Consider the following 72,089-nt stretch of genomic DNA (forward strand, 5'->3'; position numbering starts at 1 on the left):
ATCTGTTTAATTAAGGCACTGTATCCCTCCCAGCAAGGGGGGAAGCGTTTGCTTGGCATCCTACCCTGTTCCTTCCCCTCCCTCCTGGATAAGCGGTGGTTTGGAGGGAGATTGGGGAGGTGGGGGAGAGTTTAGTCTCTCTGCAGCTGCAGCGGCCATCTTGGATTGGAGCAAGTCTAACATTCCTTCCCTGGGAAACCGCGGTGGCCATTTTGGTTGAGGGCCGTTTTTCAGGGGAAGATGCACTTCTGGGCCAGAGGGTTTATTAGCTAAGGAAAAGCAGCGTTCTTGCTGCCTGTGTTGTCCCCACTCAGGGGTTTCTGTTCCTCGCTAGGTTTGAGCCTTTTCTCCCCTTGTCTCGTTTTTAGATAAGTCTGCAGCACTTCCTTTAGCTGTCCTCACTAGGGGGTTTTCATGCCTCATTCTTTTTTATTGTTGTTTTTTCAGTATTTGTGCTGTTTTTTTCTTGTGTGCATATGGATTTCTCAGCCTCAGATGCCTATGATCTCCAAGCTAGGTAGGTTCCTCCATTTTTTGTTTATTTTCTTATTATTTTTTCTTTTTTTCTCTTTCCCTCTCTCGATTCATTGGGATTTTTCTTTTCCCCAGCTTGCCTGAAGATGGGTCTTCTAAGAAGCGAAAATCTAGAAATCTCCCCTCAGATTATGCTGAATGCATGGGATTCTTTAACCCTCTGCTACCTGGCAAAATTTTTTGCAAATGTTGCTGGAAGGGTTTCTGTAGTTCAACCTCCTCTTCGTCAGCTATGACTCCAGGGTATGTGGAAGATAATCAAGTTTTAGATACCCTGTCAGGGGTGCTGCCTGGTGTGCAGCTGAAGACTCCTCCAATGAAGAATTGTCTCCAGAGATGTTTTATGATACTCCTTTGGATTCTGATGTGGATACGTATAGCTCCAGGGGCGCGTTCGACCTATCCTTGGTTGCTCCACTCATAAAAGCAGTGAGAGTGACCCTAGGGGCAGAAGAAGATGAGGAAGGGTCTATCACCCTTAAGGTTCTACCAACTACCTCAAAGAATCGACAGATTTTTACTCTCTTCCAGGAGGTTTCTGACCTTATCAAATCTGAATGGCTTAAAGCGACCAAGAAGGACTCGTTTCTGTCCCAAGGTACAAGATTCTCCAAGATGTATCCTTTTAAGGACTCAGAGGTCAAGGACTGGGTTTCTTCTCCCTAAGTTGATCCGGCGGTCATTCATTTAGCAAAGAAGACTACCTTACCCATTGACAACAGCTCTGTATTACGAGACCCCATGCACCAAAAAGTAGATTCAGACCTCAGAAAAGGGTTTCAAGTGGCAGGAGCAGCTTGCAAACCAGCAGTGGCTCTCATTTCAGTGGCTAAGGCTATGTCCTTCTGGATCAATGGTATTGACTGAGCCCTTGCAGAAGGTGTGGATAAGAAAGAGATTTCTTCTAGCTTAAGTTGGCCACTGGATCTATATCAGAAGGGGCTGTAGATCTCACCAGATTGGCAGCCTGCTCCATGGCCCTTTCAGTAGGGGCTTGCCGAGCCCATGACTTCGATCCTGGGCAGCGGATGTCTCTTCCAAAATGAGTTTATGCACCTTTCCTTTTGAAGGAGGATGTCTATTTGGTTCTAAATTGGATGATGTGATTTCAAGGGGAAAAAGTACATTTAGAAACCCATGCACTTCAAGTCCTCCATTTTTTGTGGCTCAGGGAGATTCAAATCTGGGCAGCAGCCAGCTAGGTCTTCAGGGGAAAGTTACAAGCCCTTTTCTTGGAGAAAGGGAGAAAGGGACAAGCCTCTTTCTCAAGAAATGACAAGTCAAAGTCTTCCCAGCCTGGTAAGAAATCATCCTGGCTATACGCCCTGGTAAAGAAGACTTCAGGGGGCGGAGACTCATCCTGGACCTAAAACTAATCAACAAACATTTGAGAGTGAAAAAATTCAAGATTTTCTCCATCATCGCAGCAGTCCTTCCAGGCGATTGGCATCTCTCTATCTACCTGAGGGATGCCTACCTACACCTACCTGTAGCAGCTTCTCATCAGTGCTTTCTTCACTTCACTATTGCAGGAAAACTCTTCCAATTCGGCTTGTCCACTGCCCGAGAGTTTTCCTGAAGGTCCTAGTTACCCTGATTGCATCACTGAGACTGGAGGGAATTTCAATTTGGCACTACCTGGACAACATCTTGTTGTCTGCCAGGAAAAAGGAAACTCTGCTCATGAACTGAGATCGAGTCATTGCTTTCCTAAACTCCCATGGATGGATTGTGATTTGGGAGAAAAGCCAACTGGCACTCAGTATATCTGGGGCCTATTTCAACACCCAGGAGAACTTAGTTTCCCTTCCTCCACAGAAGATTTTGGCACTGGCCAGTTTAGCCTCGGGTTTCCTGTCAAAGGACAGAGTTCCAGCGCAAGATCTTATGTCTCTATTGGGATCCATGGCTTTAACCATCCAGGTCACGGAAAGTGGGCAAGATGGCACATGAAACCAGCCCAATCCCTTTTCCTGGACCAGTGGAACAGAGTGGAGAAAAACTGGGATCAGTGGATCTACCTTAACCAGTCCTTCAGGGATTCCCTCCACTGGTGGACGTCAGAAAGGAATCTGGCAAGAGGTTTTTCCTTGTCCCTTGATCCTGGCCACTCCTGGGAGCTCGATTTGGCCAGGAATCGGTGCAGGGATTGTGGCCTTCTCCTCAGACCAATGTACCTTTGAATATCCTGGTGATAAGAGCGCCAAAACTGGCCCTGTTCTCTTTTGCCGAGGCTCTGAAGGGATCCTCGGTCAAGCTCCTCATAGACAATACCAGTGTGGTAGCCTATGTCAAGAAACAAGGAGGAACGAGGAGCAAACCTCTCCTGGGGGAGGTCCAGTGGGCAGAGAGCAACCTGTCCTCTCTGACAGCGGAGCATCTCCCGGGGGTAGACAATCAGGAAGCAGACTTCCTAAGCCGAAACAGTATCTCATGCCACAAATGGGCTTTGAACCAAAACGACCTTCTAGCCTCCCATCTCAACTCCAAACTTCCAGTATTTTTCTCAAGGAAATACTGCCCGTCAGCAGAGGGTTTGGATGCTCTGCTTCAAACATGATCATTCAAACAGGCTTATGCATTCCCTCCATTCCCACTTATCCTGAGAGTTCTTCAAATACGTATCCAGGAAAGGGGCGAGCTGATCCTGATTGCACCAAACTGGCCACGCAGGCCTTGGTATCCCCTGCTTCTCAAACTTTTAACAGCCCCTCCATGGCCTCTCCCCAGGAGGAGGGATCTGTTGAGCCAGGGTCCTCTATTCCACACAAATCAGACAGCCCTGTCCTTACAGGCTTGTAGGTTGAGCGCAAGAGATTGGCTACTCTAGGTCTTCCTCAAGGAGTGATAGATGCCTTGCTCAAAGCAAGAAAATTTTCAACATCTTCCATCTACTACAAAGTATGGGAAAAATTTCATTGCTGGTGCTCCCACAATGGAGATGTTGTGGAGGAGGCTACCCTTCCTTAAGTACTAGGTTTTCTGCAGTCAGACCTGGATAAGGGTCTACAATATAGAACCCTTAGGGTGCATGCCTCAGCTCTTTCTGCTTTGTCAGGTAAACCCTGGTCTACAGACCCTACGGTCATAAGATTCCTCAAGGCAGACAGCCTCCAATCAACAAAGTGCCTCCAGTGTGGAGTCTTCCACTTGTCCTGAGATCCTTATCCATGTTACTGTACCATTTGAGCCTCTGGAATCTGTCTCGGTTTGGCTCCTCACCCTCAAGACACTGATTTTATTATCTCCTCGGCATGTAGAGTAGGAGAATTGCAGTCCCTTTCATGTGCTCAAGGACATATCTCCTTTTTCCATGATAGAGTTACCTTGAAACCTGTAAAATCCTTTCTCCCAAAGGTGGTCTCTACTTTTCATCTGAGGATGGAAGTTTCTCTCCTTGTCTTTTCTGATAATATAGAAAATTCGGAAGATCTGGTTAAGATAGATCCAGCTCCTTGTCTGAAGTGCTACCTAGAGGTGTCAGTTTCATTCAGAAAAACAGACAGATTTTTTGTGATTCCAGCAGGCAGCAGATTTCCTTATGCATTTCAAAAACCTATAAAGTGCAGGCTAGCTCCGGAGGGTTTAAAGGCCCATTCTACAAGTGTGAAGTGGCTTCCTGGTCCTCGGCTCGAACCTTCATTAAGCACTATTGGCTGGATATGGTATCCTCAAGTAATCATGCTTTTGCTACTGGAGCCCACTTGGCTTGTTCTGCACAGTAAATCGAGTCTTTGTTATGTGCTTAATTCCCACCCCTCTTGAAGGGACATATCTTCATACATCCATTTGCAATGCTGATATGGAGTGGCCAGGAAAGTGGAGAATTCCTATCATACTTACCGTAATTCTCTTTTCCTGGCCACACTCCATATCAGCAATTCCCATCCTTCTTAGTACAGATGCTTTATGTTAGACGAGGTATGTGTGCTCCAGGGGTACCTTTAAGGTTTTAGGGAAGGAGGGACATTCTTGTCTGGGGGCAGTGGTGTGAGGATCCCCCATTTGTAATGCTGATATGAAGAGTGGCCAGGAAAAGAGAATTACGGTAAGTATGATAGGAATTCTCCACTTTCTTGGAACGGCACACAAATCTAACATGTAGCACATTTCTAGATGAAAGGCTTCTTTTACTTTTTAATATCTCAACCTTATGAAAGATTTGTAAGAGAGGCTGCTGGCCATAAACTTTTCCTCCATTAAAATAAACATACTGTATATCCACTGCACTGGGAAATAAACAAAAAGATACTGAAGGCTCTATGCTGCCACCTCCCCCATCCATCCATAAAATAAAAGGGCTATAGGGTCCCATACACCACTGCCACCAGCAGACTTTTGGGCAGGTGAGAAGGGCACCTAAAACTCATACTGACATGGGATATCAGAAATTGTACAGAGTTCAGTAGAAGTTTAATCTGGCAAAGTGTGGCAAGCGTCTCTTTATAAAATGAATATGGCACAATTTGTTGTCAATTTTATGCTTCCCTACAGGGATTTATTTCAATTGGAGTGTCCAGTAGAATGGAACCGAAACAGGCAACTGCAACACATAGGGGCAGATTTATTAAGGTTTGCATTGTGTTTTCCACGGAAAAAAATTGTGTTTTTGAAGTTATTGTGGAATAGAAAATCGATTTTTTTTTTTTTGGATTAAAAAAACTAGAATTTTTCGATTTTTTTTCTTAAAAAACTAATTTGTTGGAGATTTATTATACCCCGACCCTGGAAATAGCTCAAACCCAAAAAAACCCCACATTGAACCTGTCAAGGTCATGTAGAAGTCAATGGCAGAGGTCCCTTGAACCATTTGAAGATGTTAATAGCCTTCGTGATGTTCGAGTTATTTTCAGGGGGGGTTTTCTTGAAAACTCAATCAGTTTAAGCGATTTGAGTTTTTTTGCAGAAAACTCTATCAATTTGAGTTTGTGGGTCATTAAACCAAACCCCCCCCTTGCGATAAGTCCCCATTGGTCCACCTCCGCTGGCCCCCTCCCTGCACAATCATACCACTGAATTCTTTCCCCTCTATAAATAGCGACCGCAAATGCAGAGTGAGCACAGCGGAGCTCACAGGCGCCAATATTAAAATTACTGAGGGGCTTCATGACCAAGTATACAGTTGTAATTATAACTGAATAGTGCAATAGCAAAATAGAATTCTTTAATTTATTTACAAAAATAAAATCTTCATAAAAGTAATGCACAAGCAGTCGTTAAATATGTCAAGTTAATTATCTTGCTGCCAATAGATGGAACATCTGAACTACAATGGAAAAATTAGCAACTAACAAGATATTACACAGCAAATTCATTAATTAAGGCCTTACTAGGCCGACTGCTCTCCTGGACCCAGCAGGGTCTTCTGCAGTTACTCACTGGCAAATAGATAAGCTGTCATCATTATAGAACAAATTTATCAAAGTTCAAATATTTCATAAAGGATTCCTATCTATTCCATCTTTGCTGTAGTTGTGACCAAAATTAATCAATCCATTTGATTAAATCAATCAATTATCTATCATTGCCCATTGCCCTATTACTGCCCGTAGCCTTCAGTGATTTAGTATCTAAGAACCCTTAACTGAAATGGTTTGAGCTATTCCATTACATAGTAGGCTATAAAATGGTTTTCCTGTTTATTTGATACATAATATATGTTACATTTTAACGCTTTAACTCAGTTATTCAACCGCATCCTCTATTGTTTTTTTAGGTGTTAGCTATCTGTGTTAGATTTCTATGATCAGCTGAAAATTGTTTTATTCTGTTGGTCAAAAACACCAAGTCTGCTCCAAATTCAGTTGGCCAAGGTAAAAAGTTGTGAAGATGGTGTGAGCTGTGAAAATATCCTTTTTTTTTGTTCCTACTGTGACCTCTCTAAGATGAGCTGAACCCTTGAGACTGTGGTTTTTATTTCCACTTCAGTCCTGTGTGACACACCAGTTGTTTCTTTCAGCAGAGTGTCACTATTTCACATCATCTGCTTCAGATCATCATGTCAGTTCTTGTACTAATCATCTTATTCAGTAAGTACAACCCATTTTACTTATATTTTGGCAGTCCAATTGAAAATATCATAGAGCATAATAAAAAAGTGTTTGAGACCTTTGAGATAATATAAATATAGGGAATAATGTACCCCACCTTTATACAGGTGGGGTTACATTAGTTTATATAGGTCATGGGACTTATAGGTGACATCTAATATCCTCATGGCTTATACATTTTCTGTAATACACATTTTATTGAGTATCACAAAGTTGACATCTTTAAACACCAACCAAGTGATTTTGTCATTATGCCCCTTTTTAGGGTTAATTTTGAATGACACTTATAGTTCTTGTGCGATATAAAAATATTTTTTTACACAATGGTACTTTTCCTCTTCATTATGTAGTACACACAGACACAAATTAAATATTTAATAATTGAATTGCTTTACCCCAAACTATTTCATTAAACAACTGATGATTATCTTACTTAGCAGGATTAGCCATGTTCATAACTATCATATTTCATAAGCATTACAAAATGTGCAATGGGCAGATAAAATAGCTTAGAGCAGCAGATTTTTCAAACAAGATAAATAAAAAGTAATAATATAATATAAAATGTTATTATGATAGTTTAGGCAGAAAAGATTTTTAAGACAATGCAATTTTTCACAGAAAAAAATGTAATTTTCTAATTAAGTTTCTTTAGAAAATAGTATCTTGGTTTATTATTCTTTAGAAAATAGTATCTTGGTTTATTATTAAAATATTATTAGTTAATGAGGTATTAGTACCTTATTAATACTATATAAAAGAGAGAAAGAAGAAGAAAGAAAGAAGATTTCATTTGATGAGCAAAAGTTTGAAAAAAATGAATAAAGACTCTGGTGAATTGTGGTGAGACCTAATTTAAATTTTTTATTTTTTAATTAAAATGTACCTTATGTTGTAAGATTTTAAGGATATTAAAATGAATAAGGGGTTCCAAAGACACAACAGTACTGACAGAGTGCCTTTATATACTGTATCTAACAGACTGGCAAGTAATAGCAAAATAGAAATTCTCTTCATAATTACAAAAGTAAAATCTTTATAAAACTAAAATGTATATATGAAATATTTCAGTTGACTTGTAGATGGAACATCAGACAACACTAGACTACAATGGAAAAATAAGTAACCAGATATGGAGATTAGCTTTTATCATTATGGGCCAGATTTATTTGCTCTCAGAGAAAAGAACTTTATGTGCCCCTCAGCTTGACAGTTGCCAATTGGTTTGTATATGTAAACGTTAACATTCCTGCTTTAATTTAAATCAGTTACTTAATACAAAGGCACTAAAATGTACACATCACTCACCAAATATCATATTTGGTTCAGGTGTCTATGCCCCAAACCCTTCACTTGAAATAATAACCAGTCCATGTGTCATTTAAAATATGGGCCACTCACTACTCCCGATCAGTGGTCTCGGTGCAGTGCTCCAAACTCTCAGCAAGGAGAGAATTAATTCGCTCAATACAGATTGAGTGCGCACTTCACAGTCCCTCAGCAACTTTATTTCAAATTTTCACTTTAAAATCCTGATGCTTTTCATGTTCTACAACAAATTTGATTCCTGCAGCATTTCTAGCAATTACATCTTCGCTGGAATTTTTATAAAAAATTGTTTGTTCAAAATCATTGTCTATCATTGCCTATAGTCTTTAGGGATTCGAAACCTAAGACCACCGCAATGAACAACTGGTTTGAGCAATTGCATTACATACTTATATGCATATAATTACTTTATGCATATAATTGCATTGCATTGCTCTGGGCAATATTGGTGATGATCAATGTGAACTAGCGGCACAGATTCCTAAATAAATTAATTTAGAAATGTATATTCTCAATTCAATCAAAGTTGTTATCCTAGATAATATTTCACAAAATGTTATATAATAATGGATATAATAACGAGTGTCTTAACATTCAGACATTTTTTCTAATCTCTCACATTTTTGCAAGTTTTTACCTATTCTATTGAAGCTCTGCAGATGTAATGGAATAACACTCTAGTGTACACTTATATAAAGTTATTTTTCTTATCTCTTATCTAATACATGATCGATATTGATTTGGTTACAAATACTTATATACCACATATTGACTATCAGTTTAGAATATTAGGATTATAGAAATCAGTGGTTATCTTATCACTAATAAGAAATATCTCAGACATCTTAAATTTAGATTTGCAAAATATAAGCATTCTAGTCATTTTACCCTAACGTTTGATGTTGATATTTTTTCAAAAATAATCGTTTTAACAAAGTTTACACTAAAAGAAACACTGCAAAATGCCAGTCTTGCCAGTCAAACATTACACAAATGCAGATAATTTCAAAGATAATATTAATATAGTAAATATATATATATATATATATATATATATATATATATATATATATACAAGATCAAAACAGGGGGTTGTGGGAGCACTCTAAAGGCTTTAAAGTATATATATATATATATATATATAAGTATAATAAATGCTATTGCATATGTACCCAAATAGGGGTTATTTTGTTACAAAGTTATGATCATAAAATTGATAAGCCACCATACCACGTCAAGGTAAACCCCGAATGGCGGTCCCTAACTTGTTTTATATTTTATGTGCATTTTAGCATTACCTGTAATCAATGTCTGTTGAGCGCTGTTTTTTCACTAAGGGCTAAATCCTCCCCAGCCAGCAATCAGGCTATTAAAGGAGAGATATTCCCAAAATCTATATATGTCACAAATCTATGACTATGGTTTGCTATTTTTTTGTACTCATAGCAAAATAATTATATCTAAAGCTTTCTTTAAATACCATAAATAGTGGTACAGTTAATATAAACCAAACAATGAGAGTAAATATAAAATAGCTTTTTATCTATGTTGATAATCCTGCCGAAAATGTTTGTTTACCTCTATAAAACAATTATTTTTTATTTTTTATTATTAAACCTGTGAGGAACAAAGTGGCTTTTTGTTTCTAAGAAACAAACAATATTCAGATTTCTTAAGAAATCAGCAATTGCTTAATTTTTCCATAAAAGACCAAACAAGAATGGAAATAAAATATCTGCAGAAATAAGTCAAATAAAAGTGAAATAAAGTAAAAGAGAATAGGAAAATTCTAATTTGGAAAAAAAGGACTTTTATTGAGTTATTAAACTCAAGCTGTAAACTGGAATAGATATTTACATGTTAGTGACTCTATTTACAGCTCATTTATATCACAGTAATAATAGTATTCATACTAATTAAAAATAGTCAACTGAAATAGGACATTAATAACAAACACAGCAGTGAAATAAAGTTTCCTTTTAGCTTAATTGTTTCACTCTACTGTGCTTATGCACCCACAGAGAAAAGGGAAGAATATTGCAACATTGTGTTTGTACAGAAGTGCCCTTGGGCAGTGCAGTTTAATGCTAAAATGAGCACTGGCATGGTGTATCCGGTAATTGATAAAATTCACTGTGGGTGCCTAACATTTGGCACCCCGCAGGAATTGAACTTCTCCTTTAAACAGTTTCTCAGGATGTGGTTACTGTAGTTTCAACTATTCTAAATCTGTAGGCAGTTATTCAAGCCCCACTTGTATTTTTTTAGTTGAAGACTAGCAAATGTAGTGCTCCTTTGGGCAATAGTGTAGATGGTGGCAGCAGCTTTAGCTTCTCTCATAAAAACAGCTCCTTGGACAAAGCATGGCTATGTAGGGTGGCAGGACATACCAGAGCCAATACATATCTTGGCCCCCAGAATTTTATGAGAGGCGCAGCATGACCGGCAGCACTTTTGATAGCCTCAGTACTCCTATCAGCTTTTTATGACAGGTGCAGTGCAGCCCCCAGCATTTTCTGACAGGCACAGTGTGGGCCCAATATATATATATATATATATATATATATATATATATATATATATATATATATATATATATATATATATATATATATATATATATATATATATAGAATCCATAGAAAAAGGTGCACACCAGGATTTTTCAATAAAACTTCAAATTTATTAAATAATTTTAAAACAGGAACCGGCCGGTTCCTGTTTTAAAATTATTTAATAAATTTGAAGTTTTATTGAAAAATCCTGGTGTGCACCTTTTTCTATGGATTCTGGATAATGCAGCTTTTCTAGGGTAGCACCCAGGTATGTGATTTCTATTTTTGAATCTCCATTGGATGGTGTGCGTTAGAACTTCGAATCTATATATATATATATATATATATATATATATATATATATATATATATATATAAGATTTTAAGGATATTACAGTTGTGCTCATAAGTTTACACACCCTGGTAGAATTTATGATTTCTTAACCAATTTTCAGAGAATATGAATGATAACACAAAAACTTTTCTTTCACTCATGGTTAGTGGTTGGCTGAAGCCATTTATTGTCAAACAACTGTGTTTACTCTGTTTAAATCGCAATCACTACGCAAACTACCCAAATGACCCTGATCAAAAGTTTACATACCCCAGTTCTTAATACCGTGTATTGCCCCTTTAACATCAGTGACAGCTTGAAGTCTTTTGTGGTAGTTGTGAAAGAGGCTCTTTATCTTCTCAGACAGTAAAGCTGCCCATTCTTCCTGGCAAAAAGCCTCCAGTTTGAAACTGATCAAAAGTTTACATACCCTGGTGATTTGGCCTGATAACATGCACACAACTTGACACAAAAGGGTTAGAATGGCTATTAAAGGTAACCATCACCTGTGATCTGTTTGCTTGTAATTAATGGCTGTGTATAAAAGGTCAATGACTTTCTGGACTCCTGACAGACCCTTGCATCTTTCATCCAGTGCTGCACTGATGTTTTTTTGGATTCTAAGTCATGGTGAAAGCAAAAGAATTGTCAAAGGATCTGCGGGAAAAGGTAGTTAAACTCGATAAAACAGGAAAGGGATATAAGAAAATATCAAAGGAATTGAGAATGCCAATCAGCAGTGTTCAAACTCTAATTAAGAAGTGGAAAATTAGGGGTTCTGTTGAAACCAAACCACGTTCAGGTAGACCAACTCATATTTCAGCCACAACGGTCAGAAAAATTGTTTGGGATGCAAGGAAACCCCCACAAATAACTTTAGGTGAAATACAAAAAATACCGAAGGAAGATTTGCACTCATTAGCCCGGAAGCTGGGCATGGTACGTCCTTGGACATTACAACATGACAATGATCCAACACAATGCCAAGTCGACCTGTCATTGGCTACAGCAAAATAAAGTGAAGGTTCTGCAGTGGCCATCTCAGTCTCCTGACCTCAATATCATTGAGTCACTCTGGGGAGACCACAAACGTGCAGTTCATGCAAGACAGCCCAAGAATTTACAGGAACTGGAGGCTTTTTGCAGGGAAGAATGGGCAGCTTTACTGTCTGAGAAGATAAAGAGCCTCATACACAACTACCACAAAAGACTTCAAGCTGTCGATGTTAAAGGGGGCAATACCCAAATGACCCTGATCAAAAGTTTATATACTGGGTATGTAAAATTTTTATCAGGGTCATTTGGGTAGTTTGTGTAGTGATTATGATTTAAACAGAGTAAACACAGTTGTTTGACAATAAATGGCTTCAGCCAACCACTAACCATGAGTGAAAGAAAAAGTTTTTGTGTTATCATTCATATTCTCTGAAAAATGGTTCGTAAATTCTGCCAGGGTATGTAAACTTACGAGCACAACTGTATATAACAGGCACAACATTTAATGCTGTTGTTGTTGCATGTGTTCAACTACATAATTTCCAATGTATGTAGTGATGATCGAATCTGTCCCACTTTGCTGGAAAATTTGAAAAACTGTGAAAAAAATTGTGAAAGTGAAAAATTCACAAAACGCATTGAAGCCAGTGGGTGTCAACAGCTCCAAATGCATTAAAGTTAATGGAAGCTTTTTCTTATCACAACTTCTTTTGTCTTTGCAACTTTTTTGTCCAAATGCATTATTTTGTATTTTGTATACTAAACATAAACATGAACTTACTGCACCACAAGCCTAATCAAACAAATGATTTCTGCTTTCAAAGTTGGCCACAGGGGGTCACCATCTTGTAACTTTGTTATACATCTTTGCAAGACCAAGACTCTGGACATGCTCAGTGTGGTCTGGGCTGCTTAGGGATCTCCATAAATGATCAAAACAGGACAAGTCAAATAATATCTGCCAGAAGCCGATACAGCAAGACTGATTAATAATCAGAATATACAGACTGCACTGGGTTCTGAGTTGTCATGTAATCTAATGTGGATTTTATAGTTTTTGTATTGTTTAATAAAAACTTTCTCCAACTCTGCAGAACCAGTGGCTGCAGCAAAATAATCCTCCAAATAGAATCCCATTCTACCTGTTTTCATCTGGATCCATGAGCGTTGTCCCTGCAGCTGGAGTTGGAAACATTAAAGAGGAAGTAAAGGCAAATAATAAAATCCAATACAAATCTCTACACAATCACCTACTGCTCTACAGGCAGGGCCGCTCCTGCCCTGAGGCAAGGTGAGAACAAGGGGTGGCAAAAAGCCGCCTCTTATAACTTTAAGAGTCAAATTTCCGGGTTTTAACCCAGAAATTTGGCTCCGCTAGTGCAAAGAGTGCAATTGCGCTCAATGCACTAATGATGCTGCCCCCTTTTGACCCGCTCCAATGCTGACTTTTAAGCGTGGAGCGGGAGAGAGGAGGTGCCATCTGGGCTTATGCTTCAGGCGGCAGCAGCTCCAGATTTGGCACTGTCTACAAGGAAACAAACAACGCTGCTTGAGTTCTGCATGGCTGGGAAGTAAGGCTGAGGGCTCCCCCTGCTGGTTGAAAGTATGATCGTTTGCCTGCAGAACAGTTAGGGACTCTCAGGTTTATTATGAAAATGGTACACAATTTTTACTGGAGATAGATTTCTTTTTCATTAAAAAAAGTAAAAATTTTATTTTATTTCTTTGCTTTTACATCCCCTTTAAGTCAAATCATGTAAACATTTTTGCCTCCAATAAGGATTAACTACTGTATATCTTAGTTGGGATCAAGTACAAGCTACTGTTTTATTATTACAGAGAAAAAGGAAATCATTTTTAAAAATTAGGATTATTTGGATAAAACAGAGTCTATGGGAGGTGGTCATTTTGTAATTCTGAACTTTCTGGATAACGGGTTTCCAGATAACAGATCCCATACCTGTATATGCTTCAGAAAGGTTATTTAATATTAAATCAATGTTATGTCAACTAGAGCAGAAAAGGGTGACAATGTATGTAATTTTTGCATATGCTAGTTTATTTAATAAGTTTGTTACATAACCAATTTTTTTTATCATTGCAGATCCTTCTGTTTTTAATTCTTCATTAGTGGTTACCCCAAGAGCATTACTTATACAAAGTTCTCATCTTGCTATCCTGTTTTAAAAAAAAAAAAAATTTGTTTTGATATACAACATTTTTTTTGATAAAGTAATAATAATAATAATATAATTATAATTTAGATACTGATAAAAGACATTTTAAATACTCATCAGCTATTTCTTTTGTTTTTTTGTGAGCAAATAAATTATACACTATAGGGTTTCTATGATATTTTTTTAAGAGATAACATTTTTTTCTAGGTTTAATCACTCTTTCTGAATTATACGTACCAAAAATACATTTACAGTATTAACAGGAAATGCTGAATGACACCTTTTGTGACTCACAAGTTTTTTGACTAATGGTCAAAAGAACGTTTATTTGCCTGATAAAAGTTGCAGATATGTATAGGTCTAAAAACTGTGTGGTATACAGTAGTTAAAAAGTTTTAAAGGATAAGTAAACCTTTAAAATAAGTGAATATAATTTGATGAGAGTGCTATTCTTAGCACTTTTGTAATTTACATTGATTCTTTATTTATTTAATTCCAAGATTAAGGGATACATGTACTGTTAATATGAATGAATTTTGTTACAACAGCTGCTGGTCAGTTTCCCACCAGTCTGACCACCAAGTAGTCAAGGAAGTTGTCATAGTAGCATAGTAACATAATACGTTAGGTTGAAAAAAGACACGTCCATCAAGTTCAACCTTTTAAGTCTATATATAAGCTGCCTAACTGCCAGTTGATCTAGAGGAAGGCGTAAAACCCTTTTGAAGCCTCTCCAATTTGCCTCTCCAAAATTCCTTCCTGACTCCAAACTAGTCCCTTGGATAGAAAGAGGCTGCTCTGATGTTCTTCTGCTTAGGAAAAATTTAAGAAAGGTTTCTAAAAAATTTTAAGCAGAAATACAGAAGAGCAGATGAGCGCAGCCTCTTTCTTTTTTTTTAAAATTAATTCATATTAACAGTATATGTAGCCTCAAATATCCCGGGATTAAAAAAAATAATTAATGTGTAACTCTATAGTAAATTGAGTGGCACTATTCTGTAACTATGAACTTTACTCCAATATTTTGCTATGGATGAGACCTTATTTCTCAGGGGATAAACCCTCGCAACGGTGTTGAGGCAGGGTATAGTGCAACTGTAAATAGGTGCAGAGTACAATAATTGAGCACCAGTGGTTCTTGTAACTCAACCAGAGAACATATTTATTGAAAAGAATAACCCACAAAGGAGTGTACATAAAGATCAATCAGGAACAAGGAGCAACAGTGGATAGGCATATCCTCACAATCCCCAATGGTCAGTATTAGTCCCTGCAGGAAAGAGAACATACACATCAGCATTGTAGGTACACCCAGCTTTCAGCCTTTTCCCTAAGTGGAACCTGAGGGGAATCTCTACAATCCCTAGGTCTGTAGACTTAGTCCCTACTTCTGGGCAATTAGTACCCAGCATCTTAATCCCACTCACAATCCTCGTAGGAGACTTGAGCTGCTCTGCTAAATAACCTCATTTCTAGAGTATCCTTACTAGACCTGACCTGTCTAGGTTCCATGTTAACCAGGCCTGCCTCCTCAGGCTAGAGCTTGCACAAAATGGACCATGAGCACATGGCATATGGCTGCCCAGGACTTTACACTGTAGCACAGTGCCATCTACTCAACACTGGTTGAACTGTAGGGTGTATAGCTCAAAGCAGGATAAGGAAACAGGTCTCCCTCCTAACTGTATTTTAGGACCTAGTTTAGGAGTCTATAACACTAGGGGAATGCATGCTAAATAATACTGGGAGACTAATTTACAAGTCCCCTACAGATATACATTACAAAAGTGCTTAGAATGATCCAGATCAAGTAGAAAAAGACTTTAACAGGAAGTACAATGTGACTTTTGATACATTTTGATAAATCTGCTTCATAAAGTATGTGGTATCCAATTAAAATATTTAACCAAACAATGAGATTGGCACTCTCAGGTCTTAAATAAGTTAAAAGTTTTTATTTAAATAGGAGTCTTTTTGTCCCGTTGGGAGGTATGCAACTATAACACACAGATATGCTTAACAGAGATGATACCACAGCTCTCGAATGACCTTTACAGCAGGACTACAGAGTTCTGCATGTGCTCTAGCACTGTGTGTTTGTGTCACTGTATACAAATGTGGTTATATGTTTCACTTGTACACCGCAGTGACACACTTACCCTTTCTTTTGATTTCTCTGTTATATTCATTGTTTATTAATACAATTGTGTTTAATATGATGTGTTTAAGAATGTATTTAGTAAACTATGCACTTGTAAAGTCCTGGGCGCCTGGCTTGTTGCCATTTTTACATTTATAAATGGCTATTTTAGGTTGTGGGCTTATGGGTTTGTTTGAGATTTCTTGCTGTGATCAAAACATTGATAACCACCAATGAATAATTTCATTAATTTATAAGTCCAATTTTTACTATATGTACATACAATTCATTCACAAAACTTCATTACCACTATGCTAATTCACTAAAATGCAAAACTGCGTCCTGGATTCCGAATGCTGGCGGCTTTTCGCTAGCGTTTCTTCGGCAGTGCGAGCGTTTCAAAGTGAAATTAGGATTGTGTTCACTTCTGCTTAGCGAAACTGCATTAGTCCTCTTACTCTTAGGTCAATTTGAATAGGGCAGGTACATATACTGTAGGTCATATATATGTCTTTATTAGAGATGTTGGTGCAAATGCTTGAAGTGGCCACTTTTTATTACAAATGTCCAAGGAACCTGAATAAAGACAAAAAAAGATTCTATAATGCCCTACACATGAGCCCACCTTAAAATGAATGTTACATGCCCCTCAAATGTCTGGGGAAAAATGTTAACCTAAAAAAGTTTAATAGATAGGACTTTTGCAGGCAATTCCACATAAAAAATTAAAAGTCACCAAAGTTTTTACAACTTTAATGCATTTTCGGCAGAAAGGATATTATAGAAGAAGATTGAGGAAGATGTAGCTTCATTTTAGCAGTTCACCTGGTCTGAGGTGGCGAAGGAAACTCTGCCGAAAGAGGTAACGTTAAATAAAATTCTCACTTTACTGACTTTGTGGAGTAACGACCATTTGTCCGAGCGAAAAGTCGCCTGGTGATAGAGTGCGAATGAAAGGTAGCGACGGTCCCGTTCGCTTGCAAATTGTCGCCTGCACCTGTTAGTAAATTGGTGATGTCCCTGCGAATGGGATATCTGGAGAAAAGTTGAAGTCGAAGGATTTACCGCGAATAGTTCGATCGAATGAAAAATCGTTCGATCGAATGATTAAATCATTCGAATCGTTTGATTCTTCGACCTAAAAATTGTTAAAAAGCCTATGGGGACCTTCCCCATAGGCTAACATGGCACCTCTGTAGGTTTTAGGTGGCGAACTAGGGGGTCGAAGTTTTTTTTAAAGAGACAGTACTACGAATGGTCAAATAGTCATACGATTTTTAGTTCGAATCATTCGATTCGAAGTCGTAGTCAAAGGTCGAAGTAGCCAATTCGATGGTCGAAGTAGCCAAAAAAATAATTTGAAGTTTTTTTTATTCTATTCCTTCACTCTAGCTAAGCCCCCAATATTTCCAAGTCCAAAACAATTCTCTGTTAGACTCTTACTTAAAGGAAAACTATACCCCCAAAATGAATACTTAAGCAACAGATTTATAGCATATTAAGTGGCATATTAAATAATCTTATCAAACTGGAATATATATTTAAGTAAATATTGCCCTTTTACATCTCTTGCCTTGAGCCACCATTTCATGATGGTCTGTGTGCTGCCTCAGAGATCACCTGACCAGAAATACTGCAGCTCTAACTGTAACAGGAAGAAGTGAGGAAGCAAAAGACACAACTCTGTCTATTAATTGGCTCATGTGACCTAACAAGTATGGTTTGTTTGGTATGTTTGTGTGCACTGTGTATCAGACAATCCCAGGGGGCGGCCCTTATTTTTTAAAACTGCAATTTTCTATTTATGATTACCCAATGGCACATACTACTAAAAAAGTATATTATTATGAAAATGGTTTATTTACATGAAGCAGGTTTTACACATGAGCTGGTTTATGCAATATCTTTTTATAGAGACCTACATTGTTCAGGGCCGGGCCAAGGGGTAAGCAGAGTAGGCACGTGCCTAGAGCGCAAAGCTGGGGGTAGGCGCCAGGCACGTACCTCTTCTGTCGCCTACCCCTAGTCCGGTCCTCTCTCTGCCAGACTCGATGTGCTTTTTGTGTGTTTTTTTGCTCCTGCGCAAACATGTCCGGTGGGTATCCCTAGGGCGCCTGTGCGGCCCGGGTTCTGGGGTATAGTTTTCCTTTAGCACTATCTTAGGAAGGGGTTTCTCTGCCTCTCTCCAGTCACTTGTAGCCTTCACCAAAACTTCAGCTCAGCGGGGAAACAGTCTCCTTCCCAGCTACTCACACACACAACTCCTTTTGACCAGACATCATGTCTCTCTACAATCTACATGCACAATTTGTGTAAAATGCAGTTATTTTGTTATATTTTGTTGGTGCTGGAATCAGTTATTTGAATGAGCTCTAATACTGCTAGGAAATGGATAAGATATAAGATATATTGGATCTAACTGTCAATGAATATCTGACACCCAACTGCTGCATGAAGACAGAATGAAAATAAATAGATGTTGAGAGAGGGATAGTGAAGATAAACTTGATTATTTCAGAAATGATGCATACTATTTAAATCATTGTATTTCAGTATGATGAAGCTTATATTCAATTTTTATTTTCTTGATAGTTCCCCTTCAAGTTTCAGAACCTTTGTTTCAGTAAGAAACCAGAGACTGTGGTCTGAGGTGCCAAAATCGTGACTGTCCCTCTGAAAATGCGACAGTTGGGAGATATGATTTATACATATATGTATGGAATATATTATCCAGAATGCTTGGCACCTACTGTAGGGGTTTTAAAGTCATGGGCGGCATTCACTCATTTGGATCACTGAAGGCTTTTAAAAACACATAAAAAAACCAGTAGGATTGTTAAGCCACCAATATGGATTCACTTTTAAGTACAATATGGACTTTATGGTAGGTGGTTTTTCTGTAAGTTTCTGGATAATACAGTAGAACCCCCATTTTACATTTCTATGGGACAGAAAAAAATATGTAAAATAAGGGGAAAATGTAAAGTCATTGCGTATTGGTGGGGCCACAAAATAGGGTGTAGAATGAAAGAAAACTTAAAATCAGGGGATATAAAATTGAGGTTTCACTGTAGATCATATATCTTACTGAAAACCAGGGTTTTGAGAATCTTTTATATTTTTAGCTCCTCTACTTTTTGTTTTACTTTTTCATACTGTATATAATTGTATTTACCAAATACATTTTTCCTAATCTCATAATTAAATATTAGTTACATTTTATAATGTAAAATAACAAAGTTTAAAAAGCATATATTTACTTGTTTTTCCTAGATTTGACAAGTGATAAACTCAACATGGTGTCATTCAACATGATTTTTCAAAAATTAAATTTTTGTTTTATTTTAAATTTGAAAAATCTCAACATCTGGCTAGATTCAAATGTGTGCTTATTTGTTAAAAAACACAAGTCCGGAATATTTAAAACTATTATAAAAAACATCAATTGAAAAATTGTTTGAATTTGCCAATTCAACTCCCATTGCCTTTTATATGAACTTTCCAGATTTCAGATGCTAAAAAAAAAAACCAAAACCTGCGACAAACTTGTGAGAATTTTTCTAGTTTACTTTCTAGTTTATGTTTATTTAAGAGAAACTGCAAAAGAATATTGTGCATGGTTTTTCTCAAAAAAAAGTCACACGCCAGCAAGAATCACATTTTTCCATTCATTTGCAATGAGGCTAAAAAATTTAATGTTTTAATGAACTGCTAAAATAAATAATAAATAAATGTGTAAATAAAGCTGTTAGAAACAATTCCCATTAACTCCATCTAAACTTCGCCAGCTTTTATTTGCTGTGTTTTTTCTGGTGAATTTTTTCAGGTTGAGTTCCTAATTTTTGATACCAAAATACTTGAATTGGGGTAAAAAATTAGTTAGAATATTGATAAATCAAAAACTGTAAGGAATGCCTGTCAAATATGAAGCGTTTTAGTGTAAAGACATATTATTATACTCAGTTTATACTGTATGTTGTGCCTGATAAAAATTCTCCTTTTTTTGCAGCAGTTTCAGTTATGGAAAGTAAAGGTGAGAATCTCAATGTAAATACTAATCACACTAATTGTCCAAAGGAAAATACAGGTACATTTATGGAGTTCTCTTTGATTCTATAATTTTCCTTCCCAATTTATCTGTTTCAATTCTATACATCTAATGCATGTGTCATGGAAGTACATAGTATGAAAATCAGGCACAGGACTTTCAGTTATTTATGTGGTAGTCGTGATAGTAGGAAATCAGCTTGTCAATTGGGCTATCAATGCTGTCAATTGGGCTATTTATTCATTTATAAGTAATACTCTATCCTATCATACAACCAATTGAAATGATGGTGATTATTGCCACTAAAGATACACAGAATCCATGATTAGGATGAGTCTGAGCACTTTTTTTTGCAGAATTTAGATTTGGTTGAATCAGAAATCTGAAGATTATGCAAATATTCTTTGATTAATGTCAAATTTCAATGTGTAAATTTAATTGAAGAGTTGATATTTGTTGAAAAATTCTGGATTTGGTACATCTAATTACTCTAACTACTTTTAATACTAAGGTGCAATAAAATTGCAAAACCTTTGTCTTTTCAGGAGCTTTGGTCAGACCTGTGGTTTCCTTCTCACCAAACTGGGCCACAATAGCTAAGAATGACTCTATAACTCTCATATGTAACGTGAGTTCTACTTCTCTACTAAACCAGAGATATTCCTGGTACAAGGACAATGAGAGGATAAAGGGAGAGGAGTGGAGCTTTAGAATTGAGAATGCAGAAGAGAAGAACAGAGGGAATTACCAGTGTCAGACTGGAACCAGTGAGAGAAGTGACCCGGTGACACTGAACGTTACAAATTGTGAGTTTTCCGACTTCCTGACTTCTCATACTTTTACAATAATAGTATATACAATACTATTCGTACAAGCAGATTAAACAGTATAACTATTGGGATAGTGTGGATGGATGGATGGATGAGGAACATGTGCCAAGAACATCTATATGGAAGTGCAATCAGTGGGTTGGGGCACAAGTACCTTTAATGGTACCAAATGACTGCATCCAATTTTGTGGAACTGCGGACATAAGCATCCAGAGTCTGAAGATTATGTATCTAGAGTCTCAAGAATACTGGCAAAGACTTACCTCTGGAATAATATGCCTGAATTCCTTCACAGGGAACACTCTCAGAACTTCTTCATGAACGAACTCTGTTCCTATGTGTTAGGGTTTGAATTCTAAACTTGCAGGAAGTGTGTTTTGATCTTGTAGTTCTATGGTTGAAGGAACTTTTTTTTCCTGGTAATGCTAATGGCATTATTACAATGTCTGTGTGTTTTTGTTTTGTTGCACTAGGAAAAACACAGAAAAATAGCCATTGACTATTTAACCCTTTAAGTGCCAGCAGAATTTCACATTTTGGTTACGCGAAATGCCAGTCGTTTTTGAAACATTTTGTGCTCTCTCACTTTAGGGGCATTTTCTGAGGAGAAACCTATAGTTTACCTAGGAAAACTATACATTGTTTTTTTCGGTAGAAACTGAGCTTTCTAAATCTGCCTGAGTTTTCATGTATTTCCACCATTTCATTTTAGGGATGAAAATCCAACTGATTTGGAAAGCCTTATGTCTCTCGAACGTGCGAATACCAGATATGTATAGTTTTAGGGAGATTTAGGATTTCTGTACAGCAAAAACTCCCGGCAGTATATTACCGAATTTTGAAAGCACTAAGGCAGAAAACGGCATGCTTTAGATTCCAAGGCAAAAAATCCTGAAACTGTAGGTTTACCCCAGAAAACCATACATTTTTGAAAAGTGCACATTCTGCCGATTACAAAATGGGTCACTATGTCTCTCTACTCCCAACTACCAAACATAAAAGCTTGTCTGAACATAGCGGTTTTTCAAAAAAAAATTCAAAATTCTGAAAAATCATTTCAAAGGTTTTATTTTGCTGCTCCGCATATCCCAAACTATATTAGGTACCAAGAAAAAGCACCTGAAATATGATTGCCAGGGGTCCACTGAACAGTTTGATACCCATTATGCATAGGTTTACCAAAGTATCTGGCATTTAGAGACACCAATATGAAGTTAGCACATCCAAATTGTTCAGGACTTTACTTCAGCTACTGAGAAATCAACACATTGACTGCATTTTTTGTGGGGTAAAAACACAGAAATATATGTTTACCCCCCAAACCCATATATTTTTGGAAAGTACACATTCTACTGAATCTAAAATGGGTACCCATGCCTTTCTGCTCCAAACGACTGAGTCGCAAGGCTTTCCCAAAGTTGTCAGTTTTGGTGAAATATCTGAAAATTGCCTCAAAGCTTCAACTTCCCAGCACCATATCACCCATGTGTCATTACGTGCTAAGAAAAAGCACCCTAAATATGATTGCCAGGGTTCCTCTGAACATTTTGGTGGCCATTGATCATAAGTTTACCAAAGTATCTGGCATTTAGAGGCCCCAAAATGAAGTTAGCGCATACAAACAGTCCCGTGGGTAACTTCAGCTAATGAAAAATCAACACATTGACTGCATTTTTGTGGGGTAAAAACACAGAAATATATGCTTACCCCCCAAAACCCATATATTTTTGGAAAGTACACATTCTACAGAATCTAAAATGGGTACCCATGCCTTTCTGCTCCAAACTACTGAGTCCCAAGGCTTTCCCACAATTGTCGTTTTGGTGAAATATCTGAAAATTGCCTCAAAGCTTCAACTTCTCAGCACCATATCACCCATGTATCGTTATGCACCAAGAAAAAGCACCCTAAATATGATTGCCAGGGTTCCTCCGAACAGTTTGGTGGCCATTGTTCATAGGTTTACCAAAGTATCTGGCATTTAGAGGCCCCAAAATGAAGTTAGCGCATACAAATTGTCCTGTGGGTAACTTCAGCTAATGAAAAATCAACACATTGACTGCATTTTTGGGGGGTAAAAACACAGAAATATATGTTTACCCCCCAAACCCATATATTTTTGGAAAGTACACATTCTACAGAATCTAAAATGGGTACCCATGCCTTTCTGCTCCAAACTACTGAGTCGCAAGGCTTTGCCAAATTTGGCGGTTTTGGTGAAATATCTGGAAATTGCCTCAAAGCTTCAACTTTCCAGCATCGTATTGTCCATGTATCATTACCAGCATAAAGCATCCTAAATATAAACATAGAGGTCTACTAAACAGTTTGATGCCCAATGTGCATCGATAAACCAAACTATGTGGCGCACAGAGACCCCCAAATGACAATATGCATAGACATTTTCACGGCTGACGCTGCTGCAATATAACCACCCGGTGTGTGTATTATGCGACATTAGACCACCTAAAAGTACAGAGACCCCAGAAAACCATATATTTTCAGAAAGTACACATTCTGACGAATCCAATATGGGTAAATAAGTGTTTCTACTGCAAACTGCCAAACTGCAAATCAATGCTGAACGTAACGGTTTTTATCAAATTTCTGAAAATTGTAACAAAGCTTGAATTTTACCCCATTATATGCCCCACATTTCGTAACTTATCAGCATAAAACATCCTAAATATAAACGCCAGGGGTCTACTGAACACTTTGATGCCCAATATGCATAGATATACCAAACTATGTGGCGCACAGAGACCCCCAAATGAAAATAGTGTATATACATTTTCACGGCTGACGCGCTGGCTGCTGCAATATAAGCATCTGGTGTGTGTATTATGCGACATAAGACCCCCTAACAGTACAGAGACCCCAGAAAACCATATATTTTCAGAATGTACACATTCTGACGAATCCAATATGGGTAAATATGTGTTTCTACTGCAAACTGCCAAACTGCAAATCAATGCTGAATGTAATGGTTTTTATCAAATTTTTGAAAATCGTCACAAAGCTTGAATTTTACCCCATTATATGCCCCACATTTCGTAACTTATCAGCATAAAACATCCTAAATATGAACGCCAGGGGTCTACTGAACACTTTGATGCCCAATATGCATAGATATACCAAACTATGTGGCGCACAGAGACCCCCAAATGAAAATAGTGTATATACATTTTCACAGCTGACGCGCTGGCTGCTGCAATATGAGCACCTGGTGTGTGTATTATGCGACATTAGACCCCCCCTAACAGTACAGAGACCCCAGAAAACCATATATTTTCAGAAAGTACACATTCTGACGAATCCAATATGGGTAAATATGTGTTTCTTCTGCAAACTGCCAAACTGCAAAGCAATGCTGAACATAACGGTTTTTATCAAATTTCTGAAAATTGTCAGAAAGCTTGAATTTTACCCCATTATATGCCCCACATTTCGTAACGTATCAGCATAAAACATCCTAAATATGAATGCCAGGTGTCTACTGAACACTTTGATGCCCAATATGCATAGATATACCAAACTATGTGGCGCACAGAGACCCCCAAATGGATATATAGTAGATAAAATAAAACAAAATAAGGCAGTAAAGAGTGAAATGCAAAAAAATCCAATAAAACCACAAAAATCAATGTTTTTTTTCCAGACTAGTGTTATCGTCCGTCAGAATCACAGTTTGAATATTTTAGCTGGGCCAAACAGGTTATACGGCTAGAAACAAGTGAACACAACATATGCAGAGCTGAAAATGCAATAAAATGGCTAAAAATTCAATAAAATGGCTAAAAATGCACCAAAATACCCAAAATTGCAATATACTCACCGAAATAACATACAAGAGGTATTGCACAGTACGGTTAGCGAATACGCTATTCGTAATGGCAATAAAACATTTTTTTCAGCCAAAAAAGAGACGATGCGATAAGAAAAAGCGATAAGAAAAAAAAAAAAGCCACAACGCCATGTATGTGCGTGTGTACAAATGGTAAATTACATGTTATGTGCGCGTGTGTGCGTGTGCACGTGTGTGTAAGTGCAGTGAGTGTAAGTGACCCCCCCAATCCCCAAAAATGTATGTGTAAGTGTGTGTAAGTGTGAATCTAAGTGTGTATTACTGTAATAAGTGTGTGTTGGTGTGTTTGTGTGTGTAATTGTTGCACTAACCTGAAAAAGTCGCTGGAGACTGTTGCAGACGATCAGGAAGAGCCCCTGGAAGAGATCTGCGACGTGGTTCCTGTCTCTGTGCTGTGGGGGCGGAGATCGACGGCGCAGTGTAGGCTGCAGCAGCAGGACACTTAAGTAACACGTGCCTGCTGCTGCTTTTGGGCCCCTGGGCGATCGCGCCCCACTGGCCACTCGATCCCCTGCTCTGCTCGTTGCCTAGGGGCAGGGGATCGAGGAGGAACGGAGCGAGCGGCTCTAACAGCCGCTCCTCCGCTCGAGAACCCGGAAGTACTGCAGAACGTAGAATCTACGTTCTGTGGCATTTCAAGTACCTTTGCCACAGAACGTAGATTCTACGATCTGTGGCATTTAAAAGGTTAATTGTCAAAACATTGCCATTTTCTGATTTTTTCCATAGTTTTGTAACGTTACATAGTTAGTTACATAGTTAAATTGGGTTGAAAAAAGACAAAGTCCATCAAGTTCAACCCCTCCAAATGAAAACCCAGCATCCATACACACCCCTCCCTACTTTTAATTAAATTCTATATACCCATATCTATACTAACTATAGAGTTTAGTATCACAATAGCCTTTGATATCATGTCTGTTTTTTTGTTAAACAGCCTAAGTGAGCAACAGAATGGAAAAATGATCAAGGACAGGCATGGGTCAAGAATAGTTAATCAGATCAAGAGCAAACCTAGGAACTATCTTAAAATAGACCTACCTTGGGCAACCTGAAAGGGGACTGGGCGCCTTTAAATATTTGAACTTTGCAATGATATGTGGCGTGCCAAAATAAAAGCACATGCACAGGTGGCGAACACATCAAGATTGACTGGCGAGTGAGTTGAGAGGAGGTGGGCATCCCTGCTGCCTCCCAGGTAATATTACACATCCCTTTTGGTTGTTACAATGACTGTGACTGTGTAAGGTCCAGGCAGAACAGAGGAACTGGTACAGTACTGATAATGTTCTAATGCTCTAAAGATATGAACCAAGTTTGTTTATGAAGAAGTTCAGAGAGTGTTCCCTATGAAGGAATTCAAGGATAGTATTCCAGAGGTAAGTCACAGTCAGATACAAAGGTTTATGAAGACAGATAGCAGTTGGTGCAGCCCAGAATGTACAGTGAGAGAAGTGAGGAAATGTAGTGAGGAGCAGAGAAGTGAAGTGCTATGAATGTTATTAGAAGGATACTGTATGTTATCCTTTCCTAACAAGCAACCATGATATTGATTTTTTACCAGTGACTGAACAGGTTCCCTCTTAGGACAGAGCAGGAGAATTCTAGTAGCAGCCTTTACAGAATATTTAAAAAAAAAAAAATTGGTTGCAGGGTCCTGTAGAGTATTAAAATAATACATTGGTGGCTAGGGCTTTAAAAAAAAAACCACACACGAATTGGTGTTCAGTAGAACTGAACTCATGGCTACAGGACTTCAAGTTTGGCTCTTTTTGTGACTTTGGGTCTCTTCGCGGCTTCAGGACTTCGGCAGTTTGGCTCTTTTCGGGACTTCGGCGGACATTCGAAGAGGCGGCACCTTTTCGTCGCTGCCAAGGGGAGGTCCGGCTATTTCAAAAACTGCTGCACAGCCGGGCCCGGTACACTTGTACCCCCCTGTGCCCCCCTGATGGCGGCTCTGGGGGAGAGGGTGGGAGTCTAGGAGACCAGTTGCATGGTGAGCTGTAGATGTTTTAGGTGTTCCTTGTGAAACAAATATGCATATCTTTGCAATATTATGGCTATAAAGAGGCCAATGAAGAAAGATAGTGTACAGAGTGAACAGCAGAAGTACATACCTCTTGGACATCCCCACCATAAGCTGAACTGGGGTATTTGTGAGGATTTGTTCTAAGAAAAGGTAGGAAGAAAACCAGGGTGTAGCTTGATCACAGATATCAAGAGAATAGAGAACAGAGTAGTGCCTTGGCAATCGAAAGACACAAAAGGCATCTCAGTGGAGTGTGCAGGTTGAAACCCAGACTGCATAGGTTCTACCAGATTATGGGTGCAGTGAAAGTTACTAATACGAGAGTTTAGAGGCTATAGGCAAGAGAGAGACAAGGTCCAGAATGGGTCCAGTGCAGCCTTTTTAAGAGTTTGAATAAGGAAGGAAAAGTACTAGAAGCTAGAGATTAATTGAATATATGAGTAAGAGCTGAAGTAATGTTTTTTTTAAGTGATGGTGTAATTACTTAAGTGTTTAAACAAAAAAAAAATATGAACAAGGGGTTCTTAGAGAACTTAGTTTAGTTTAGTCAGGCCATTTTTTTTCTTTTCTAAGAATCACTTTCTTCTGCTATGATACCTAAAGACTTGGAGGAAAGCTGCTATAATTACAGTATTTTAAAACAGATTACATTTACACCCTGGCAAGTACAGGCCTGTAAGTCTGACATCTATTTTGGGAAAGCTATTTGAAGGTTGCTATTTTCTGAAGAATGGCATCATAAGTAGCAATTAGCATGGTTTTATGAAGGATAGGTCAGGTTAATAATTTTTTTATGATGAGGTTAAGTAGAAAGTTGGACAGTGGGGTCGCAGTATATGTGATCTATTTGGATGTTTCCAAATCATTTGATACGGTGCCTCATAAGTGACTGTTTTATAATTGAAGGTTTGTTTGTAGATGGTTAGAAAACTGACTAAAGGCTTGTGTACAGATCGTGGGTGTCAGTTGAGCACTCTCCACCTGAAAAAAGATTCTTAGTTGGGTTATGCAGGGATTCGTTTTAGGCCCATTTTTTTTTTTAACGTTTATATTCAGCAGTTGGCAATACAGTAAATTGCATATGACCAAGATACATATTGAAAGACATGTATCATTGTGTAAACTTGTCAAGGTTACAAAAGCATATATCACACCCACCCTATCTTATGGTGGTAAGGTAGTGTGGGGTTTTACTTCTTTTCTTGTTTTTAGTAAAGCAATACTATTTGTATGCCAGTACAACAGATTTACAACACAGTACAACAGGGAGAAAATGCCACAACTTCACACTCATTGTAGTAAACCCTTTCCAAATAATTAGATGGAATCATCTTTCTTCTAATAAGAATGGATTTCTTGTATCACTTGAAAGTATTTACTGGTAAATAAAGCATCAGAGAGTTTATTATTACATATATTTACACACCATTTTCATACCCCCCTAAGCTCCTCTTCTCCAGCATAACTGAACTCTTCTATTAGCTTAGTTGCTCTTCTCTGTACCCTCTCTAATACAATAATGTCCTGTTTGAGTGATGGAGACCAAAACTGTACGGCATATTCTAGATGGGGCCTTACCAGTGCTCTATACAGTGGGACCCCCTCCTCCCGTGACTCTCTGCCCCTTTTAATACAACTCAAGACCTTATTTGCCCTTGATGCTGCTGACTGGCATAGCTTAAGACAGACAAGTTTATCATCTACAAGGACTCCAATGACCTTTTCCATAATGGATTTGCCTAGTGCAGTCCCATTAGGGGTATAAGTGGATATTGTTACATCCCAGGTGCATGACTTTACATTTATCAACATTGAATCTCATTTGCCACTTAGCTGCCCAGATTGCCAGTTTGTCAAGATCCTGTTGCAAGTGCCACATCCTGGATGGAATTAATTGGGCTGGATAGTTTTATCTGCAAACACTGATACATTACTTACAATAACCTTCCCAAGTGCGAGCAAATATATGGGTCCAATACATTCCATTAAGAATCCTATTCCAGATGGAGAATGTTCTGTGCCTAAAAAAAACACAGAAAACTGTTTCAAATGTGAAGTAGCCCAGGGTATATATACCCTGGTTAACAGATGTATACAGTTACCTCTGTTCAGTGTTGGACTGGGATACCAGGGGCCCACCAAAAGTCCTTAGGCTGAGGGCCCACCTTCCAAACTATTATTCCTCCTCTCATCACTCAACCTCTTTATTCTCCTAGTCTCTCTTCTCTACCTACAATACTCTATTCTTCCATTATAAAGCCTCTTTGTTCCCATAAAGAAATAGAAAATGACCATGAAATAAGCCAAATTGTTAGAAGCAAGAGGCCACTGACACCTGGGCCCACCGGGAGTTTTCCTGGTATCCCTGTGGGCCAGTCAACACTGCCTCTGTTTATCAGTGGAGCAGGGCTATTCCTTTTTATTGCTTAGTTATGTATATGTTGTTCAAATCCATTTCTGGCCACCTTTAGCTTGAAGCACAGCAGTGTTCTGAGCATAGAAACATTGACCTCCTAGTTGAACATTTCAGCAGAGGTGTCAGATTTGTTATCTTGTTTCCTGTCTATTCTTTTTGATTGTCTGACTGGATATTTGAATGATATCAGTTCCTGGGGGGAAGGAGAGGGTTGACATGCCACAAAACTAATGAGGGCACATGGGTTTCCATTTCACAATTAAATATTATAAAGTGAATGTGGTCTTTTGAAACAGATTTCAGGAAATGATTTTGCTTGAGGAAAAATCTGATGTGTTTTGAAAACAGCATCATTTCTCATGGCAGGATCACCTCACAGACGTTCTATAAATAAGGCACAAGTAAAGGCATTTTCAAGAAACCCTGTAACATATCCAATCAAACCTTTGCTTTCACTGGAACCAGTCCCATTGTCTCATATGTTTCTGTAACTTGTTTTCTTTCATTCCAGATCGTGTGATTCTGCAGGCGCCCCCAAGTGTTGATGAAGGGGACCAACTGACTCTGAGATGTTACACTCCTAATTATAAAGCAAAATATACAACATTCTATAAAGATAATGTAAACATATCATCCTCCCCTACTGATACAGTCACATTGGATGCAAGTGTGGGAATGACTGGTACATACAAATGTATAACACTCCTGCAGCTTTATCCCGATCATTACCATCCTTATATATCTGCTGATATAGTCATAACCATCCAAGGTAAATCTCTCTCTCTCTCTCTCTCTCTCTCTCTTTCTCTCTCTCTCTCTCTCTCTATACTCTATACTCACTATACTCTATACTCACTATTTTTTAAAATTGCATTATCTCTCCTTGTCCAAAATGAGATTGTTGAAAAGAGCCAGAAAATGTCTGGACACTTTTGTTTGTATAGTTTATCTTCACCCTGGAATAATAGTCTGTGGTTTCCTCCCAACTTAACTTAGGAATCAGTTTGAGAATGCTGCCCATACTTAAATACAGGTCTTACAGACAGAACAAATGAAGGATAATGCACTTTAACTGTTATTCATAAGGATATTACAGCTCACTGAGGGGTTGTTCTGGGACCATATAAAGGCACAAGTCTGCAGGCTGAGTTATACAGGGAACTCTGAGTATCACTCATGTATTATAAGGGATAATGTACCCCCTACTGTAAATGATAAGGATATTAGAAGTCACTGAGGGGTTGTTCTGTGACCATATTAAGGCACAAGGCTGCAGGCTGAGTTATACAGGGAACTCTGAGTATCACTCATGTATTATAAGGGATAATGTACCCCCTACTGTAAATGATAAGGATATTAGAAGTCACTGAGGGGTTGTTCTGTGACCGTATAAAGGCACAAGGCTGCAGGCTGAGTTATACAGGGAACTCTGAGTATCACTCATGTATTATAAGGGGTAATGTACCCCCTACTGTAAATGATAAGGATATTAGAAGTCACTGAGGGGTTGTTCTGTGACCATATAAAGACACAAGGCTGCAGGCTGAGTTATACAGGGAACTCTGAGTATCACTCATGTATTATAAGGGATAATGTACCCCCTACTGTAAATGATAAGGATATTAGAAGTCACTGAGGGGTTGTTCTGTGACCATATAAAGGCACAAGGCTGCAGGCTGAGTTATACAGGGAACTCTGAGTATCACTCATGTATTATAAGGGATAATGTGCCCCCTACTGTAAATGATAAGGATATTAGAAGTCACTGAGGGGTTGTTCTGTGACCATATTAAGGCACAAGGCTGCAGGCTGAGTTATACAGGGAACTCTGAGTATCACTCATGTATTATAAGGGGTAATGTACCCCCTACTGTAAATGATAAGGATATTAGAAGTCACTGAGGGGTTGCTCTGTGACCATATAAAGACACAAGGCTGCAGGCTGAGTTATACAGGGAACTCTGAGTATCACTCATGTATTATAAGGGATAATGTACCCCTACTGTAAATGATAAGGATATTAGAAGTCACTGAGGGGTTCTGTGACCATATAAAGGCACAAGGCTGCAGGCTGAGTTATACAGGGAACTCTGAGTATCACTCATGTATTATAAGGGATAATGTACCCCCTACTGTAAATGATAAGGATATTAGAAGTCACTGAGGGGTTGTTCTGTGATCATATAAAGGCACAAGGCTGCAGGCTGAGTTATACAGGGAACTCTGAGTATCACTCATGTATTATAAGGGATAATGTACCCCCTACTGTAAATAATAATTATATCAGAAGTCACTAAGGGGTTATGTGACCATATAAAAGCAATAGGCTGTGTGGTACTCCTGGTGCAACTGTTCACTTTTGTTAATATCAACCAAACTGCATGTGAAATACACTGAATACTTTTTCAGTCTGCCTGGCATCATTTCAGGTATTCGTTCACTTCATTACCGGGTAGTGGGATATGTTTCTAGTTACTTGTTGTTGGCCATTGTGTTGAACAGTGACCATAGTACCCTTGACTTGGGTAACTTGATAGGGCTCAGGATTATATGATGAGGATAACTTGCTGCCAGGTCTTACTCTCTTGACAAGAACCCAGTCACCAACCATCATTTTTATAATTTTTCCATGCCACCCATCCTGATCAGCATATCTTTTCATCCTTTTCTTTATGGAAGCATCATTATGTGTAATATACAGGGAGATTTGGGAGTTTGATACACAATGGTCTGTTAAAGAGTGCAATTGCTGGCGGTGTGCTAGCGGAAAATAGGGTGTTGCTCTGTACTGTCGGAGGAATTTGCATAATTCTTGTTACAAATCCTTATATTCTATGGTAGCAATCCTGAGGCCAGTAAGGAGTCATTTTACTGTGGGTAAAGCCTAGGTAAGTGGCAAAGGACTACTACTGGGCCATTGTCCATTTTTACAGTTCTTGTCTAATTTGAGTATGACGGCTCTGGCTGATGTTGCCAACACAGTTTCAAAGACAGGTAATGTAGAAAAATCATCCATGACGACTAGTAGGTTGGAATGGTCTGGCATGGAGCAGAAGTCAACACATTTACAGCAGTCTAAAGACTATCAGACAGGGGTGTCTTTGCAATGGTGCATGCTTGTAGTTAAGCTTGTTGAGTTTCTATAATTATTATTGTTTTGGCACAGCATGCGACACTACAAAATTCACATTTTCCTTTGCTAGAATGGTTGCTGGAGTATTTTCCTTTGCAGACTGTAGAGTTGGATATCTGGGAAAATATTCATCAGGATTGTCACTTCCCTTTTCATAAAGCAACTAAAAATTATAGTTTTGTAGTCTGAGTATCCAGCGTTCTATTCACTGGGATGAATATTTATTGACGATTGGAATTAGTGGCTTGTAGTCACTTACCACAGTAAAGCTGCGACCAAAAAGGTGAAGGTGAAAATGCAGACACCCCCAAACACCCCCAAAAAACTGTGAGAGCTTCCCTTCCTGTCTGTAAATAGCGTTGCTCTGTCTCTGTTAGTGTCTTGCTTGCATAAGAAATTGTGTACATCTGATCAGTTTTAGAGATTTGAATAAGAATTGCACCCAGGCCCACTGGACTGGCATCAACTATAAGCTCTGTAGATTTCAGTGGATCAAAATAAGACATAACTGTGACAATAGTTAGGTTGGACTTTAGTGCATCAAGGGAATTTTGATGTTCAGTGGTCCATGACCATGGAACATCTTTTTTGGTAAGCAGGAGTTCTGACACAGTAGCAAGATCAGGTATGAAACAGCCACAATATGTTACAAGGCCAAGAAAACAACGGACTTCAGTAATATTCAGGGGCTGATTTTATGGCTTCTACTTTCTGAGGGTCTGCATTTTTTCAGAAAAAATGCAGCCAAAGAAAGTCAGATTTCTGATTGTACTGACATTTCGAAAGCATTTCGAGTCAGGTTGTAGTCTTGTAATCTTTGAATACCTGTTCCTGGGAGGTGCCATATACAAGGGTGTCATTGCTCACAGAATACATGGCTCAAGAACACCAGGTATCCCAGAGAGTGTTTCTTTAATAACATTTTGAAAAATGTCTGCAGCTGATGAAATGACAAAATTGAGTCTCTTAAAGTCCCTTGTGTGTCCAAAGGTTGTAATGTACATGTATTCGGGGTGCAGCTCCAGCTGATGATATCCCGAGTTAAGGTCAAGCTTTGTAATTTTTTGGCTCTATTTAGATCTGTGATGATGTCATCAATAGTAGGTGTGATATGTCTTTTTTTTAATGGCCCTGTTTGGATGTCACATATCTATGCATAATCTGATTTTACCAGGCTGCTTTGGTTTAGGTGCAACAACAATTGGAGAGACCATTTTCTGGAAAGGAAAGTCTGTGAGGCTGAACTGAAGGCTGTACTGACTGACCAATGTGTAATTTCACCTGCAACCCTTTAATTTGCCAATTCCTTTAAGGTTTGGATGTTTATGCACTATGTCAGGAATGTGGGATTTGTTTATGCTGCTTACTAGTGTAACAAGACCTAAGGCCACTGCACTGCTACAGCTAAGGAGTGTACAGTATATCGACAGCACATTGTCAGGACTGCCAGAAGTACCCGACCCAGAAGTATCTGACGGCGCTGTTTACATTCCCGGCGGTCACAGTGAAGATCCAAGATGGCGGCGCCCATGCTGAACACATGGCTGCAGTGTCGCTGTATGATGATGCCATCACTGGTGCCGGGATCTCATCATAAAAGGGCGCCCAAAACACTGTGACGGCGCCCAAGAATAGGATTTGCTGCCATTAATCCTGGGTTCCTGTTTGTATTTCCTGATTCCTGATTCCAGCCTTATTCCAGGCTTATTCCAGCCTTATTCCAGCCTGTTTCCAGCCTGTTTCCAGCTCCCAGCCTGAATCCTGCTCCCAGTCTGTTTCTAGCTCCTACCTTGGTTCTGACCCCCTGCCTGAACTCTTGATATTTGCATCTGATCTGCCTGCCCTCGTTAACTCCTGCCTGTGACCACTACTACTGATTCTGCTTAACCCTTTGGATACTGCGACCTTGCTCCCTCAAGAGGGCTTCCTCCTTGATCCTGACTACCTCCCTGGAGGGAGCTCCCGGCTCCCTGACACACATTACACTTCATGGAGATGGAATTATGGAATTATCTTTGAATATCAGTTTTGACTGACATTTACCACATATAGATAAATCATGTGATGAGCCATAAGGAAATATGATTATGTTCTGCACATATGGCAGATGAACCCTTTTGCTGGTGGGGATAAAGCCCACCACCGTTATAACAGGTTGCAGCAGATGGTGTGATATTAGCTAAAGTGAATGACTGATCTGCAACATTGTCAGTTTGCTCAATCATTTTAGCTTCATTCTTCTGCCCTGTCTTTGACTGCTATATACATTTTGTTTGATGTTTTTCAAATAAAAATGCCACAGATCACGTGATTTTTTCATTAATCTTACTCCAGGCTGTGTTCTTCCTAAAGGAAAGACATTTCTTCTTTCTGTGCCCAAAACCCTGGCCATGAAACTTTTTTTTAAAGAGAACCCAATGTTTCATTAAAAAAATAACACTTGCCTTCTAGTACTGGTTTCTTTTGTCCCGAAGAAAGACTTACACCCTCTAAATAAAACCCACAACATTTGTAATTCAGTTTATGTATTACAGAAGTGTTTGAAAGGTGCTAAGATCTAACAAAATGGATCTATGCAGAAGCTACAATTTCCATATTCTGCAAGGTGATGTGTGGAAACTTTCACCACACCGGATGGCCACTGAATGCTTGGTTATGCCCCTTATGCAATGCTCCAGTTGTGTTCTAAGAGTTTACTAATGATGTCTTTTGTGATCTCCAACAATTAGTTGTTTCAGTATGTAGCGCTACAGTAAATTGACACTACTGTGGTCAATTATAGCTACTTTCCATGTGGTGTGGTACCACAAATGAGACCCTCTTTCCTCAGGGGTAAGCCCTCGCAGCGGGGTGGAGGCAGGGTGTAGTGTAACTGTAACTGTGTGCCAATGCACAAGAATTGGGCGCCAGAGGTTCTTTTATGCTTAACCAAGAACAGTATTTATTTACAGTAGCACATTTCTACAATGGAGCATACAGCACAAATAGTATAAAGGAAGCATATACTCACTCTACTGTTATAGGCTAAATCCCTACAGGCCAGGGACACATCAGCAGAGGGTTGAGAGGAGGTATTGCTCAGTTTTCAGGATCACCTTAAGTGGAATCTAAAGGAATTTCTATCATCCCTAGTCTCAACACTTGGTCCCTACTACACTTATTAATACCCAATATATCCTCGTCGGAGCCTTGAGCTGCTCAACTACATAACCTGTCTATCACTCCTAGAGTGATCTATAACAGAGTATGCTATCACTTTACTAGGGCCAATACTTGTAGGATCCACTACCCATTCCCTTTCAGCCTGCTTGGTTGGGCTAAAGTAATGGACCCAGACCCCATGGTTTCCAGGACCTTTATACTATGCCACAGTGCCATCTAGTGTATACTGTGAAGAACTATAGGGCTTACATAAGCAGAGCTAAGACACAAGGTCTCCATTAGGACCCATTTAGGCATCCATATTACTAGGGATGTGTCAATAATATGTGAGGGTGTCTAAATTTTCACATCCCTACAAGTGGAACATATTTTTTACTCGGCATTTTCTTCGATTGAGAAGAATTATGATATTGGTAATTGTAAATTTCATACTATTTAACTTGCTCATCTTTTTAATGGCTCTCCTGAACTTGTTATTATTCTACTGACCAGGAAAACCCTGGGAGCTCCTGAACAGATGGGGTAGTGTTAAGTACCCTACCAATCCAGTGTATCCTTTCCCCCTTGTAGATGCATTTCGGGGTTCTGTGAGTTGTGTCATTACACTGAAACATGTTGAAAGATGCTGCAGATGGTTATATGACATGGCACCAAGCATAATTATATGTAGGGAGTGTTTATACACTACGCAGTATTTATAGGTTGTTGCACCTGTCTATCATGGTTTTGGCACCCGTTTACATTGTTTCCTGTCAGTTGGCCCTTAATCAAGCTTATTTCTGTATGTCTACCTCAAGCCTGTTGTTTTCTACTGGTTCTGTCAGGTTATTGACTTTGCCTGTCCTTCATTACAGTTTTTGTATCCTGCCCTGACCCTGATCTTGACCCCCAAATTGGATTGCCACCTGTCTGGTTTTGACCTGGACAGAACAATTTTCATAAGGGCTGTCCAGGTGAAAAAATTCCTGTACAGATTTCTTAGTTTGACTCCAACTTTAACTAACATTTAGATTGTCTACTTTCTATTCCAGAGCGTTTTTCCATCCCAGAGATCAGAGCAAATAATAATTCATTACAGGAGGGAGATCTACTGAATATATCCTGCCATACAGTCCTTAATCCAGCCAGAGCCAATACAGAGCTACAGTTTGCTTTCTACAGAAATGGGCACAATGTGCAGGGATTTCATTCATCCAATCATTACACCATCCAATCAGCTCGGCCTCAGGACTCTGGGAATTACTCCTGTCATACAGCAGCTCCATCAGTCAATGTAACGAAGGGGAGCAAACAGCTAACCATCTACATAGAGGGTGAATATGAAGTGCCAGGTAAGGATGCACTGCTAAAGCTATGACAGGCTCAAAAGTTTGTTTTGGGTAAATTCTAGAAACCAGTTGTGGTCTGGGTTTCCTAAGGTAACAAAGAACACTGTTGAACACAATTGTGCTAAATTGGGGAATACCTATCTATAATGTTGCTCTGTACAGGCTATGCGCTGTTATTATAAAATATATCTGGAACGGTCTAATTCCTATGACGGACGAATGGCTAGTGTCAGAGGGTTGATAGTTGTCACCCCCGCCCTCTATGACGCCATAATGCTATAGGGCCCAAGGCAGGATGGACTATAAGGGCTAATGGTCTACTGTGGACAGTGGTCACTCATATAACTTATACTAGGCCATACAAATAAATGATCTCCACTCTGTTACTTAAATTCCAGAGTGTCAGCATAACACCAGCCTGTCTAGTGGGGCCCCTTTTTGCAGAAGTGTTGCTCAAGTTACTGGAAATACCACAATGGCCTTGGTTAGCCAATAGCTGATTGCGAGGCTGTGGACCGTTGGAGCTAAGAACAATATGTTGCAATATTCTCTGAAAAACATGTAAGACTAAGCAAATCATCTAGACATTAATTGTACAAGGAGGAGTCAGACTATGTATGGTATTGGCATACCCCCATTTGTTATCACCCCCATCTATGACATCAAAATGGGTATATAAACTTATGTTATGTGGGAATATCTTTGGCAAGCATTCGTGTACCACCCAGGTGACACACCGACTGTTTTCTCAGGCAAAACCTATTGTCTTGTATTTTGGACACAATAAACTACCTCATTGTATTTGAACTTGCACTATTTCGTGGTTTTGCTTTACGTACGAGGTCATAGAGGTACAAATATAAAAACAGCGCAAATATAAAGGACTGTTCTCGCAGAAATTGGTATGTTTCATTAATGCTTTTGTTCATAATTGCATGTGCATTTTTTTTTTAAATTTGGATATTGTGAATCTGTATTTACACTAAAGTCAGGGTTAGGTCTCATTTACAGTATGTCCACAAGCACAATATGTGCTTTTCCCCACAGTGAGTTGTGTCTAAAACCACTTTCATTGAAAGTATTTGCATCCAAATGTGCTCTTTGCAGTTCCATATAGTTGAGCTTTATGCTGCTCAGTGCTTTCTGCCTTCCGTTCTGGGTGTTGCTGCACCTATTGATGCATGGAAACCCTGGATCTATCAGCACCTCCTGACCAGGCAGTAGCTCTAGGATTCCTTCAGTCTTCTGCGTTAATAACCACAATGCAGTAGCGTCTAAAGCATCGGGCAAAATGGTGTATCGTGGGAAAAATACATGGCCATTATGCTCAAAATTGTGCTTTGTAAATGAATGTGCCCTTTTCTGCGATTGATTAACTAGCAAACTCAAGATAACCAAGATATTGATGCAGAGGATTCTGGGAAAGATTATTATTAACATGTATTTATATAGCGCCAACATATTGCGTAGCACTGTAAAGTAAATGTAATTATACAACTACATCACATGAATTACATACATAGAACATATGGAGTTACATACATCACAATCAATACAGGTACAAAAAGGTGAGGGAGGCCCTATGCAAAGGAGCATACACTCTAAAGGGAAGGGAGTAATACACAAGGTGTGGGAGTGAGCAAGATCAAATTAAGTGGGTGAGAAATGTGGTATTGTATGTGGTGTTGCGTTTGGTAGTTAAGCAGAGTGAGGGTAGGCTTCTCGAAAGAAGTGCGTTTTCAGAGATTTCTTGAAAGCAGAAAGGTTGGGAGAAAGTCGGACAGACCGTGGGAGAGAATTCCAGAGGAGGGGTGCAGCCCTTGCAAAGTCTTCAATGCGAGCATGTAAGTAGGTGAGAGAAGAGTTGAGTAGCAGGTCAGTAGAGGAGCGTAGTAAGCGGTTGGGTGAGTATATAGAGATGAGTTCAGAGATGTAGGGTGGGGCAGAGTTATGAAGTGCTTTGAATGTCAGTGTCATTAATTTGAATTTGATTCTGAAAGGTAGCGGAAGCCAGTGCAGGGATTGACAGAATGGCGAGGTAGAGGAGGAGCGGTTGCTGAGGTGTATGAGCCTCGCAGCAGTGTTCATTATGGACTGGAGAGGTGACAGTCTCTGGAGGGGAAGGCCAATTAAAAGAGAGTTACAGTAGTCTAGACGCGATATGATGAGAGAGTGAATAAGAATTTTGGCAGCGTCTTGGGTGATAAATGATCGTATTTTGGATATGTTCCTTAGGTGGAAGTGACATGATTTAATAAGTGACTGGATATGAGGAGTGAATGACAGGGCAGAATCTAGGATAACCCCAAGGCACCGGGCCTGGGGAGAGGGGGTGATGGTGGAATTGTTAACTATGATGGATACTTCGGGGATGTTACTGGTGTTAGTTGGAGGAAAGAGAACCATTTCAGTTTTAGAGAGGTTTAATTTAAGGTAGCATTGCGACATGCAAGTAGAGATAGCGGACAGGCAGGAGGAGACGCGAGTTAGGAGTTCTGGGTTGAGATCAGGAGATGAGAGATAGATCTGAGTATCGTCAGCATAGAGGTGGTAGTGGAAACCATACGAGTTGATTAGTTTGCCGAGGGAGGAAGTATAAAGGGAGAATAGTAATGGTCCCAGGACAGAGCCTTGAGGAACTCCAACAGAAAGAGGTAGGGGAGAAGATGATACTCCATTGTAGGAGACACTGAAGGAACGATTGGTAATGTAAGAAGAGAACCAGGACAGGTCTGTGTCACGAAGGCCAAGCGAATGGAGGGACTGGAGGAGGAGAGGGTGATCTACAGTGTCAAATGCAGCCGAGAGATCAAGCAGTATTAGTAGTGAGAAATGATTGTTGGCTTTAGCGGTTAAAAGGTCATTAGTTAGTCGAGTCAGGGCAGTTTCCATGGAGTGTTGTGGCTTAAAAATCAGCGACGCTCAAGTGCACGTGAATGTCTTTGGAGCGCTTTTGTATGAGCAGTATGCCAAGGTTGAAGTGGTTTGGGTCTAGAACATTTAGTTTTTATAGGAGCAAGCTCATTTAGGGCAGTGGTGAGAGTACTATAGTAGACAGAGGTAGCCACATTAGGACATGAGATGGCTGAGATATTAGAGTGAAGAGAGTCAAAGGAAGAAGAGAGATGTGACACGTCTACAGCTTGCAAGTCACGGTAAGTACGTGTTTGGGGAATAGCAGGGGGTGAGGAGGGAGTTAGTGAGAGTTGAAATGTGAGCATATTGTGATCAGAGAGGGGAAATGGGGAGTTAGTAAAATTGGTGGTTGAACAGAGTCTGGTAAATATGAGATCCAGAGCATTACCATTGGAGTGAGAGGGGGATTCTGAGCACAAAGATAAGCCTAGGGAGGAGGTTAGTGAAAGAAGTTTAGAGACAGAAGAGTTGTTAATGTTGTTAACGGGTATATTAAAGTCACCTAATATGATGGATGGGATGTTAGATGAAAGAAAGTAAGGAAGCCAAGCAGCAAAGTTGTCCAGAAATTGTGCAGTTGGTCCTGGTGGTCGATATATAAGAGCAATGCAGAGTGAAACAGGAGAAAAGAGCCTAATGCAGTGAGCCTCAAATGAGGAGAATGATAAAGAGGGAACAGGTGGAAGAACTTTAAAAGTACAGCGGGGAGAGAGAAGCAAACCTACCCCACCTCCAGGTCTGTTACCAGGTCTGGGAGTATGAGTAAGGTGTAGCCCCCATAGGACAGGGCAGCAGGTGAGGCAGTGTCAGTAGGAGAGAGACAGGTTTCAGTAAGCGCAAGTAGGTTAAAGGAATTTGCAATGAAATGGTTGTGTATAGCGGTGAGTTTGTTGCAGACAGATCTGGCATTCCAGAGAGCACAGGAAAGATTAACTAGGTTTTTGGGTATAGGAGTAAGAGTTCTGTACTGATTGAATTTGCTCCGGAGAGAAGGATCTCGTGGCCGTGATATAACTGGGATGGGGTAAGGGCCAGGGTTTGGGGAAATATCCCCAGCTGCCAGCAATAGAAAGGAAAGATAGACTAAGTGAGAGTGGGATTTATAAATCCTTAGTTTGTATGAAAAAGAGGAGGAAAGAGGAAAAAGAGGAGTTTTGTGGAATAGCAAAAGATTTAAACAGGCTGGTGAATCTTCAAAATACTTTATGTTACACCTTTCTGGTAACTGGTCTACTGAAAAAGAATTATTAAGCACTTGGATGGATTATATATATATTATGTAAATAGGCCTCAGCTGACATCTTTAGCAGAGGGAAAGTCCTTATATAACAAAAAACATGAGAGCCTACATTAAAAAAATCATTTTGAACTATTATTGGCCGTAGATGATGATGGACATATTGTTGGGTGACATGATTATGTTTGTTTTTGGGGACAAATAAATGTATCAGCTTTGGAGAGGGTGTAGTAAAAGAAGAGAAGCCTAGGGCGGCTATCAAAGGATCCTCAAAAGTTTTATGCTCTCGCTGACAGAATTACCTCTGTTTCTATCAACCTGCTCCTCTCCATGTCTACATTTCCAACCACCATTTACACTTGTTATTTAACACTGTCTATTTCAACAGGTAGATATATATCCTACATGGTTGGTGGGAGCCTCGTGGCACTACTGATCCTCACAGTCGCTATTATATTCATGTGCAGGAGAAAAGCATCGCACTGTAACCGACAGTCACACAGGACAGGTAACTGCCATTTTGTGCGTCTGCATTTGCATGATGTTTGTCACTGTATGGTTTTATTTTATCACTGCACTCCATACCACTCAGTTGGTGCTTTATAGCAGATGTTGTTTGAAGAGCAAATAGAAGCAAAAAAGCCTGTTAATAACGGCATGCCGTCCCATATTAAGAAAGTCCCTACATTTCAAATATCTGACATGAGCAATTATTAAATAAAAAGCAATATCCTATAATGAAAGAGGAACTTTACTATATAGCTCTTGGAAATGTAGCGTTGTTTTAGTGTATATTAGTCTTGGTCATTTATAATAGGAATCGATTGTGCCTGGTAGGACATAATGGGACAGATTCCCTAATGGACGAATTTTAGCCAGCGACCGATTCACACACCTCTCACCAATTTGCCAGGCGCAAATTCACTAATATGCGAAGTTGCGTCCTGGGCGCCAAATTCTGGCAACTTTTTTCAAGCGTTACTTCGGCACTGTGAGCATTTCGAAGCAAAGATGTGCTAGCGTTTGTGAAAATTCACTAGTGATCTTACGCTTAGGTCAATTTGAATAGGGCAGGTACATTAAAGTTGTATGGACGTCTTTATTAGAGATGCAAAAGGTAAAGGTGCAAATGCTTGAAGTGGCCATTTTTTATTACCAATGTCCAAGGAACCTTAATATTATACACTACACATGAACCCACTGTCAAATGAATGTTCCATATGTTATCAAATGTCTGGGGAAAAATGTTTAGGACTTTTGCAATCCTGCTTAAAAAAGGAAAAGTCACCAGCATTTTTTAAACTTTAATGCATTTTCGGCAGACAGGATATGATTTAACTGACATAAGGTTAAGGAAGGTCCAGCTTCATTGTAGCAGTTCAGCTGGTCTGAGGTGGCAAAGTCAACTCTGGCACTAGAAGTAACGTTCAGTAAAATCCGCACTTTACTAAATTTGCGGATCAACGACCATTCACCAGAGCGAAAATTCGCCTGGCGATGGTCCCGTTCGCTAGTGAATTGTCATCTGCACCTGTTAGTGAATTGGCGATGTCCCTGCCGATTGGATTCCTGGTGAAAAATCAGTAGCGTTAGCAACTTCGCCCTTTAGTGAATCTGCCCAATGTTTGTGCTTTTGGCTGGCCCTTGGGTTTCTCTGCATGAGTTGTAATATGAACTGCATAAGATTTAGATCTAGGAATTGCACAGTTTTCCCTAAAGATTAGTAGCTTGCCCTATATATATATATATACTTTTGCAGAGATATGGTTAAACAGACATCCATATGGCATAAAATTTCCCATAAGAGTCTACTGATTGTAGGGACAGGAAAATTAAGTTTTCAGTTTTCCAGCAGGCTTTTCTGGAAGAGTTTATAGTATCCCTATCCTGTGATATTATTATTATTAACATGTATTTTTAGAGAGCCAACATATTGTGCAGTGCTGTAAAATAAATGTTTTATACAAAGAAATCATGTGAATTACATACATAGAACACATATGGGGTTATGTAATTAAAGGCACTAATTTTGCCCAGGGGCAGTAATCTATAGCAACCAATCAGCAGGTAGAATTTCCTGGCCACATGTTTAAAAGCAAACATCTTATTGGTTGCTTTTGGTTACTGCTCCTGGGCAAACTTAGTGCCTTTTAATACATGTGGGGGATAGAGTTACATAAACAACAACCAGTACCAGTACAAAAGGTGAGGAAGGCCCTGTGCAAAAGAGCTTACAATTTAAAGGGGAATATAAGATGTAAGTAAGAGCACCATGTGGAACTGCCAGTGTCAGATGATTTCTCCAGTGGTATGAAATCTTGGCATGGTGCCAAACCTACTGTAGGTCCCAGAAAAGTTCTATCCTGTGTGTACTAGCCAGTGTACTAGCCAGTGTGGGAGTCAATAGCTTCTTTGGCAGGTCCTATAGTAGAACAAGAAATATAACGCTAGTTAGTTAAGGTAACCTAAAGTCTCAATAAGTAGTAGAAGAGGGATAAACACCTTGGTTACTAGTACAAGACTATGGAGCCATGTTTTTATTTAGTGAGTGGTAACCATTCTCTATAAAATGGCAAATCTGTTCAAGAGACCTAGAAAGAATAAAGGTAAGAAATTCAATGAAACCCATGTTCAACCCCGGGATCAGCCAAACAGGGCACTCGTTACTAATAACATTAAACTATTCTTCTTTCCACACAGACTCAGAAACCTCTTTTACTTGTTGTGGGTAAGTAAATATAATTCATTTTGATTTAATATTTTTTAACATTAATACTGTTGAATTTTTTTTAATTACTACACTCAATGTGTGTCCTTCATCAGCCCCTTTCCTTGATACACTAATATAGGGATCGGCTATAGGTGCAGGAAAATGCTCTGAGTTGCTATGAACAAATGGAAAGGTACAGATGGATCAGGTTTCATTGAAGCCAACAGGCACAAGTAGCAACACTTTTTTCCCCAGTGAAATGAATAGAGTAAATAATGTGCAATGTGAACACCAGATATAGCAACTCTGCCCCAATTATACATTTAGGGGCAGATTTATTAAGGGTTGAATAGTAAATTCAAATTCAAATTCTTTCATTTTTTTTGGTGTCGAAATTCACACATTCAAATTTTTATCCCCTAATTCAAATTGAAATTCGAATGTGAGATTTATCACACCTCAACCATGGAAACAGTTCTAATTTCGGATATTTGCCATCTAAAATCTGCTGAGTTCATGTACAAGTCAGTGGCAGAGGTCCATTGAACCATTTGAATATGTTAATTGCCTTCTTGCCATTCGAGTTTTTTTCGGAGGGAAAACTCAATTCGAATTCGATTCGAATTTTCAGTTTCAGGTCGGGACAATTCAATTGAATATTAGACGTTCACATAAATTCACATAAATTTGACCTTTGATTAATCTGCCCATTAAATTAACATGAATTGAACATGAATGTAGAGTCATGTTACTGTGACATACAGTATATATTTTAAAAGTACCAAAATTAATATTGGTATGATGTAGAGAGTGATATTTGCAATTTGCAATTGTCTTCATTTTTTATTTTCTTTTGCAGTTTGCAGTTTTGAGTTATCTGATTTCTAGGGTTGCTGTCAGTGATTTGACAGTGAGACTGGAATATATAGTAAATATTCTAGGGGGACTGAATAGAAAGATAAGCAAAACAAAGTAGCAAAACCAATAAAATTGTTTGTCCATCTAATTGTCCATAAAATTGCTTAACTCTGTTTTTGCTTATACTGCATTAATCACATATCGCGTTACTGAGTCACTATTACATCTACCATTAAGACTGTTCCATATATTTTAACTGCTGTCTGTGTGGGAACTTAAACATCAAATGTACATGTTGTGCTGTAGATACCAGTGGCACTATTTTCAGCTGTTCTGAATGGTAGAGAATGCTACCCAATTTAGTCCCTATAATCTGGTGGGTGTCCTGTGGGGAACTACACCTTACTATATTTACCTTGGTGGAGCACAAAGCTGCTCTTACATGCTATAACACAAGCTACCTGCCACTATCCTCAACTGAGGCCTTCTGTTTCAGAATCTCCAGCACATCCTCCTCCAGCCCCCGGTAAAGTCCAAAGAGACAGAACTATATGTTCCCTCCACATTTATAGACTAGGGAATTGAAACTACAACCACTACCCCTCGACCTAGGGAAACTCATACTTCGCCCAGGTCATAAGTACACTGGGAGGCACATTTATCATGGGTCGAATTTCGAATTCATGCAAGTTTTTTTAAACTCCACTAAACTTCCATAAATTCAAAATTAATTGGACTAGTTGAAATGTATTATCGAATTTTGTAAACACAAACAAATTTAAACAACCCTAAAACTCAAATTCGATTTGAATTATAAAAACTCGATTTGAGTTTTTTTTCTCCTAAAAAAACCCTCAAATGTCAGGAAGGCTGTAAACATCACCAAATTGATCTCTGGAACTCTCTGCATCTAAGGATAGTAGCAACAGTGGAGTGTGTGTATTTTGTGCTATTTGAACGAGATCCATCATATGTCTAGTGACGTCTGATGCCTGTCGTTGACTAATGAAGCCGACCTGATCTGGGTTCACTAGGGATGGCAGCACTTGCTGAAGCCAAGTGGCTAACAGTTTGGCATATATTTTTATATCCGTATTTAGGAGAGCTATTGGCCTGTTGTTGTGGACGAGCTCTGGGGCCATTCCTGATTTTGGGATGGTGGAAATAATCGCTGTGAGCATCTCTGGTGGGAATGTTTCCTTTTCCTGTGCTTCTTGGTACAGGAGGAGGAGATGGGGTGCTAATTGGGTCGTAATTATCTCACTGTTTATCACTGTTCCCAGACTGTTAGCAGTCTGCGTTGGGTGGCTGTGGTTAGGTGGTTCTTCCTAAGTAGAAAAGGATCTGGGTTTTCAATGAAAAATAGAGACAACATGGGGAAAGCAGATCTGGAGATCCTGAAACCACTTTCCTGCTCTCTGTAATTGCAATAATAGTTTAGCAATGGTACATAGTAGGACACACTGCAGGTGTATAATAACACATAGAACATCAATATAATACATCTGACTCTTTTGATTTCTAGGATTGAAAATCAAGGCCACGGCCCAAACTCTGCAAGAGATGTTGGAAAATTTGACTCCTGCAACTGTAAGCAGACAAACTTATTGTCTAAAGACTCTGAAAGCATTTTATTCCTCTATTATCAAACAGGAAACACAGGATAGATGCATTTCCATGTAGTAAAGGACATCATTTAGATGTTATGAACTGTCATGGGGGTAAGTCCCTGGGAAGTCACTGGTAACATTTTAATAAGGCTCATTGTGACTGCAAAAAACAGACAGCTATCCAAAACTCCATACTTTTATGAATAATAATGATGTAGCACTTGAAATTGTTATGCATCTAGCCAATGTTGACCAATAAATGTATTTTTCTTATTTCACATTTCTTTCATCTTCAGTTGGGTGAAGTGCATTCACCTGCACAGTTTTATGTATTCCAGGAGGCCTTCCTTCCTCTTGATACACTGGTCCTCAGATCCTTCTGTGCATGAGTCCTGAAGCTGGTGTGCATCTGGACACATGCACTCGCCATGACATCGAATTTGCCTGCCAAAATTTGAAAATAAAAGGCATTTTTCTTTATCCCAACTCTTGCCAAAGCTGGCTCTGTTTACTACAGTTGCTGCCTAGTTTTGACTCCTGGTTATTGACTCCATGCTAGTGATGGGCAGAGGAATTCACCAGGCATGGATTTGCAGTGGAAAAATTTGCTGTGAAATAAGAAATGTTGGGCGTCAAAATTGTCACTCATGTCAAAATTGTTGCGTGTCAAAATTACTTTGACGCCCATTGTCTTCAATGCGTTTCAGAGTCATGTGTATAAAAATCGTTGCTCACTTTGACTTTGACGCCCATTGTCTTTAATGCATATCGCTAGTTTTCGAAGTTTTGCAAATTTTGCAGCGAAACGGGATAGATTTGGTCATTTGCCCATCCGTTCCTGTGTCCTGACTTCAATTTCTCACTGCCTACCCAGATTCGTTGTCAGCTTTGACTAAGATTCTTTATTAGCTTTATCTGTACTGTGCTTTAGACCAAACATTGCTGTGTTCCTGTTAACCTACAGTGAGACATTTCAGAGCCCTAAAATGCTGTCAATGCTGGTTCCAACAGGACTCTCCTACTTCACCGAAGAGATCAATCAAGCAGTCCCAAGGTTCCTGCTTCACATATTGTGACACACCATGGCAGAGCATGTTGGTGCCTGCACAGTGCTCTCCCTGTTGATCACCCCAACAAAGTGTAATGTAGAGATAGACATGCACTAGGTGGTACCTAAAACTGCCATTGTATAATTCACAATATAATTCATAATATAGGATCTGTCTGATGGTGTACAGTTAAGTTACTGCCTTAAAGGATCAATAAGAAGGGATATTGTCCCTCTAAGACAGTGGCTCCAAAAACTTTAGGGCTGGATTTCCTCATTGAGGTTCCTTGTAGGAAATAGGTGCCCCCAACCTGAGGGTCAGTTTGAGGGATAACTGCGGATAAATGATCATTTACTGACTCATCTGACATATCTAGAAATAGAGCAAAGTAAATGTTATGGGTTTATATATTTGAAATCTTTGCATAAGATATGAGGGTCTGCAATGCTGCACCAACCAATAACACTTCAAACCAGATGTGAGCTTCCGGTAGCGAAACCCAAGGCCCCGGCACAGATTTCAGCACAGAAACGGACACTGACACAGCCTTTTACGGTTAAATTGCAGCGTTGCTGGCGTTTATTTGCAATATAACACAATTCTTCAGCCCAATGGCTTCACATGGGGAATCACATAACAGACAGACCAGCTTTACACCCTCACTGGTGTTCTCTTTAAAGGGATACTGTCATGGGAAAAAAAAATAATTTCAAAATGAATCCGTTAATAGTGCTGCTCCAGCAGAATTCTGCACTGAAATCCATTTCTTAAAAGAGCAAACAGATTTTTTTATATTCAATTTTGAAATCTGACATGGGGCTAGACATTTTGTCAATTTCCCAGCTGCCCCTGGTCATGTGACTTGTGCCTGCACTTTAGAAGAGAAATGCTTTCTGGCAGGCTGCTGTTTTTCCTTCTCAATGTAACTGAATGTGTCTCAGTGGGACATGGGTTTTTACTACTGAGTGCTGCTCTTAGATCTACCAGGCAGCTGTTATCTTGTGTTAGGGCTAGTCCACACGGGGAGATAGCGACGCGTTTGCGGTCGCGGCGACAAAGCGCCGCGACCGGCGCAGGCGACAGTTTTGTATGGGCGTCTATGTAAAAACGCCTGTGCTAACCACACGAGGCGATGCGCTTTTCAACAGTCGCCTGAAAAAGCCTGGCGAGGCATTTTCAGGCGACTGTTGAAAAGCGCATCGCCTCGTGTGGTTAGCACAGGCGTTTTTACATAGGCGCCCATACAAAACTGTCGCCTGCGCCGGTCGCGGCGACCGCAAACGCGTCGCTATCTCCCCGTGTGGACTAGCCCTTAGGGAGCTGTTATCTGGTTACCTTCCCATTGTTCTTTTGTTTGGCTGCTGGGGAGGAAAAGGGAGGGGGTGATATCACTCCAACTTGCAGTACAGCAGTAAAGAAAAGAGTGATTGAAGTTTATCAGAGCACAAGTCACATGACTTGGGGCAGCTGGGAAATTGACAATATGTTTCAGATTTCAAAATTGAATATAAAAAAATCTGTTTGCTCTTTTGAGAAATTTTTTTGGATTTCAGTGCAGAATTCTGCTGGAGCAGCACTATTAACTGATTCATTTTGAAATATTTTTTTTTTTCCCATGACAGTATCCCTTTAATCACATTTCAGTTTGGCCCTCACTGGCTTTCAGTGGACCACAAGTCCCAGAATCCTCTCTGGGCACACTTGAGACACTTGTCTCCTGGGAGTGGTTTCTCTGGTCCTCTGCCAGACCTTTGGAGCTCTCTCCAACTCAGGGGAATCACCCTCTGGTTCCCTGGTGCTTACCAGCTCTCCTTCTGTGGCCCCTCACCCTCCTCCACTTAAGGAGGCACTAGGGGAAGCAGCAGCAGCACTGAGGTGTTGCTCCACACCTCCTTTTAACTATCCTTAATTAACTAATTAGCTAGCTACCTAGTTTCGGCAGCTGCAAAACCTTACATAGAGCAATGGATGGAAGCCCATCCTGCTCTCATCCATCCACTCCAGGGACCCATAATCCACACTTTAGACATCTTTACTAGCTGCAGAAATACAGTTTTCCCTGGAGTTTTGATTTCACCAGCCTAATGCTGGTGAAATACACACAATATAGTGCCCTTTAGACACCCATATCTTACACAGAATGTATGAAAAAAACCCGCCTCCAACTTGATACCTTGATACCCTAAACAAATAATTAAATGCTACCTTACCCTATAAGTTATATCATGGTGATACCCACAAGATCTATTGGTGGGATTGCCTCTCAGGGTTGATCCTAGTATAGAAGCACAACATTTTGGATATTAAAGTGAAAATTGGCCCTTGTTATATGAATGGAGGTGTTACCTCTGTAAAACTTGTTCTCTCTGAAGGACTTCATCACCATATGTAGAATACAGAGACCACACTTGGCAACAAACACTTTTTTGGGTAAAGTACTTTTAAAATATCTTACACTCCTAATTCAAGATGGTGGATCCATCCAAAAATGAGAAACAGTTTTTTTAAAGATTATATCACAATACTAAATGCAGTCAAAAACATCCATGATGGCAGTACTTCACAGAAGTTCCTAAATATGAATGTTTTTGCTCTCTTTTAGTTTCCACCAGAGGCCTCCATGATGATGAAGACATTTCTTATGCTGCACTTGCCTTCAAAGGTCAAACGAAAGGTCAGTTTTGAGGACAAACACAACTGTTGTTACACAGTGTGCTGCTGCAAACTGGGTATTATGGTAGGGAGAGACTGGATGAGGATGAGATCCTGTAAGTTGAATGTAGTTGCACGTGTCAAAAAATAATGGGCATGATGCAAAAATGTGATTTGTAAACTATATGGAAGTGTAACCATCAGACATGGGAACACAGAACGGAACATTGCATGCTGTGTCTGCATCAGACGAGATAAAATCTGATTGTGACTGTAAGACTTTTTCTTCTAATGGAAATACATTGTCGGATGTACCATAGACACTTGAACAAAATGCAGCATCTGATCCCCCCTGTTGTAATGTATTTCAATGAGAAGAAAAAGTCTTTCAGTCACCATCAGATTTTATCTTGTTGGACGAGGACAACGTGAGGACACCAAGCAGCGTTCCCTTTCTGACAGTTGCCTCATATCAGATTGCATTGCTTTCATGTTTTTTACACATCAAACATTTCTATCAGTGTAACACCTGCGACTACATCCAATTTGTAGAATGTGATCTGTCGATTTGACACCATCCTACAATGTGTGTACTAGTGTACTTTAGCCTTAGGTATAGGCAAGTCTAGTGTAGGAGAAAGGTGTGCCCAACCTGTGGGACATCGAGAACCATCGAGACATCCAAAGAAAGGCAGCTGCCTACATTTGTTGAAAAATTACAACACCTAGCTTTTCTGCATTACTTGAGCGCTAGAATTAATGTGGGGTGCAAAATTCAAGGCAACAGGGGATGCCTATCCCTGTACTAGCCAAAGGTAATAACATAATTCGGTTTAAATGTTTAATCATTTTGACATTAATGACATTATATCTATATCTATCTATCTATATATATCTATATATCTATATCTATATCTATATCTATATCTATATCTATATCTATATATATATATATATATATATATATATATATATATATATATATATATATAGCAGCTGCCAGATTAGCTTGGTATGACATTACTTCCTGCCTGAGTCTCTTCCTGCTCACTCATAGCTCTGGGCTCAGATTACAGCAGGGAGGGGAGAGGGAGGAAAGAGCAAACTGAGCATGCTCAAGCCCTAGCCCTGGAGGTTTAAGCTGAAAACAGGAAGTCTGATACAGAAGCCCATGAGTACACAATAGAAGGAAAGAAATTCTGTGTTTCTTTTGACAAAGTACTCAGAGCAGACATCACCATATTGTTTGTAGGGTAGGCGCTCAAAGAGCAATCCTGCAGGCAGTAGTAGTAAAAAAAGGTCTTTATTGAAGTACAAGTGTGGATTACAGCCTTACGTGTTTTGTGTTCTCACAACACTTCATCATAGGCAGAAAGTCTGATACAGAAGCCCATGTCTACACAATAGAAGAAAAGAAATGTGTTGTTTCTTTTGACAGAGGACTCAGCGCACCAGGGTTTACTGGTGTATTTATATAGACCTTTCTGATAAAGCTTACTTAATTTTAGCCTGTCCTTCTCCTTTAACCTGTATCAGTCTTTCACTTCCTTGCAGTACCAAATCTTTGTTTGCAGTACCTCATACCACATTGCTCTCTTTTAGTTTCCACCAGAAGCCTCCATGATGAAGACATTTCTTATGCTGCCCTTGCCTTTAAAGGTCAAAATAAAGGTCAGTTTCCAGAATCACAATTGGCCCCCCAATGCCAAACTTGTTGGAAGGCAAATTTGCAATGCTGTCCTTAGATACACTGCACCATGTGGGTTGTGTGATAAGGAGATACCTCCTCTAATATCCTGTTTGCGTTCTTGGTATTTGAAAAATACTCACAGTCAGGTTTGCAGCTATGTAAGGCCAGGGACAGGCTACCTTTGCACTACATGTTTTGTAAAAATACTCTTTCCTGTATCTTTGCTTTAAGGGTCTGTTATGTTAGACCACACAGTGGCACATGAGACAAGAAGGTCTTAAAGCCTTTGAACCCTAAAAAAACAATTAAAGGAGACATATAGCATAATTAAAAAAAATATTTAATCTTGTAGGCAATAATGAATAATATATGGTGCTGCTTTTATTCCGGGCTAAAGATTAATACTGTCAGTAATATTTACCCTATATTGGAGCTCCTCATAGAGCTGCTATGGTTCCTGTCTGTGTTCAAATGAGGAGCAGGGGTGTCTTAATGGTCCCTTCCAGAAGCACAGTAGGAGAGGAACAGCCAGTCACAGCCTTTCAGTCACACAAGTGAAAGGCTCCAGTTCCCTATCAGGTCTGCCTAGCTACTGATTGGTTCCTATCATACAGTGCAGTGTCCTTAGTGCTTCAGTCTCCCATGCTCAGCCTGGTTAAGGAGGCAGCAGGAAGTGGAATAGATGGGCAGGACTAGTAGGGGTTTCTAGAAATTTTCAATAAATCAACCTGAAACATTTTTTAAGCAAATTCCCTCTATATTTATAAGAGAACAATGCACTAGTACATTCTGTTTTTTTACATAAAGGGCCAGATTCAGTTTAGTGAGAAAAAGGTTTATCACATGAAAACTCATGGGTGAGATTAAATTTGAGACTCAATTCAGTTTAAAACTGGAGTTTTAAAGTTCCAGTGTAAAAAACTAGTAGTGAATTTGGAGAAACATTTTTTCTCCTTGAATTGAATCTTGTCCATGAGTTTCCATGTGATAAACCAGGAGATAGCTTTTTCTCACTGAATCGAATCTGACCCAATATGCCTCCTTTCAAGGTTACCTTACCCCACCAGTGATATTGTCCACAACATCTATTTGTGAAATGATTTCACAGGGTTCCAATGGAGAAGCTCTCTACTTTTACAAAAAATTACTTTTCACAACCTTAAAATCCTGAGATAGTTTTGAGATAAAAGTGGGTATTAAATGGAGGCATGCTTCCTACTTCTGTCTATAAGACTTCATTCCCATGTAGAGGTTTGAGATCACATTTCCTAACAAACATACATTCTATGTGATTACTTTTGAAATATCTTGTACACAAGCAAGATATTTACTTTTGTCACAACTAGGTTGGCAACTTCCAATTCAAGATTGGAATTGCTAAAATGAGAAGAAGCAATATCAAAGGCAATATCCATGAGTGATTGGGAAGACATCTGGGAAAATGGATGGATAGGGGTCAAAAGTGTGAGACAGAGGGAGAACATATACAAGACAATATTGAATTTATTACCCAAATAAATTTAACATGTTCTACCCAAAGGTACTAAATCAGTGTTGGAGCGATTGTTGTCAGGTAGGCAAACTGACACATATACTGTATTGTGAGTAATATAATGAAACTGATGGAAGATTTGACCTTGAAATATAAGAGAAGACATAGAACATTATGATCAAATATGGCTTTAACAAAATAATTACAGCTTAGACCACATCAGTAGTTATAGAAGATTATTTTAAAGGCTGTACTTTACTCTACAGCTATTTTATGAAATTATGAAAGTAGCTTTTCTAAGGAAGTCATGGTTCCTAAATATGAATGTTTTTATGCTCTCTTTTTCAGTTTCCACTAGAGGCCTCCATGACGAAGAAGACATTTCTTATACGGCACTTGCCTTTAAAGGTCGAAAGAAAGGTCAGTTTTAGGACCAAACGTAGGTCTGGTTATACAGTGGACAGTCACCAAGAGACAGGCAAGCCTATCCCCCCATGCCACACTTGTTGGGCACTGATATTGTGCACAATATGGTAAGGAGAGAATTAGAATTCTTCTAGCAAACTTGCTTGCCTGCTTGACTTTTATAAAAGCTACAATGTGGTATGAAGCTTCCAAAATGGTATATATTAAAGTCATACTGGGAGAGTGCTGTTCTGCAAAATTTGGGGCATCCACAAAGGAAAAACAGAAAAGAAAGAAAGGCTTTTCTGCACACTACTAATTGTATAACCAGACAGTTTATCCATACATTGATTTGAGAGCTGTGCCTAACCCATTCCATCAGATAAAAAAGTACGCAAGAGAGCAGGGCACGGAGGACTAAAAATATGTTTTCCTAAATAGTGAAGATAGCAAAAACACAAACAATAACACGGAGATAGATAAGTCATATGCAGTTATCTAAAAATGCAATACAATGAATACAATACATGTATTCCAAAATTCATACCTGCTACGTACATACGGTATGGTGGAGAATAAGAAGTATTATTATAGCACCCCCAAAATCCAGTATTTCTATAGTGGGAAAGATTATTATTAAATGCTGTTACATTCTGTTACTTCTCAGCAACACATTTGTAATTACTGTGATTGAGACTAAACTGTCTTGTTGTTCTCATATTTTCCCTTCAACTTTCCTGACTATTATGGTCTGTTCCAATGAATTGGGTCATCTCATAATATGTCCAAAATAAAATTGCTTGAGTCTGGTCCTTCAAGTGGAAGGTTAGACTTGAATTGGTCAGTGATTCACTTGTTTGTTAAAAAAAACCAAAAACATTCAATTCTTCAATATCAGAAATCATATTTGAACCATAGTGGGAGAATGAGAATTTGATTAAATACACATCCTCCAGCACCATATTATGATACTGTATGAGTTCAAGTCCTTGTCAAATACTACAATTTTCAGGAATGTATTATGTAATTATTATGTTGCCATGAAAGTTGTACTATTCCCCAAGTCTCTTTGATACTCTTATTAATAACGTGTTTATTTTCCAGATATGAAATCCCCAGCCAGCAATGTTGTAAGTATCAGTTGAAGTAGAGCTATATGTCTGTAAAGGTTCTCATTTATCCAGGTCATTGTATATCTTCATTAATAAGTCAAATCAACTGGACTTTCTTTTTCTTTTTCCTTTAAGACATTTTGTTTGTCATCTGAACGGCTTGTACACATACAATGCTGTTTTAGCACCTCTCCCTGGACAGTTTAATAACATTTTTAATAATCATAGCTCCAATCATGCCAATATCATTGTCACGGCCGGCACCCAATACCAGAACAAGTGCCAAGTACCCTGGTCTTGGCTCGGCTTCACCAGTAGTGTGACCACCTTTGGGCTTCGGGAGGAGCCCTTAGCTTATTTGGGTGCCACCTGGACTTAACGAGGGGTACAAGGCGAGATGTTCTGGCTGGCAAAGGAGCACGACCGGATAGCAAGAATCTTTGGGCAGAAGGTCAAGGAACAAGGCGTCTGGTAGAAACGGAAACAGGACAGACCAGATCAGGACAGGCAGATAACAGAATCGTCAGGCAGGCAAGGGGTCAAAACCAGGTAATCAGACTAGAACAGGCAGGAGGAGTTGTCGTTATGCAGGCAAAGGGTCAAAACCAGGTAATCAGACAGACAGGATCAGGCAGACTCGGTAGTCAATAAACAGGCAGGATCAGGATACAGAGGTCAGAATAGTCAGGAACAGGCTGGGTCAAACACGGAAAGAACAATCAGGATAGTAATTCAGAAACAGGTAGCACAAGGCTCAGGAAACCACAGGATATGATCCTATAACGGCCACTGGCTACAGATCTGAATGGGCCTTAAATAGGGTCCCAATTCGCGCCAAAACATGCGCAAATTTGCATCTTTAAGAGACACGCAGGCGCGCGCGCGCCCTTGGAAGCTCACAATGGCGCCGGCGAGGAGAGGACAGGAACGGCGCAGCGGGCGTCCCCACCAAGGACGCGGCGTTGACCCCGCTACCCACTAGACCACCAGGGTAGGTTCTTACAATCATCAACACCTTGCCTCCACGAGCTCTTTGACCCCATGCTGGTTTTACTAATCAGATAATGCTAATTGGAGTAAGATTCCAGGGTATATAATCAGAAATATTTATGTACAAGACATTCTGAATTGAGAAAGCCAGTCGGTTGACTAGTGAAACGTCTTCAAGGAAAAATGAACATTTAGCAAGTCCAGTTTATATTTAAATGGTTTATTATTGACTCAGAAGTCTTGTGACTTTAACTTCGGCCCTGTAGATCTTGCAAGAAGGGAACTTGGAAGGGACTGTGGATTGGCTTGGGTTTCATTCTCCTTGAAGCTTACATCCTGACCTCAACCCAACTGAACATCTATAGGATAAACTATAGCACCAACTACCAGCCAGGTCTGATCCCCCAACATGAATGCCAAACCTTAGCAATGCTGAATGGAAGCAACTACTAACAAAAATGTTCCAACATCTAGTATCATTTAGGGTAAGGACACACTGGACGATTTGTCGCCAACGATTTAAAAAAGTAAATCGCGGTGACAAGACGATCGTCTTTTTTGAACAGATGATTCACAGCGACTATTGGCACAGAGCGATTTGTATCCCATTACTCTGTGCGGTACGTGCTCCACCCAAACCGGAAACGGTTTGTGCTTCCCGCTGTAACCTGGCGTCTTTATGTTCTTGCTTTCTTGCGTCATTGCGTTCGCATTGTAATTTGAATACAATTGCTGCTACTTATCTGTATGTGTGTGCGTGTCTAGGAGATTTCAGTGCTTTTCTAAGTACATGCTATTTCTGATAAATCGCTCGGAAAAGGGTCTCAGTGCGCTGTGGGCACAGGAGCTGGCGTCTTTCATTTGTTTTTGTTCAGAGACAAAACGAGCGATATGTAGCCGCGATTTGCTTTTTAAAAACGTTGGTGACAAATCGTCCAGTATTATGACTTGTTTACTTGTGTCAACCAATCAGTTATTAGATTACATAGGGTTTAGGTGAAATGATTGGTTGATGATGGTCACTGTGCTTTTGATAATGATGTTCTTAGAGAAATAATACTTATAAACTTACTGACTGTCACACAGAACAAATCTGTTCATCTTGCTGTTTTTTTGTTTTTTTATATGAAGGACACATACGCACAACTGAAGAATCAAGCACGTAGATAGATGTCCTGTCTGTAGAACGAGACATTACTGGATCTTCCAGCAGGGTTTCCGAAACCTCATCAGAAAGACATACACATATTCATGGTTTTCTTTATTGCTGTTAAAATAACTTCTTTTTACAGGTACCGTTATCTGGAAACCCATTATCCAGAATGTTCAGAATTCCAAGAAGGCCGTCTGCCATAGACCCCATTTTAATCAATTAATTAAAATTTTTAACAGTTTCCCTTTTCTCTATAATAATAGAACAGTACCTTGTACTTGATCCCAACTAAGTTGTCATTTAACCATATTGGTGGTAAAACAATCCATCTCGATTTCACTAATGTTTAAATGATACTTAACAAACTTTAGGTTTGGGGATCAGAATTATGCAAAGATCCCTACATCTGAAAAACTCCAGGTCTCACGCATTTTCTACTACTTAGTTATGCTATATCTACAGTAGATAAATAAAAAAGATACTGCAACCCAAGTCCAGTAAACTCAATTTAGCTCAATTTAGTTGAGAATCTTTACAAAGAATTTTAAGATATACTGTATAGTAATGTATGGTATGGATTTTAAACACTTTACTCTAAACCAACAGGGTGTGTGATTTTGAACTCATCTAATCTAAGATATTTTTATGGAATTAATCCAGTACAAGTATACAGTATGTATGTTGACCATGCTATATTAAAATTATATCTATTAATTCCTGTGATGCGTTTAATGATTTAACTTTAATGCCAAGATATTAAGGGATACATGTGCTGTTAATATGAATGAATTTTGTTACAACAGCGCCACCTGCTGGTCAGTTTCCCACCAGTCTGACCAGCAAGTAGTCAAGGAAGTTGTCAGGAGAAAGAAAGAGGCTGCTCTGATGTTCTTCTGCTTAAGAAGATTTGAGACAGTTTTTTTGGTTAGAATAGCATCAATTTTACATTCACTTATTTTAAAGGTTTACTTATTCTTTAAGCAAATGTTTAATGTATATAGTATAGATTTAGAGCTAAACCATATTCAAATTAGTTACAAGGCACTTATATCAAAGTTCTGTACATGGGTGAATGACATAAAACCGGGGTGTGATTTATGAGGATTTTGACCTGAACTATTGAAATTTTTTTTGTAAATGTAATTTAAAATCCACATACATTTATGACAAAGGGAGGTTTTTTACTTTTTTTACTTTTAAGCTTGATTCATTTTGTGGGTTTTGACCATTTCTGCAGAGCTTCTGAGGAAGTGGTTATGAACCATGGAATGTGCAAGCTTAAAGAGAAAACCTCCCAGTATCATAAATGTTTTGGATTTTAAAATATACAGTATGTAATAAGCAGTATTGGCAGATTAATGATGTTCCCAACAGCTTTTTGTTGAACTTTGTTGATGTTAAAGCCCAGGCTCTATAGGAATAATTCAATGTTTTATTTTTTGTTAAATCTTCTAAAGTTGTTTGTACTCTTAAGAATGTATTTCTGAATGGCATTTTTTCAGTAAATGGATTATAGCATACTATTTCTCTTCCCTTGTCCTGCTTTATGGCAGCTGAGATTCTAGCTATCTGTATAACAGAACATTCTGTCCCAGTGGCTGCACTGATCCTATCTGATCCCAGTGTCGGACTGGGCCGGCGGGAAACCGGGAAAAAACCCGGTGGGCCCCGGCCCACTTGGGCCCCCGCCGGCCCAGTCCCGGTCCTAAATTGGCCCCCGAACGGCAGTAAAAAAATTTCGGCGCTGTTGCGCATGCACGCGTTGGGGCTGCCGTTCGCGCATGCGCATTGGGGCTGACGTTCGCGCATGCGCACTAGTTTTTGCGCATGCGCACGGGGCCCCCGAGGTTCACAACCCGGTGGGCCCCGACTGCGCCAGTCCGACCCTGTCTGATCCCCATTGTAAGCAGCAGTCCTGTCCTGCTTTATGGCAGCTGAGATTCTAGCTATCTGTATAACAGAGCATTCTGTCCCAGTGGCTGCACAGATCCTATCTGATCCCCATTGTAAGCAGCAGTCCTGTCCTGCTTTATGGCAGCTGAGATTCTAGCTATCTGTATAACAGAGCATTCTGTCCCAGTGGCTGCACAGATCCTATCTGATCCCCATTGTAAGCAGCAGTCCTCCCCTGCTTTATGGCAGCTGAGATTCTAGATATCTGTATAACAGAGCATTCTGTCCCAGTGGCTGCACAGATCCTATCTGATCCACAAAGTGAGCAGACGTGTTTTGTGGAGTTCCTGTGTGGTGCAATTTCCCCTGGCCCTCTAAGGGTCTGGGGGGCAGCTTTTTCCCTGTTTTTGGGAACTTATTTCCAGCCCTTTCCTACTTTTTTATAAAATGGAAAGAAGAGTTTCATCCCGTGTGAAGAAAGAAAAAGTAGTTGCAGAAAGAAGGAAAGGATTGAGACAGAAAATGGAGGTGGAGAAAAGTACAAGCAAAGCTAAAAGCAGCAGGAATAAGGTGGAATACAAGAGAGACAGTGAAAGTAGTGTGGAAGAGGAACTGATGGAAACAAACTCTCAAGCCATGTCAGATGATTTGGAAAGAACTCCAGTTTTATTGTCTGATATGGATGTTTCACAAACAAGCACAAGTATCCCTTTAAGCATGCCCCCTTTACTTTTATCTGGCTCCGGAACCTCTCAGAATGCCCCTAACAGTTTGATGCCTGTTACTGATGTCCCTGCGGAAGTTTCCTCTGAGACAGCGTTGGTGGGCGACAGTGGAGAATGTGAGACCCATGAGAGGAGCGGGACTTTCAGTGTTGGTGTGGAGAAGGCGGCAGTAATGGCGGCAGGTGAGACAGAGCAGACCTGTGATGTGAGTGCGGCGCTTACCAGTGAGTCCCTAAAGCATTGCAAGGCTAGCAGTGCATGCTGGGAGAGAGACCCGGAGAAGGGAACACGTGATGCGGAAGTGGCTGCAGAGAATGCTGCGGATTGTGCCTGTGGAAGCCTTGCTGTGCAAATGGCTGAGGGGGCCTTGGACTGTGCAGAGGAGCCCAGAGTTAAGGTAGGGGCAAAGGGTGCTGTGCAAATACATGGAGACTGTGTTACTACAGAGAGTAAAGACATTGATTCTTGTGTTGATTCCACACGGATTGTTGCAGCTTTAAAAGCTATGGACTCGCTTAGAAAGAGAAAAAGTAAACTAGAAAAAGACATTGAGCTGGAAATTGCAAACCTTGCATTTACTAAAGGATTGTTAAGGACATTACGAATAAGAAAGCTGGCAGAGAAAAATAAAGAGTTGGAGGAGATTAATGAAGAAATAGGAAAAATTATGCCAATTATTAAACCCTGGGAAGAGACTTTTCAAAATAAAGATCGTTTTGATGAAATGAAAAGAACTGCAGAAAAAGTGAAATCTGTTGCAGCTGCGCATTTGGACTCTGTGCATATGGGGGAGGGAGCAGAGAAAACACAAACTATTGTTGTTGTTTCTACACCTGTCCCTTCTGTTTCCAACCCTAATTGCTCTGACTCTAACCTTGTTGCTTCAAATCAAGGTGCTTCTAATTCTATTGCTAAAAACACCAACTTTTCCAACTTAAATTCTAATGTTTCTGCTACTGGTGGGATTGCTCAGCTTATACCTTCTGGCAATGGAATGGTTAATGCAGTGAGTGGGGGAGGTGCGGGAGTTAATTCTGCTGAGCAAAATCAAAGGGCTGCACAGGTAAATGATGCAGGTGATGTGCAACAGGGAAGCAAAAGTTTTTGGGAGAAGAGAAGATTTTTTGTGAGGCAGGAGGAACCCATGTATGATGGCACTGTGTTTAAACGAAGGAATGTTGTTAAAATTAAATGGGAAGGAGAAAAGGAAAAGTGCCCAGGCAGTAGATTTGTCTGTAGAAATCTGATAAAGGAATCTATGGGGTTTACTCCTGTTGATGTGAATGCCTTTATTGGGGTTTCAGATGTGGAATTTGAGTTCAGTTTCAAGTTGTCGCAAGGTTTGGACAGATTTTGGAATCTATATCAGGAAAAGAGAACATCCTCAGTGTGGGAAGGTTTCATAGCAATCCCAGTTTCAAAACCTGATGTTAAGACGGTGACTATAATTTTTAAAAATGAATCTATACCTCCTGAGGATGTTCTGGTTTGGTTAAGAAGACAATGCACTGTCCAAACACCTTTAAAACCAATTTATAATGAGGAGGGATTTTGGGTGGTGGGATGGAAGGTTCAAGTTAAATTGAATGTTGATAACAATGTGACTCAGCATCTCCCAAATTCCTTTTTCATTGGGAAAGAGAGGGGGGTTTGTTTTTATCCAGGGCAGCCCCGTCAGTGTTACAAGTGCGGCTCAAGAAGACATTTGGCAGGAGACTGTACAGTGAAACTGTGTGCGTTGTGTGGGGCCCAGGGGCATCTTAGCAAAGAATGTGATAAAGTAAGATGTAACCTTTGTGCAGAACTGGGCCATACACATCGTGACTGTCCTGAGGCCTGGCATAATATTGTCAGAAGTTGTCCTAGGGTGGAGCAGGAGTTTTTGCAAGAAGACATGACTATAGAGGTGGGCCAGGATATAGGAAAAAAGCAGGTGGGAGAAGGAGGTGGAGAGGACTGTGCTTCTCAGGCTGCACATGGGAATGGGGGAAATGATGAAGGGACTTCAAAAGGAAGAAGGGAGGATTGGAAGGTGGTGGGAAAAAGGTCCGGTAAGGCTGTGGGGAAAATGGTTGTGGGAAGTAACATAACAATTTCAAATAGGTTTGAATTACCTTCTGGGAAGTCTTGGGGAGATTTGGCAGAGGAAGAAGAGGAAGTGAGAAGGATAAGAAAGGAAGATGGTAAGAATGATAAAAATAAAAAGGAGGTTAAAAAAAAGGGAAAAGTATTTTAAAAAAGAATGAACCATTACCATTAAAAAAATCAAAAGAAGGAAGAGAAAAAGGAAAGGTCTCAGAAATTTTAAATCCTTCCCCTATGGAGACAGAGATAATGGAAGAACAAGGGAAAAAGAGGAAAGGAAGGAATGATAGTGAGGAGGAGTGGGAGTCAGTGGATGAAGAGGATTTGTTTGTTGAGGACAATTTTTTTGGGTGCTTCAGAGAAGCCTCAATCCAAAAGGCACGGAGAAGTTAAAATGGGAAGGCTGGCTAAATCCCCAAGATGCCTGAACAAATAATTTCAATTAGCACCATTAATGTGTGCAGCATAAAGAATGTAAATAAGAGAAGGGAGGTTTATGATTTCTTAAGTAAAACAGAATCAGACATTTATTTTTTACAAGAAACCAGATTATCAAACAATGTGGATGTATTTAATGCAAAAAGGGACTGGCAATTAGGACCATCTTTTTGGTCAATTGCAGAGGAATCAGCAGGGGGAATAGGAATCCTTTTTAAAGGCTTTTCTAATCTTAAGATAAAGAGACGTTTGGACATTAGTTTTGGGAGGTGTATTCTACTTGATGTGGATATTAAAGGGGAAATTTTCAGATTCATAAATGTTTATGCCCCTCACACAATTGCAGAAAGAAAAGATTTGTTAGAAGAGGTAAAGCAGTACCTTTATGTTTCTTACCCAGTGGTGTTAGCTGGAGACTTCAACCAGACATTAAATCCAGGTGATAGGACTGGGAAATTTAATAAATATGAAGGAGTCTTTTTATCAAACATGATTAAACAGGCTGGATTAATCGATTGTAGCAGTGTGGGGAGGAAGGAAGGGCATACATACATATTTCTGTGCAAATAGGAGCAGCCGTATAGATTTAATTTTTGTTAAAGAAAAAGAGACTTTTTCTGAAGTTAAAGAATCTGTAGTAGAATTTTCAGATCATCTCATGGTTTCTTGTAAATTGGGACTGTCAAACCTTCCTAGGAGGGGGAGGGGTTTGTGGAGACTAGGAATTAATTCCTTAAAAGATGCAGCTGAGAATGGTTCCTTCAAAAGATTTTTTGAGGCCCAATGGTCTAAGTTGGATTTTTTTGATTCTGTTGTACACTGGTGGGAGGAAGCAAAAAAAGAAATCCGAACCTTCTTCACAAAACTATCTGTTAAACGGGAGGGTTTAAGATCTAAAACATACCAGTCTCTGAGGAAGAAGTTGGAAACCTTAATTTCGGCCGGGGTGGTGGGGGAGAAAATTGCCCGGTTGAAATATCTGATTAGACAGCATCAGTACAGTCGCAAGGACTCTATGATTCTGGAGAGAGATTTTGGGGCAAAAAACTCCCCTGATCCTTTTCAGAATTGTAGAGAGACCTTTAAGAAAAAGCAGGTGACTGGCCTTATTGACTCCGAGGGAGTTATGCAGAAATCCAGGGAGGGTATCCTCGGGGTTGTAAGGTCGTACTATGCTGATCTGTTCAGAAGTAAAACTTTGGAGAGGGAAAGGACTGAGAATTTCTTAAAAGCGACCCCAGGACCTGATACAGTAAATTTGGACTTTTCCCCATTGACAGCAAATATTGAGGAAGAAGAGGTGGCGGGTGCGATTGATAAAATGCACAACAAGAAAGCTCCAGGGCCTGATGGGCTAACAGCAGAGTTTTATAAGACCTTTAAATCGCTGTTAGTCCCGGTGTTAGTTAAGATCTTTAATGAATGTTTGGAGAGGGGTATGCCTGAGTCAATGAGGTGTTCTTCTTTAATTTTGCTGTCAAAGGGGAAGGATGATGAGAAGGTTGAGAACTGGAGGCCGATTGCCCTTCTCAATTCTGACAGAAAGATTCTGGCAAGGATTCTTTTTTCACGTTTGATTTTGTTTTCTGGCACTTTATTATCGTCCTGTCAGTTCTGCACGGTGAAGGGGCGGAGCATCTTTGGGGCCCTCCTTACTTTAAGGGAAGCCTTGGAGTCATGCAAAGCTCATGGTTGGGGCAAATACCTGTTGTCTTTGGATCAAACGAAAGCTTTTGATAAGGTTAACCATGACTATCTATGGGCTGTTTTGTCTAAATACGGCATCCCGGGTAAATTTATTAGATGGTTTAAGGAATTTGTATGAAGGGGCAAAAAGCTTCCCACTGATTAATGGCTGGCAAGGTGAAACCTTTGATGTTGGGGCCGGGGTGCGGCAGGGCTGCCCGCTGAGTCCTCTTCTCTATGTATTTGCTCTGGATCCCTTCCTGAGGATGCTGGAGGAGAAGGGCTTGGAGGGGGTCTGTGTGCCCGGCGGGCAGCCACTCAGGTTTGTAGCCTACGCGGATGATGTGTCAGTGGTCATTTCTAAGCAGGCGGAGGTTGAGGTGATCACTGATTGCATCAGAAGCTACTCAAGGGCCTCTGGATCCTCAGTTAATCATGAAAAGTCGGAAGCTTTTTGGACTCTAGGAGGGGAACCGGATTTTCAGGCCGGAAATTTCCCAGTGGCCCCAGAGCAGGTTAAAATCTTGGGAGTGAAATTTGGAAGGGATGATAATAGCAGATTAAATTGGGAAGAGAAAGTGGATGCTGGTTTAGCGAAAGTTCAGCGTTGGAGATCTTGGAAGCTGACCTATAGAGAAAGGGTTAATCTGATCAAGACCTTTTTGATCCCGTTGTTTCTTTTTATTGCTTATGTGTTTCCCTTGCCAGAATCTCTCTATGCTCGGCTCTACAGTCTGTTCTTCCAGATGCTTTGGGGGAACAGACTGAACCCAGTAAAAAGAGGGGTAACATTCCTGCAGAGGAAAGAGGGAGGTTTAGGGATGGTTTGTCCAATCGCTTTCTTTGGCACCATTTTCCTGAAATTCAACTTTGGTAACCTGGGTCAAAGGACGTGTTCTCTGTGGGAAAACTGTGTCAGGTCCTGGGTTTCGCCTTTTATCAGAGACTGGGTGGAGGGCGGTAGAGTGAAGGGGGTCCGGATAAGGGAGGGTGGGTTTCCGCAGCACATTCTTCTGGGGTTAAAACTTCTTAAGAAATGGAACTTGAGTTTTAGGGACATGGAAAATCTCCCTAGAAAGGAATTATATAGATTGGTGCCTAATTCCTTTTTTACTTCTGCACCGATTTTGAAAGATTGCCCTACGATAAGTATGGGGGATTGCATTAAATTTTTGAATGGCCACAGGCTACCTGGGAAGCTTTTCGACAATGCATGGCTGGCGTTACAGGGAAAACTTTTCTTGAGAGGAAACGTGAGCTTTCTCAATATTGTTGAAAGATTCTGTCCTTGGGGATGTGGAGAAGAAGAAACTACAGACCATTTTTTGATAAACTGCTCCGTTTCCCGTAATCTTTATGATCATATCCTGACAATACTGGGTATTAAGGGCCTTTGTAGGGGAACTTATGAGGAAAGGGCCTATGGTATCATTAGCAGAAAACATTCATTGGAGAAAGAAACACTTTTTATTATTTTTTCTGTAATTCGGTATCACTTATGGATGAGTAGGTGTGGCAAAACCTTTGGGAGGGAGGAAGGAACCATGGATTTGACTGTTAAGAAAATTCTCAAGGATTTGTATTTTATCAGATTTAAAGAAATTAGTAAAAATAAAGAAAATATAAATTGGTGGAGGGGAATTAACTTTACATGGGAAATTTCTTTTGATGATATTTAATTTGCTTTATGTAAAAATTGTTCATTCATAATCTGTCTATGATTTGAAAATTTGAACGTTAGTGTATTTTGTTTTTGCTAATGTTTTTATTTAAATTATTTAATAAAAATCCCTATCTGATCTCCATTGTAAGCAGCAGTCCTGTCCTGCTTTATGGCAGCTGAGATTCTAGCTATCTGTATAACAGAACATTCTGTCCCAGTGGCTGCACAGATCCTATCTGATCCCCATTGTAAGCAGCAGTCCTGTCCTGCTTTATGGCAGCTGAGATTCTAGCTATCTGTATAACAGAACATTCTGTCCCAGTGGCTGCACAGATCCTATCTGATCCCCATTGTAAGCAGCAGTCCTGTCCTGCTTTATGGCAGCTGAGATTCTAGCTATCTGTATAACAGAACATTCTGTCCCAGTGGCTGCACAGATCCTATCTGATCCCCATTGTAAACAGCAGTCCTGTCCTGCTTTATGGCAGCTGAGATTCTAGCTATCTGTATAACAGAACATTCTGTCCCAGTGGCTGCACTGATCCTATCTGATCCCCATTGTAAGCAGCAGTCCTGTCCTGCTTTATGGCAGCTGAGATTCTAGCTATCTGTATAACAGAGCATTCTGTCCCAGTGGCTGCACAGATCCTATCTGATCCCCATTGTAAGCAGCAGTCCTGTCCTGCTTTATGGCAGCTGAGATTCTAGCTATCTGTATAACAGAGCATTCTGTCCCAGTGGCTGCACAGATCCTATCTGATCTCCATTGTAAGCAGCAGTCCTGTCCTGCTTTATGGCAGCTGAGATTCTAGCTATCTGTATAACAGAACATTCTGTCCCAGTGGCTGCACTGATCCTATCTGATCCCCATTGTAAGCAGCAGTCCTGTCCTGCTTTATGGCAGCTGAGATTCTAGCTATCTGTATAACAGAGCATTCTGTCCCAGTGGCTGCACAGATCCTATCTGATCCCCATTGTAAGCAGCAGTCCTGTCCTGCTTTATGGCAGCTGAGATTCTAGCTATCTGTATAACAGAGCATTCTGTCCCAGTGGCTGCACAGATCCTATCTGATCTCCATTGTAAGCAGCAGTCCTGTCCTGCTTTATGGCAGCTGAGATTCTAGCTATCTGTATAACAGAACATTCTGTCCCAGTGGCTGCACAGATCCTATCTGATCCCCATTGTAAGCAGCAGTCCTGTCCTGCTTTATGGCAGCTGAGATTCTATATATCTGTATAACAGAACATTCTGTCCCAGTGGCTGCACAGATCCTATCTGATCCCAATTGGAAGCAGTTGTGTGTCAGAGAGCTCTCTCATGTCTGGAGCAAGCCCAGGCCCTGCTAGGGCTGGTCGGGCTACCCGGAAAACTGAGGCCCAGGCTTTGGGGCCTAGCCATGTGGCTGAACTTTCAAGGCCAAGACTGAGATCCTCATCTGCTGGGACCCCAAGAACACCACGGGGAAAAACCAGCAGTGAGAGTGAGATGGAGGTGGAAAAGTTTGTGGCTGAGACCAGGAGGCAGAAGCAGAAAAATGCAGCAACAGCTCGTGCTCAGGAGGTGGAAGCCCGCAGAGGTGCCCCTAAAGGAAAGATCTCCCCTGGAGCTGCTAATGTTAACCCTGTGCTACAGGGGAAAGTGGAGGGAAGGCAAATATCGGATGAGGAAATAAATCAGCAGGAACACAAAGCATACCTCCCAACATTTTGGAAATAAAAAGAGGGACAAATTTTTTTTTCCCACACGTAGCGCAGCAATTTTTTGATCACACCCCTTTCTGTGGCCACACCCCCTAATTACCATGTTTGTTTTACAAAATTTGGCAGGTTATGAAAGTTTGAAAATATTTCTCCTCATCTAAACTGTGTTTTTGTGTCTCAAAATTGTTACAAAGTCTCTTATTTGCACCTGTTAGCTGTTCTGGGCTCTCTGCTAAAAGCCAATTAAGTGAGAAACTTTGTTTCTTTTTCTGACTGTTCAGTGCATAGAAAAGAGGGACTTTCCAGTATAAATGAGGGACTGCGGGTTCAGCTGTCAAAAGAGGGACTGTCCCTCCGAAAAAGGGACAGTTGGGAGGTATGCACAAAGGTATGGAAATACAAACTGTGCCTTTAATTTCATCAGAAGTAAATATTGAGCTGCCAGTTATACATGTTAACGTACAGGAAGATAAACATGTTTCTGTGAAAAAAACTGACTTTAAATCAAATGTGCAAAGTGACTTAAATATTTGCCAAAGTGCCTCCCAGCAATGTGTGACTGTGGAGTGTGAGCAGCAGAAAGTCCAGCGCTGCAAAACCAAACAAACTGTTTCTCCATTGTGTGAGCTGGAATCAGGTGCAGACATTAACTCTCCAGTTTGTGTGTTACCATCACAGCCAGTTTGCCAGGAGAGTGGGGCTACGGGTGCAGCTGCCAGACTTTGCACTCAAGCACCCACATCTTCACACCATGGAGCAGCCGGCGCCACTAAAGTTCCCAGTGGAAAGGAGAGAAGGAGTAAAGTTTCCAGCATTGCACCAGTTCCCCATGGGTCAGAATGCAACAGCCCTGGTGTAAGCCCTGGAACCAGCATTGTTCATAACACCAGTAAAGGAGCTGCATTTAAAGGGGCAGAGCAGAAACGTGCAAGTATTAAAGGCAAAGTTAAAGAGACAATTACTGCAGAAAAAGTAGCTGAAGCATTGAAAGAATTAGCTACATTACAAAACAGAAAAAAGTCTTTGGAAATATCAATAAAACATTTGACAAATGCAATGGTGTTTTCAGATGACAGATTTAAGGAATCTAACAAGTGCAAACGAGACGAACTGGGGAATGAGCTTGCTGGTATAGAGCTTCGCATTTCTGAGCTGTATAAAGATGTCGGTCCCTGGAAGGAAGTTTATCAAAATAAACAGAGATTTTCAGCAATGGCATCCAGTGTCCGCACTCCAGCAGCAAAACCAGCTTTGGGAAAGTCATTTCAGACAAGCACGTCTAACAGCCCTGCGTCATCTGAGAGTGAAGCGGAATTCATAAAGCCTTTACCCCCCAGGCTGCAGAGGAGACGGGACAAGATAAACTGGCAGAACATGGCGTTTGATCAGCAGGACGCGGATGCCCAGGAAAAGAAGCAGAAGGAAGAAAAGGCCTTTAAAGCTACTGTTGGGAAGAAGGACCAGGCTTTTGAACTGTCATCAGATCAAGATTTTCCAGACCTGCCAAAAGTTAAAGGCAAAGTTACAGCAAATCCGGTACCCAAAAATACCAGTGGCAGTGGAAAAGAAGAGCAAGGAAGTGCCCAGGATCCAGCTGGAACTGTATCAGTAGAAGAGGAAGAACTGCATCCAGAAGAGATGGACATTGCACCAACAAAATCTGCTTCTTCCAGTGTGAAAGAGAGTGAGAGGGTGGAGAGTGGGGTGATTGAGGAGAATGAAGTGGGAACCTCTGTGGCTGTTGGGAATGACAGTGTGAGTGAGGCTGTGACTGGTGTTGGGGGAATGGAGGCTGAATGTGGGGGAGTGCAAGCTGGAGGGGTGGCTGGGAATGTGGCTTTTTCTGCTGCTAATGTATTGACAGAAGTTATCCAGGGACAGGTAGATCAAGGGCTTCCAGAAGCTGTAGAGGTAGTGTCAGTTCAGGCATGTGGCCAAGGAGAACAGGTCAATCCAGCAAGTTTCTGGGAGAGAAGGCGCCTTTTCCCAGTCCCTGATTTATCTGATAATGACCCCTTTAAGAGAAAGAACTGGGTTAAGCTAAAGTGGGATGGCAATAAAGAGGATGCCCCTTCAAGGCGATACTTTGTACACACCATGTTGTTAGATGGGATGGGTTTCTCATCAGATGATTTATCAGCTGTAATTGGACAAACAGCAATAGATTACGACATCACCTTTAAGTTGCCTGAGGCTTTAGACCATTTCTGGCGGATTTATAATTTGCAGAAAAGAGCAGGACACCAAAACTGGGAGAACTTAGTTGTCATTCCAATGACCAAGCCTGAGACTAAACTCATTACTATAGTAATGAAAAATGATGCGGTTCCCCAGGAGGATATCTTGGTTTGGTTGCAGCGCCAGTGTACGGTTTTGTCTCCGTTGGTAAAGGTCTATGATGAGGATAATGTCTGGGGAGGTGTTTGGCGCACAAAAGTTAGGCTTGAGGTGACAGGCAACGTACCCAACCATCTACCCAATGCTTTTTTCATAGGGAAGGAAAAAGGTTCTTGTTTCTATGTTGGTCAGCCACGGAAGTGCTTTAAGTGTGGGGCTAGAGATCATCTGGCAAAAGCCTGCGCTATACTGAAGTGTGTACTTTGCAATGCTGTGGGGCATGAGGCAAATAGCTGTGACCAGGTCAGGTGCAACCTGTGCAATAGAATGGGCCATTCCCACAGGAGGTGTCCTGAAGCATACCATAACATGGTCAGACTTTTCCCTGAGATAGACCGGGAGATGAGAAAGGTAATGGAGCCGGTGGAAGAGAAAGGAGAGCAGGAGCAAGAGGAGGAGGTACCAGCAACACAGGAAAAAGTCATTCCTAAGCAGCAGAGGTTTAGGCAGCCAACAAATGATCAGAAAAAAGGAAAGCAACAGCCAACAAATGATCAGAAAAAAGGAAAGCAACAGCCAACAAAGGATCAGAAAAAAGGAAAGCAACAGCCAACAAAGGATCAGAAAAAAGGAAAGCAACAGCCAACAAAGGATCAGAAAAAAGGAAAGCAACCAGAGAAGGCAGCTAGAGGGAGTGAAGTTGAGGTACCAAATGATGGCAATGAAAAAGATGGCTGGGAAAAAGTTAAAAACAAAAAGTCTAAAAAATATGCCCATCAGTTAGATCCAGGAGAAGGTCTCTCAGGAACAAATACTTTCTCACTTAGTACTGGGAATAAATTCTCAGTGCTGGATAATCATTCTGAGACCTGGGGTGACAGGGCAGAAAGAGAAGAGAAAGAGGAGCTGGAGAGGATAGAGATGGCAGAAGCCGGGGAGAGGAACCCAAGGGAGTTGGAGGAGGAGGATATGGAGGTTCAACTGGCTTCAAAGAAAAGAACTAGGGAAGGGGGTGAGCACCCGGTCAGTAAGAAAGGTGTAAGAGAAACTGCAAACAGCCCCCAGACTCCGGCCAGCAACCCAGTGAGTGAAAATGAAGAACAGTAGCTGCAGTCAGGGCCCCAAGTTACGCGATATGGGGATGCAGTTGGTTTTTCAGCAAAGGGAAAGAAAGGCAAATCTATGACAAATATTCATGATGGCGTCATCTCCATTTAGGTTTTTAACATCTAATGTGTGTAGTGTCAGAACTCAGCGAGCCAGATTTTTGGCTTTTGAAAGCCTAGGTAACTCCGACGCTGAGGTGTTTTTCCTTCAGGAAACCCGTCTTACTACTCAGGCAGAACTGAGAAAGGCAAAGGCTGACTGGCGGCATGGGCCTTCATTCTGGTCCATAGCGGAGGAGCCATGTGGAGGTGTAGCAATATTATTTAGAGGTGGCCTCAATATAAGAGTACATCGTCTCCTCAAGATTCAAGTGGGGCGCTGTTTGATGTTGGACGTGACTGTAAATAGCAGACGTTTTCGTCTTATAAATGTTTATGGGCCACAGTCTATGTCAGGTAGGAGGGTTTTGCTGGCTGAAATCAGGCCCTATTTACATACATCACTGTCTGTCATCCTGGCTGGCGATTTCAACCAAGTCCTTAGACCAGAAGATCGGTCAGGAAGATCAGGTAGATCAGAAAGCTTTTTCTTTAAACAACTCATCCAACAAGCCAGATTGGTTGATGTTGCCACGTGGGGAGGCCGGAGAGCGATTCATACCTACAGGTGTGGGGCTAGGAGTAGCCGTCTGGATATGGCTTTTGTCCAGATGGGTGAGGAGTTTGCTGATGTTAAGGAAATCGGGGTTGAGTACTCAGACCATATGAGCTTTTCCTTTACATTGGGCACTTTGTCTACTCCAGAGAAGGGTAAGGGTCTGTGGCGGCTCAGTACAGATTCCCTGGAGGGTGAGGCAGTACAACAGTCTTTTGAGGCTCTTCTTCAGCACCAGTTTGGGAGAGTTGATTTTTATGACTCTGTGTCATTGTGGTGGGAAAATGTTAAGCGCTCATTCCGGGCTTTCTTCCGAAATCTATCTGTACAAAGGGAGGGCAATAAGTATAAGAAGTATCTGACTCTTATAAAGAAGTTGGAGTCCTCTATTTCGGATGGGGTGGAGGGGTCAAAAATTGCCCAGCTGAAGGCCCAGATCAGAGAATGTCAGTACAGCCGGTACAAATCTCTTGTGCAGGAAAGGGATTATGGGAGTTTTCACTCGCCGGACCCCTTTTTAAACTGCAAAGAGAATGTTGGGCGAAAACTTGTCACCAGTCTGATCGATCCCAAGGGTGAGTTACAAACATCAAGGGAGGGCATCCTTGGGATAGTGAGAGACTTTTACACTTCTCTGTTCCGGGCTAAGGCTTTGGATAAGGGGAGGACTTCATCCTTCCTGGAGGCAACCCCAGGGCCTGATGTAACAAATTTGGATTTTGAGCCTTTGACAGCTGAGATCACAGAGGACGAGGTCAAAGCTGCCATCGACTGCCTCGCTAAAAAGAAGGCTCCAGGACCGGACGGCCTTACAGCCGAATTTTATAAGAAGTTTAAAGATCAGCTGGCTCCGGTTCTCGTAGAGGTCTTTAGAGACTGCCTGGAAGGGGGTATCTTGCCCCCCTCTATGAGAGAATCCTCCTTGATCTTGCTGTCAAAGGGTAAGGATCCAAAACGGGTTGAGAATTGGAGGCCAATTGCCCTTCTCAACACTGATAGG

General features: G+C 40.2%; 1 protein-coding gene across 1 annotated transcript; it reads left to right on the top strand.

Moving 5' to 3' along the window:
* The first annotated feature begins 20,075 nt into the window (after positions 1–20,075).
* On the top strand, positions 20,076–57,003 carry LOC121397216 (high affinity immunoglobulin gamma Fc receptor I-like). Its single transcript, XM_041573606.1, has 12 exons — positions 20,076–20,148; positions 20,709–20,969; positions 29,815–30,072; positions 36,630–36,929; positions 41,468–41,587; positions 43,780–43,807; positions 46,173–46,237; positions 49,909–49,980; positions 51,561–51,629; positions 53,489–53,560; positions 54,650–54,675; positions 56,779–57,003. Exons 1-12 carry the CDS (start codon positions 20,136–20,138, stop codon positions 56,815–56,817), a joined length of 1,323 nt encoding a protein of 440 aa, XP_041429540.1. The 5' UTR covers positions 20,076–20,135; the 3' UTR covers positions 56,818–57,003.
* Positions 57,004–72,089: the final 15,086 nt, after the last annotated feature.

The sequence above is a fragment of the Xenopus laevis genome, chromosome 8L (genome assembly GCF_017654675.1).
Source record: "Xenopus laevis strain J_2021 chromosome 8L, Xenopus_laevis_v10.1, whole genome shotgun sequence".
NCBI classification, from domain to species: Eukaryota; Metazoa; Chordata; class Amphibia; order Anura; family Pipidae; genus Xenopus; species Xenopus laevis.

Excerpts from the sequence above, each read along its gene's own strand:
- LOC121397216 (XM_041573606.1), top strand. Across the intron at positions 20,970-29,814 it reads GACACTGAACGTTACAAATT|ATCGTGTGATTCTGCAGGCG; the intron begins GTGAGTTTTCCG and ends CTTTCATTCCAG. Across the intron at positions 51,630-53,488 it reads CTTTAAAGGTCAAAATAAAG|TTTCCACTAGAGGCCTCCAT; the intron begins GTCAGTTTCCAG and ends TCTCTTTTTCAG.